This window comes from Azolla caroliniana, unplaced genomic scaffold, assembly GCF_043228905.1.
Source record: "Azolla caroliniana isolate FFs.n. ecotype wild unplaced genomic scaffold, voAzoCaro1.0.p SCAF_8, whole genome shotgun sequence".
NCBI lineage: Eukaryota > Viridiplantae > Streptophyta > Polypodiopsida > Salviniales > Salviniaceae > Azolla > Azolla caroliniana.
Window position 1 is genome coordinate 3,781,778 of NW_028230443.1, and position 64,827 is coordinate 3,846,604.

Below are 64,827 nucleotides of genomic sequence, written 5' to 3' on the forward strand. Positions count from 1 at the left end.
GCATATGCAGCCCTTGGTGCTCTTGAGAGACAATGTGCACATTTGTAGTTCCAAGAGCCACAGATTAAGCTATGATTATTTGATACACTTGTCACACCAACTCTTCTCTATGGAGTAGAGACATGGGGACCGAGTCTTAACAAGGCAAATCATTGGAAAAATTTAGAGAGACCTTTAGCGTCAATGATTGCTCACATGATAAGGAGCAAATCATCGGTGCCCCACGATATAATCCGGACAGAGATGGGAGCAGCACCTATAATAACCGAGGCGTTGTTCCGATCAGTGACATTTATCCAACGTCTTTGGGAGCTCCCTATATGAAGGTACCCAAGGTCTGCACTTATGTCATCAAAACAACTGGTTGAAAATGGAGACACTCATTGTTGGTATGCTGAAATGCAGCAATGGTTCGAGTCACATGGCATGAGTATAAATGCACTACCCTTGTTCCAATATAGCTTGGACTGACCCCATCTAAATATGACCAAAGTGGAAAAGAATAGAGTGATCCGAACTAATATTATTAACTTGGAAAACAAGATAACGTGGATCAGCCCCAAAATACCACTTGGTACAAAGATGGCCCACTGTAAGACGCACTTCTTACATACATCGGAGGATGGATTTGTCATCAAGCCACCTTATATGGACATACATCTATCCTATGTGATGCGTATTGTGATAGGGTAGCTACGAACTTCATCACATCAATTACAGATTGAGGTAGGCAAATATACAAGACTACCTCTAGAAGAGAGAATTTGCCAATTGTGTCATCAAGGAGTGGAATCTGAAGAACACTATGTTTGTCATTGTAGTGTCTTTTATGAAATCAGAGGGAGATACCATTGCCTCTTTAAACAAGGCTTTGGCCCACTATGCAAGGTAATAGAATATGAGGACCAACTATGCCTAGGACTTTTCTTGCTAGAGCTCAAGAGACATCAAGAAAATTTGTTGAAGAATACAGCCACACAAGGTCATCCACAAAGAACAATCGCAACTTTCATTAGCCCCATCACTCCTAATGCTAGAAGTCAATACCGGGATACACAAATGGGCTTCAGACCAGGACATAACAAAGGGGTTACAATTGATTGGGCAATGGCAATTTGTCGTGCACGTAGGTCTCGGCCCCATGGACTACGACCTCAACACCCTTGTCATCGATAGATAAAAGTCATTATCTCCCACCATCGTAGGTGCTTCCCTCGTTTCGGAGACATTTCCATTCTGGATCGACCTATGCTAGAGATCTTTCGAAGACAAAAGCTACAATATACCTAACCTGAGGATCTCACTTGTGCCAAAAACCAAATTCCCTCATTAATTTATCTTTTCATGTTATTTACTTTTATATTTAATGTGTAATATTTATTTTATTTTGTTTTGTTCTCAAAGACGAGACAACACTTAAGATGTAATCTCTTATTTGGTCTTATAGGCCATTTTGGCCTCTTAGAAGAAGTTAATATTTCTTTCTTTCTTTCTTTCTTTCTTTCTTTCTTTCTTTCTTTCTACTTCTCGTCGGGGACATCCAAGTATAACATGCCGCCAAAAACCTTGAAGTGCGAATGATATGGCTTTTTCCAGAAATTCTTCTCTTGAGGGGTCATGGCATGGACAACCTCGGTCGTGCACCTATTGATGAGATACACATTCGTGACTCTTGCCTATACCTAATAGATCTTTGGCTTATTCTTGTCCTACAACATGGCACAAGCCATCTCAAGAATTGTGTGGTTCTTCCACTGAGCTACAATGTTTTGTTGTGGTGTGTACTAGCAAGAGAACTCACAGTAAATCCCCTTCTCTTCTAGCGAGCTCGTGAACATGGCTAAGAAGTATTCTTGGTCACCATCAAATCTTGTGATTCGTTTCATTTTCCACACCACTCTTTAACTTAAGAAAGTGACAAATGAGCTCATTTATTGACATCATTGGGTATATCCAGGTATGCCACAAATAATCCTCAATGAAAGTAACAAAGGACCTACACCCATTGATTGTCTTGTTCTACATTGAGCCCCATACCTCCGAGTCGATAACGTCCAATAGGCCTTTACTCACATTCCTCTCACTCGGGAATGGACGCCTATGTTGCTTTCTTAGTAGCATGCCTTGAATACATTATCATTATTTTGTCAAAGTAAATTGTGGCAAATCATGCACAAATCCTTTCGTTTGCATCAATCAAAGTCTACCAAGGTTTACATGGACAACCTGCTAGTGCCACAACTTGATATCAAACTCAGACTTCTATCCCTTTGCATACATCGTTGTGTTCACCTTGTCTGTGTGGAGTCATCATCCGTGTCCACCACATCAAGTTTGTCGGGTTCCCTCAAATTTATGAAAAATTCTTGATGTCATACCATGTTATTTGAGGTTAATGAGACCATAAACCAAACGTTATCAAGTTGGGAAGTGCTTGTTATCATGTGATTCGCCCAATATCACATGACAAAGATTGGCCCTTTGTTATCTCAACCAGTCAATGCAACATAGTTTGTTTGTTGTTGGAGCAAGGCAACTGAGTCATTCTTCTTCTGGCCCTCATTTTGAAAGTGGTCAGGATTTTCACAATACCATCACGCTATTTATTGGTTTTGTCGAGTTCATGGAGGTTGGTGGAAGCTCCCTTGTATCAAAATTTCATCAACTGCTACCACCTTCTTGTGTTGAGAATTAAATTGTTGCGGACCTCATTCACCTTTTCCTCAATCATTCCTCTATTGATTTCCATGGTCATGATCTTGATCAAGATCTTCTTGTGTATATAGCATCCGCCCATTAGATGTTGTGCTTTTCAATTGCATATGGTTCTCTACGACTATTAACATGGACTCCAAGTCCAAAATCTTGCAGGGTTCTCCCTTGTTATGGTGCTTTGAAAAGAACCATACCTATGTGTGAGGCCGTCAAGGTTTTTTTGTACCATCTTGTTGTCGTCATCGATTGTAATGTGGATGGAGGTGAGTGAATTATCAAGTCTTTGATCTTGAGGGTATACTCTATCATAGATATTCTCTCTATTGAATATTGTTCAGCTCTTTTCAATGGTTTTGGGTTGTGGTTGAAGCCACAAAAATCTTCTTAAGTTTTACCATGCTTCCTTGGGGGTTTTCACATCTTTAATGTTGCTTAATATGTAATCTCCAAACCTCATGCTCAGATACCATGTAAAGAATGTCAATTGTCATAGAGTCTAGGTGTGCATAGCATAGTGGGTGTATGATTAAGAGCAAGAATCAAAGAAAACAAATAGAAATAATGAAATACACAAGAGGGGAGATGACAGGTTATGCACTAAAGAAAATACTATATCAATTGACTAAAAATTGTTAACAAAACACAATGGGCCAAGTGGGTTTTATATGCAAGTCGTTAAGGCACTACCCCAGTAAATGTGGTTGGGGGAGTTTAGTCATAGACATCCATTTGAGTACGATTTTGTCACTAGAATATCTAGTATTCGTTTACCACATTTACACTTGACAACTAACTGCATATCACAATCTAGTTCTTTGTGTAACTAGATAGTTCACACGGATTACAATAGTGTGCGTGTGCACTGTGCTTTTCTCCATAAGCACACATTCACGTAAGTTGAGCTTGATTCTCAATAGTTAGCATATGCACCGAGTTCATGAAAGAACCATAGCTCTATTATGAGGATGTGCTATCGTGAGTCCTTATGTAATCCTCATCTTTATTCTCTTCACATGATAATAACCCTGATTTGAAATTTGTGGTCATAGATTAATCATCCACGAGCAAGCTACCTTCATGTCGTCTGTGTTGCACTCAATAACTCTTGTTCTCTTTTGTCATATGAGGGCATCATTTCTTATACAGTTCCACCACAAGCCGACTTACATGAGGTAAAGGTCTCCTAACAAACAATTGTGCACCACTTGGTTGACATTGAGTTCTTGGTTGGCGATAGTCAACATCGTATATTGTGACCTAGTATCATGCCCTCACGATGGTGAATCGAACCATTGGCCATGTAGAGCTTTACCTCTACTTGGGCCATCTTGGGGCTATCCCACTTCTACCAACACATGTAACTTATTATGCTCACTCTTTCTCTCATATCAAGTATCCCTAAGGTGGGGACACCTTGATCTATCATACAGAGTGTGATCCTAATATTGTCAACTTTCAAACTTGTAGCCACCAATGTGTTCACTTGTCGTAGTTCAAAGCACATTATGTGTAGGATTTCCATTATGGGTTCCCTATGTCCAACTTTGGACATCTCCTTGTACTTGTCAAAATATCAAGTCACAAATGAGGATCTAATCTTAAAATTTCCTCCATGGTGTGTACTACCGCCCTAGCCAGGATTGACTCCTCAAGGTTTGTGTTTTCTATAATGGGAGACCAACTATTCCACACACTTCCCATCATTAATAAGGTGAGCATAGTTTTGTATTTTGCATATCTCGGCATGAGCATTTGGATAAGCCGTTAAATGGGGAAGGAGTATTGTGTCTATTTTTGTTTCATCTGAATCTTTTGAAGGTAATCTTTTTCCATGTAATTCACCATGGCCAAACTAGGAATTGGGTATTGAAGTGGTTTGTTTGGAGGATTTTTTATTTCCTTTGTGAGGTATTTGCCTCCTCTTCCTCTTAACCATTACAATAACCGGAAAGAAAATTAGGCAACCACAAGTAATAAGGTATCTATTGAGATCCAGTACACCAGGCTAGAAAGAGAGCATCATATTCATTGTTGAAGGAAGAGATAAACACATTGGCATTTAAAAAATATATATATATATATATACATATATACATATATACATATATATATATACATAGATACATAGATACATATATATACATACATATACATACATAGATACATATATATATATATATATATATATATATACATAAATACATATATACATATATATAGAGAGAGAGAGAGAGAGAATCCATCAACGTCATTGATCATGAAGCATATAAGACGAATCAAACCAACTAACATAATTGAACATGAAGCATATAAGACCAATGAACATCTAAAAACATGAGGGAGAATGTGAATAAAAACGAGAAACAAGAGGGCCAAATGCGGCGATTGAGATGATTTATTATCATCATGAGGGGACTCGGGGAGTAAACATGACCAAGGGAAACCCAAAACCCATGACAAACATAAAGCACATGGACACATAGATTGAAAAAGAAACGTCCATTGAAACCGATGACCGGAAACAAACAAAAACAAATTCACTATGATAATCTTATCTCGGAGAAGATAGAGATGTGGACATTCCCAAGACCCGAAACAACAAACACAAATTCATGATGATAATCTTATCTCGGAGTAGATAGATAGAGATGTGGACATCGTAACGAACCCACTAGGGGGCGGGGGGGGGGGGGGGGGGGAAGACTAATCATTCACGAAACATATGAAATTTATTGTGGTCCGTCCGTCCGAGTGTGTGTTGTTTTAGTAGCAAGTTTCACAAGGGCCTAAAACGGGCGCCGGCCGAAGACATTACCCGGGGGGCTGTAGTTACACAAGATGAAGGTCGAGCCGTCATCAATGCCCTTACATATAACAGACGCGCACCCGAGCTGCGTGGTGGCGCGCCACACGATCTGAGTGTACTCCCCGCATGTGCGGCCGGGCGCGCACGAGTTGTTCGTAACATTGTAGAACCTGCCCGTCCGCACCCACGTGGCCACCGCGTCCTGGGGCCTCCACACCTTGCCGACCGAGCCCCAGAACTTGTTCTCGCCGTAGGGACCACGGGACGGCACCAATTGGCGGCACTTGTTGGAGGCCAACACGGAGGCCGCATGCCGCCGGGCAAAGGCCGCGAGGTTCTCGTTCCACACGAGCGGACGCACGCGCACGGCCGCGCGTGCCGCGTTGTGGCCCGACAAGTAGGCATTGACGGTGGCATTGGGGGTGGTAGTAGTGGGGGTAGTGGTGTTGGCGGATACCGATGCGGTGGCATTGCCGGAGGATGTAGATGGTAGAGATTGAGCCTGGGATGGGGATGCTCCGCTAACTCTAGCCGCCGCAATAGCGGGGGATTTCATGGTTACCAATATCATCATCATTGTCATTATGATTGGGAGAAACTGAGCTTGATCACATGACATGAAACCCATTTTCTCCTTACCTCACAATCTGCTTGCTACAATTGCTAGTAATACTCCTGCTGCTACTACTACCAGTCACTCTGAGAGAGAGAGAGAGAGAGAGAGAGAGAGAGAGAGAGAGATTTAGGGTAGGAAGTTACTCAACCTCTTTGTACTTACTGACACAAGAGACAAGAGGGAGAGAGAGAGAGAGAAGGACTTAAATACATTTGTGAGTCTATCTACCCACTTGAACTACAGCTATGATGAGTACCTTTTTAGACTTTCTTTCTTGCATCCCCATCATTGATACCATATGGCATACATACACCATACATCACCATCATTCTCCTAATCATCATTATTACAAACATACACAATGCAACATACATGACCAAATACACATGCACACATACATACATGCATGCATACATACAACACATGCATACATACATACATACATACATACATACATACATACATCACCATCACCATCACCATAATCATAATCATCATCGTATGAAGTTCTGTTTTTTTTCCTTCATTTAGTTTGGGGGACCTTTTCTAGGTTAGGTGTGGTCATTCATTTCTTGGATTGGCAAAAAATATCAAGAGACGTGAAGGAAGCAAGGGAAGGCCCCTAGAGTGTCTAAGGCATTGTCAACGTCCAAACTCTTACCTCTTCTTTAAGTCTTTAGGCCCTTGGACTTCACAAAAGGGTGATGTGTATGTGTATGTGTATGTGTATGTGTATGTGTATTTGTGTTTGTGTATTTGTGTTTGTGTGTCTTTGTGTATTTGTGTATTTGTATTTGTGTGACCGTGTCTTTGTTTATGTGTAATATAAAGATGTGTGTGTACATGTATTTGTATGCACATGTATGCTATTCTATCATTGATATGTATGTGGTATGCCTAATAAGTATTTATGACCTCCATCTAACAAAACCTCCAATTAAGAGAAGGGATCTCTAAGGTACATACGATATGGGATGCTATTTCTATGCTTGGTTTAGGTAGGTGCACCATGCTTCCAAGCACGTGAGAGAAATAAGCACAAGGTTGATCGTGTGTGTGTGTGACATGTGCACGCAATCATAGATATCGGTGTCAAGACATTAAGTATGGTGTACCTAGTTGCTTATGTATGTGTATTTTGTTGAATATCGTAACGATAAACCGTTGCAAATTGCGTTATAATAAATTTTAAGTAAATCTTAAACACGAGAATAACATAGATTTTGGATATATATTGTAATAACAAATTAACACGTTAGTGCCTTCTTTATTCAAAAGGTATTTACAAAATGAATGCACTTTGTGTCCCAACTAGTTCAAACCCTAATACTTGAGCAACATCACCTCAAATTCAATCAAAAAGTCATACTAATTATTTATAGAGGCTTCCTTTTATTTGTATTGCGTTTAAAGAACCAATCAATGAAATCTCACGTGTCACACAATAACAATTTGCAAAAAGAAATCCCCTTGCCATTTATGAAAAGGAAGTGTGTCAGTCATATGAGAGAGGTTTACAAGAACCTCCCATGTATGAAAACCCTAAACCCTGAACCCTGAACAACATCACCTCAAATTCAATCAAAAAATCGTGTTGATTATTTATGGAGACTTCCTTTTAGTTGTATGACATTTAAAGAACCAATCAAGGTAATCTTATGTGTCACAAAATAATAGTTTGCAAAAAGAAATCCCCTTTCCGTTTATGAAAAGGAAGTGTTTCAATTATATGAGAGAGGTTTACAAGAACCTCCCATGTATGAAAAGCAAGGCTGTCAATGTCGTGGAAAAAAACCCCCTTTGATATATGAAAAGGAAGGGTGTTATCATAGTGTTAATGCATGTGTTGGTCAACGTTTTTCACGATATTGTTTGGGGTTCTAACTTCTAAGCATGTTGGATACACAGATGTGGCCTCTTTTGTGGAAATCTATGAAACTCTTCAATTCCATGCATTGTAGTAAAACCCCCTCTTAGGAAGGAGCCACATACAAGATTACATATCGATTATGGTCCCATAGTTCATAATTAGCCTCCTAATGGACAATACATAACCTATTATTTTCTTTGTTGTAAGGTAAAAGTTGTGGATCCAATATTATGCCGATTATATTACCCTTTTTAGGAGGGATAAAATTGATATTCTCTATTTTATCAAGGTCAACTCATTTTACCCATAATATGACCAAACATTTTTTTCATACACCCATAATTAACGTTCTAAAATCTATTAGTGAAATAATGATGATTGAATCAAACAACTAACTCCCTTACTTCTAGAAAAAGCAATAAACTTATCCTTACATTCCACTCATTTGTAGGATTTTGGGACACTTGAAATTAGGGATGATTGTTCCTTATTGCTTCTAATAAAGGCGTGGGTGAAAGAGATAAAAAAGAGAAGAGAAGAGAAGAGCATGATTTGAATGTGAATCCTCTGGACAAAGTTGCTCGATGTCATTGGTTGACATATGCATCATGTTGAGAAGAGGTCATGGATCTCGACGATGCCATGGATGGATGGAAAGCTTCGAATCATGCGGGCCGAGGTTACGGAATCTTGAGTCTTGAATAATGCCTTTTGTGAATCGCAATGTTGTAGGCGAGCTCAATCGTGGTCATGTGTCCGACGGGGGTTATAGAAAGGCTCGGGTGTGGTTATGGAAAGCTTGATGCGGTAAGTGCATGTAGACTCAGGTAAGGTCAAGGGTATCCACCAGAGGTAATTGGAAAGCTCGAAAAGCTACCAGAGAGCGAATGCCCCATGGATGACAATAGATTGATTAGTTTATATATATATATATAGAGAGAGAGAGAGATCAATGTGGGTCGAGGTGAAGTCACGGATCGAGTTCTTCAATTGATTGTTCCGACCAGGCCATTGTCCGAAAAGCTTGAATTGTTGGGTGGGCGGGCGGATGGATCGATCTGCGTTCGGACCACGAGACCCAAGAGGAGGTGATCCATTATTTTATGTTGGTGTGCCAGAATTTTGTAAAGCTCGGTCGGTGGTTCATAAGAGATTTTGCTGCCTCATGAATTTCGATCCTGTTTCAGGTCGTAATTGGCGATTTTGCCTTATGGAGAGCTGTCTAATGGTGAGCACGGATGATCCATCCATGGCAAGGTATGCTTTCTTTCCTGTCCTGTCCTGTTTTGTTTTTTCTTCCTTTTCTCAGCAACCAACCAAAGCAAAGCCCACACAACTGTAGAGATTATGGAAAGCCTTTTAACATATGTGCCGCCCATGATTTGTAGTCCAGATTTAGGGTTTTATGTGATAGGGATTTTTTTGTTGTTGTTGTATACCTAGTTTAAAGCATATAATCACATCGTTTCTAAAATAAATAACTTCAGAATAAGAAACTAGACTTCAGTATGCACATAAATTTCACAAAAAAACCTAGTTATTTATTACTCTAGATCTTTGCTGGATTTTTTTAAAAGAAATGTGTCGTGAAAATTATTATTGGTTTAAATGGGAAATGCTATTTGAACTGAGTTTTTGTGCATATAAATCTCATGAAAACCTATTTTTGTTTATATCCATTCAGATAACATTTTTCGGAATCAGTTTTTTTATCCAGCCCCCACCCATTAGTTAATACAGAGATTCTTTCTCTTACATGTTATGTGTGTTTTATGCTGCGAAATGGATCTTATCAGAGTAAAGAGCTATAAGCGTCATCAAGACGAAGATTCCATTCATATCACATGGTATATAGGATGGAGATGTCTCTGAAGCAAGGAAAGCACCTCTAGTGTCAGATGATAATAGCCTTTATCTGTCAATGATAAGGATGATGGGGTCTTGGTCTAGATGAGGGTGACCTATGCGCATGCAAATTTCAAATGCATGATCTATTGTAACCACTTTCAAGTTTAGCATGAGGAATTGATTTTTTTGTTCTTTATCATCTTAGGGTATTTTATTAAGAATATGTTCTCCTCCTTGACTCTCATATTCTTAAGGTTATCTTTGCTTACGTTAATAGAGTGAGGCTCCAATGCTCAGTAATTATACCCTATCTAAGACATTCCATCAGATTGCCGATGTCAATATCCTCCCACTGCCAAAAATACCATTGCCATTGGGCCGCAGCTGCCGTGGGGCTTGTAATGCAAGGGGCATGTCGCTGCCATTGCAACCGTCATGGAGCCACAGCCACGGTCACTACCACCATTGATGCCAATGAAGCTACGCTGTTAGCAGAACATTGCCACCAATTTAAACATAATTGTCAATTAGACAAGCAATGAAGGAGAGAGTGAAGAAGTAGGATGATCGAGCAGACCAAGAATGAGACAAGAACCGTTGCTCACGAAAGAGCGCGAAACAGAGCCATAGCGGAGAGCTGAGTGATGGTTGATAGCAGATGTCTAAGAGCCAAGCTATGGCCAATAACCGATCCCCAAGAGTTGAGAGATGGATGATAGTTGATGGTTGAGCTGCACTGAACATTAGCCAGCTGCTGAGCTGAGAGCTTATAGTCAGGCTGAGGGATCAATTTAATGATATAAGTCCAGATCTCTCTATTCTTCTGCAATTCAGTCTTGTCCAAGTGTGGACAATCCAAGCTATATTGGAATAGGGTTAGTGCATTTATATTTATGCCATGTGAGTGGAACTATTCTGGCATTCCATTATACCAACAGTGATCTTCTCCTTGTTTTCTAGCTTGTTTTATGACATAAGTGCCAAGCTTGTGTACCTTTCATCTGGTTGCTCCAAATCCATTGGATACAAGCTACTGATTGGAATAGTGCTTTGACCACTATTGGAGCTTCTCCCATCTGAGCTTGGATTATATTATAGGGCTCTAATGCATTGCTCCTTATCATGAAAACCATCATTGAGGCTAAGGTCTCTTCAAATCTCTCCAATTTTGTGCCCCCATACAAACTTCTATTGAGCTTACATACCAAATGTTCATTTCCAGGAATAACAAAACCCTCAAGCTGTTTCATGTAAAGCTCTTTGTCAATGTCACCATGCAAAAAAGTTGTATGTACACCCATTTGGTCTAATTCCACATCAAATGCAGCCACTATAGCAAATAACACTCACAAAGCGGTCATTTTTACCACAGGAGAAAACACTTCTTGAAAATCTATGACCTTAATTTGAGCATATCCTTTTGCAACCAGCCTTGCTTTATACTTAGGTTTGCCATCAATGGTCTTGATTTTATATACCCATTTGTTAGGAATAGCTTTCCTTCCATTGGGCAGTTCGACCAAGTCCCAAGTATTATTTGAATGCAAAGCCTTAATCTCTTCTTGCATAGCAAGCTCCCACTTATTGCTGTGCTCACATGCCTTTGCCTCTTTATATGTAAGAGGTTCTCCCTCATCGGTCAACATTATTTTGTGCAACGAGGGGTCAAATCTACTCACATTTCGTCTTATACGAGTAGAACGTCTCACCCAATGATCCATATTGTCCAGCAATGGATCAAGATCAGGTGGCATGTCTAAATCATCATTGTTAGGCTACTGTCCATTATTTTCAGCACCATTTTCAACATTATTATTTGGCTGCATATTCCTCTCAGGATCCTCATCTTGCTGTCCAACATCTTCTGGCTCCAAAACCACTGGATGATCAATATTTTCAGTCCTTTGTGGTGGATCCTGATGGTCAAAACTGGGTCTAACAGGTGGCTGGTCATGCTGAAATCTAACCCTTTTATGGTCATCTTTTGAGGCACAATTGTTTTGAAGCAGCCTTGCCTCATTGAAAACAACATCTTGGCTGCGTATAACCTCCTTGAGCTGGGGTATCCAAATCCTATAACCCATTTTGCCTTCTTCACCATATCCCATGAAGAGGCCCTTAATGGACTTGGCATCAAGTTTGTTTCTCAGCTCAGGCCTTATATGTACAAAAGCCTCGCAGCCAAAGACACGAAGTGATCATATGAAGCAGGTTTGCCAGACCAAACCTCTTCAGGGATGTCACCTTTTAAAGACGTGTGAGGGGATCTATTGCATACGTGTACTGCAGTTTTGAGTGCCTCTCCCCAAAATCCATGAGGGAGATTAGCGGTGGACAGCATGCTTCTCACTCTCTCACAAAGTGTCCAGTTATATCGTTCAGCCACACCATTAGAAGAGGGGCTGTATGGAACAGTAAGCTCCCTCTTAATACCCAAAATTTCACAAAATTTCTTGAATTCAGCACTTTACTCACCACCATTGTCCGTACGCAAACATTTTAGTTTTCTTCCTGTTTGGGTGGTCACAAATGCATGAAACGCTTAAATGCAGCTAAGGCTTCATCCTTAGATTTAAGTAGTTGAACCCAAATTTTTCTAGAGAAACCATCAACAAATGAGATAAAATACATTGCACCCCCCATAGATTTGGTGGGCATGCTACACACATAAGAATGAACAAGATCAAGTACACAAGACTTACGAGACACATTAGAGTAAAAGGAACGCTTCACTTGCTTTCCATATTGGCATTCATTACAAAAATCAAGCTTCGTGCCTTTAGCATCAAGCTTCTTTAGCTTACAAAGCCTAGTGAGACCCTTTTGGCTCATATGGACAAGTCTCTTATGCCACAACTCCATATGGGAGTGAACTTCAGCCAAAGCAATAAATTTACCCGATATAGCATTTCCAAGCAATAAAGTGTTCCCGTCTTTGTGGCTTTCACAATCAGCTGTGAACCTTTTGTCATTTTCCATGATCCTCTATCAAAGAGAATGCTATAACCATGCATATCCATTTGCCCCACAGAAAGCAAGCTCTTCTTGATCCCTGGTACATAACGCACATTTGTAGAAAAATGCACGGTTCCAATACCCTCATTAGAACATTCATGATTGTTTCCAAGGTATACATGGCCTTGGCTGCCTGCAGTAAAAGTAGGAAAACACTCCTTGATAGGAGTCACATGAAATGAAGCACCAAAGTCAACTATCCATGTTTGGGCCAATGCATCATTGACAGTGAGCAAAGCATCAATAAGATCATTCTTAGTGATGCACATGTCCTGTGAATGAATATTTAGAGAGGCATCATATGCATAAGTATCATTAGCTGAAAAAGTAGCACATAAAATGTCCTCAACATCTGACAGCTCCTCTATGACTACATTAGAGGCCAAATTGGCCTTCTCTTTGTTCTTTTGGTTGTCATGTGCATTAGTCTTGTCCTTTTTCTTATCTCCAAAATTCTTTTTTCTTTCAAGTTCTGCTTTGTAATAGCGGCAATCAGGTTTCTTGTGGCCTTTCTTGCCACACTGATAGCATGTTACATCATTGCCTTTAACTTTGCTGCTATTTCCCCTTTCCTAGCTTTTACTTTTGTTCCTGTGTGCATAGTTACTTCTCTTATTTGTCCTACCTCTAACCATGTTGGCTGAGCTGCCACCTTCTCCACTTGCTTTTCTCATGATCTCTTCATTGAGTATGGATCCCCTAACACCATCAAAGGTCAAGTTGGGGCTATTAGACAATGAGACTACCAATGTCTCCCATGAGTCAGGTAGCGTCATTAGCAGGAAAATGGCTTTGAGCTTGTCATCAAAAGGAGCCATTCCTGAGTCTTGCAGCTGTGATAAGGTACTTGTAAACAAGGACAAGTGTTCAACTACACTATTGGACTTATCCAGTTGCATGCCAACAAGCTTTCGCATTAGGTGTACTTGATTAACAGGCGTATTGTTTTCATATGTAGCCTTCAGCTTTGCCCATATTTTAGAAGTAGATACCAACCCTTTGAGATCTACCAAAATCTCATCAGAAACAACCATCTTAATATATATGACAACCTTTTTGTTTAAAATCTGCCATGCATCTTCTAACATGTTCTCTGGTTTTTCGGCCTCTTAACGCCTTGTCATAATCCTTCAAAAAAAAAATTCCTTGCATTCTTTCCTTCCACAAGTCAAACCTGTTCCCGCAAATCGTCGAATCTCAAAAAGATTCTTCACTTCTGAGTAGGATGGAGCCATAGCTCACAATAAAGAGGTCTGAACACCTGTTCTTTGCTGTACAACACCTGCACAGAAGTTCAGAAACCCTAAATCGGGTCTGATACCAGTTGTAAAGGTTCGGAATGATGTCAATAGGGCTGAGGAATACTCAGGATTCACCCTAGTATAGGCTCTTTAGATGTAACAGTGGAGCTATGGTCAAAAAGATAGAGAGAGAGCAGTAGTTGGAGGAGCTCACCTTTGAAGTGAGATCCAAAAGTTTTTAACTTATGTTTTATATGACCCATTTAGGGTTGGCCAAGTTCACACTGAACTTGGCCCAAAAATAACGAAAAGGTGATGAGTGACTTTTGGCCTTTATAAATAGGCCTATACACATGTACACACTGTTAGGGGGTCATTTAGGGCCTTTACCCCAACACAAAATAAGCTGCGCCAAGATGGAGAGAATCTCCAAAGTGAGGGGGAGAACCAAGGCCCTATTAATATTATTCCCAGATATTGTAGGATCATTTGTACCCCACTTTTCCTCTCCCAAGACAGAAAGAAAAAAATGAAAAGAAAAGGTATATTAATGTCTTTTACGAGGCCAAAATGGCCTATAAGACCAAACAAGAGATTACATCGTAAGTGTTGTCTCGTCTTTGAGAGATTACATTGTACATGTCGTGATAACAAGATTCTTTAGTCTCATTTGATCTTATTTACTCTTTTTACTTAGTAACATTTATTTATTTAGATTGATTCTCAAGTCAGATATATTGTAATTTTTGTCTTTGAAAGATCTCTAGCATAGGTTGTTCCACAATGGAGAGGTTTCTGAAGTGAGGGAAGCACTTGCAATGGCAGGAGATGATGACCTTTATCTGTCTCTTGAGTTCTAGCAAGAAAAGCCCGATGTAATGGTGGTCCTCATATTCCATTACCCTTCGTAGTGGACCAAAGCCTTGCGTAAAAGGCAATGGTATCTCCCTCTTATTTTAAAAAAAACTATACAATCACGACATAGTGTTCTTTAGATTCCACTCCTTGATGACCCAGTCAACAAAATTCTTTCTTTTATAGGTATTTGTGCATATCTGCCTACTCAATCTCGAACTGATGTGAAGAAGTTTGCAGCAGCCCTATCACATAGTGCAGCGCATGGTATAGATGTTTGTCCATATAAGAGGACCTGATGATGAATCCATCCTCTGATGAGTGTAAAAGGTGTGTCTTATAGTGAGCCATCTTCCTACCAAGAGATGTGGGGCTGATCCATGTTTTCTTTTTTCCAAGTTGATAATATCAGTTCAATTATCAAGTCCCTGGTAGAGGCCAATTCAATCTGTGAGACAAATCAGAATTACAAGTATTGGGCGAATTCTAGTTCGTAACGCTCCATAATAATCAGTTAATGCTTGTGGTGGTATGATTTTCTAGAGATGGCTTACAAGCATGAAGTGCATATCTAATATGTATGGGTTGAGTAGTGGTGACAAGACATTGTATCTGCTGTTAGTTGATGTTTTGGAACAAGGCTATGAAGAAGTATAACAAGTGCATCTGGGTTTCTTCGTGCAAATGGAGCATGGCGAGCAGTGATCCCCACTATCTCACAGTGGTACTTATGTCTACATTGTTTTCAACATCCTCTGTTTACTCTGTTCCATTGTCCTTACGTAGATGTGTTGTAGCGAGCAATGATCTCCATAATCTGGTAATGGCACTTATATCTCAGGGCCTTGTTTTGGAACAAGGCTATGAAGAAGTATAACAAGTGCATCTGGGTTTCTTCGTGCAAATGGAACATGGCGAGCAGTGATCCCCAAGATCTCACAGTGGTACTTATGTCTACATTGTTTTCAACATCCTCTGTTTACTCTGTTCCAGTGTCCTTGCGTAGATGTGTTGTAGCGAGCAATGATCTCCATAATCTGGTAATGACACTTATATCTCAGGACTTGCTGTTATATGTCATTGGCATTCCTTTGCTTGCTCTGTGGGACTCCTCAGTACGTTGTCAGTGGAGGTGTGAAACTATGGAAGAAATCAGGAATATTTTATTGCTATTGCATCTCGCATACTAATATAGGGCTGATTTCTTGTGCTTTTGAAGCTTGAGCAGACTTCTCCATCATTTTTTGATTGATGGTGAAATCCGTGTACAGGGTAGGGTGGCAAACGTCTCTCTCAAAATGTTCCTCGAGTTTGATCTCTTCTTCATGAAATTTGCAATATCTTTCAGCTCTAGATATGTGAAGTTCTTCTTTTGCGTTGATCTCTGGTTGTTGGGATGAAAGTCTGAGTGTTCCTATTGCTTTCTTAGCATTATATGTTGGTAGAAAACCATATAACTTGTTGGTAGAAAATAAGAGATGTAAGCTCTTATTTGGTTTTATAGGCCATTTTGGCCTCTTAAAAGACGTTAATATATCTTTCTTTCTTTCTGAGAATTTCATAAAATTTGTCTTTATCATAGGCCATCTTTAGGGAAAGAGGCTCCCATGTGTGATCCAAGTGTTTTGGATATAGGGCTTTCATAGATCTTGCTGCAATACATTGTTCTGTTCGTCATTTTGGAAGGTATACAATATCTGAGGGATGGCAAGCACTCGATGTCGAGCACACATACATGAAGTGTTCACCTTGTAGACAATCATCCATGTAGAAGGTGCCATATGGCAGTCTCAAGCTTGTATGACAGTGAAGGTGTGGGGCAAGAATCCGATGGTTATCCACAAGTAGACCAATTTTAATAGATAAAATTCTTTATTTATCATCCATGAGGAGACCATTTTTTACCTATGTGACCAAATCAACATATCATCTTGTGTATGACTCCTTCCTAAGAAGGGGGGGTTGCTGCTCTGCTGTAAAAACTCTTGATGTGAAAATAATTCGCACACATCTGTGCTCACCATTCTTGGTGGACATTTGAGTATGACACTTCCACACCTGCCTAGCAAGTCATCATACTTCTTGCGAATTACCTTATATACATTTCTAGGTTAAAAGCATGTGATACTCATCCTCTACAAGCCCTTCCTCTCTTTAGTGTGACACTCAATTCGTCGCCCCCTCTTATTATATCATCATAGCTTTTATGAATTGCACTATATGCAGAGCATGTAAAAAACAAGTGATACTCATCCTCTACTAGCCCTTCCTTGCATACCTTACCTGCCTTTATATTTGGCTAATTTTGATGCCATAATGCAACTTCAATATTAAGGTTGTGTGATCGAGTATGAAGGAGTGTTAATACACATGTTAGAATTGAGGTAAGGTTGAATACAATTGTGTGCGATCATGCTCAATTGCGGTTTACAAGACTATGTATCCTCTGATGCAATTACATCTTCAATGTGATAATTCAGTGGACAATGCTGATCTGAAATATGAAATTTCCGAAGGGAGGTCTTTGTGTCTACAATTGGCAGGCTGTTAATTAACTGGATTGATTTATTTCAGTATAAATGAAGATTATTCTGTTATTTCATTTCTTTTGTTTTGAGACAGATAGGTGGTAGTTGTGTGGAACATATGTCTTCTCAGTGGTGGACTGCTTTTAGACGATGGAAACCAATTGGACGGGAATTTATGGAGCAAACGGTCCTTTTTACACAGTTCTTATGTAGTATTCATGTGTTCAATAACCATGTTGCACAATTTCATCAGGTACATTATTATTTCCTCTTAGTTAAGTTTTGAACAGAATTTTAAATATGATCTGAAGGTTATTTTGCATTTATAGGTAATGGGTCCAAGCATGATTCCAACACTAAGTGCCACCGGTGATGTTCTTCTTGTAGAGCGTTTGTCTACACAGCTCCAAAAAATAAGGGTTGGTGACGTTGTGATGGCTCTGTCACCAGACAACCCTAAAATTCTCGTTTGCAAACGTGTCTTAGGACTAGAGGGAGATCGAATTGCATATTTATCAGCAGATGGCAGAGGCTTTAGTCAACATATCACTGTGGGTGCCTTTCGACAAAAACAAAATATGTTAGGAATTAAATAATGGAAAGTTGTGTGACTTACAATGAGTGTTTTTTTTTTCTCAATGTACATATAAGTTCTGTAAGTGTCGTTACATATAATTTTATCTGTGTTTCTGGTGTAGGTTCCTAAGGGACATGTATGGTTGCAAGGCGACAATGTAGGTAATTCCATGGATTCAAGGCACTATGGCCCTGTGCCTTATGCTTTATTGGAGGGCAAAGTCTGTCTCAGGGTAAATATTCATACTTTTCTCCTTATAGATGTTTTGTGCAAGTGCTTCCTCCATTCCCTCTCTTGAGTCTGATTTAATCTCTCACGTGTTGAATTTTAACCTTACAATGATGACTCCGAATGCAGGTTTGGCCCCCAAATGGATGGATGAGGTTTTAATTTAATGCTGACCACCTTGGATGCTGTGACTATGTTCAGCCCATTATTATGTGTTTTCTGCCATATGGGATCACTTATGAGGTGTGTTTAGTCTATGATAGAGGTATGTGCTATGCAATTGGTAACATTTCATATGCACAATTTACAGCTCCTATTAGGAGACAGAACATAATGCACTGTCTTCCTCTCTAATATATGCTGAATCAAGGTCAAAATACGTATACACTCAATCAATGGATTTCGATGTACTTATTGAGGGAAACAATTATCGACTCACTATCTGATTATGTGAGTTTATTGAAATGGTTTTCCACCGTGCCAGCTTTACTTAGTGATTCATGTTGGGTTTTTTGTTGTGTGCTTTGCAACGCGGTCATAATTGTACTGATACTTGCCCTTGTCATGTTCATTGGAGAATTAGGTAAGCATACATAGGCCAACGAGAGAAAAAAAGAAAGTTGTATTTATGTCACTATATATATATATATATATATATAAGATCAAAGGTTGATACACACCAAAAGATACAATCTACTTTTGAGAGTTGCATTTAGCAAATTCAAAAACAAGATTTTTAAACGAGAGAAAATATCCCTCACAAAGGCAAAAGACACCTCAATGTGATTTGAGAAATACACCTGGGTCAAAAAACCCATCTGAGCTATTATTTGCGTGTGACATTGGACTATTAAAGTATCATCTGACTGTTTTCCAATTGTCATGTCCTCGCAGCTACATTGTTAATGCTACTCATTAGCGCATGTTCATTAATAATTTCTTGCCTTCTATTACCACGAACCAAAATAAATTTCTGATCTCTATGATAAACACATGGTCCGTTATCTGTATTGGTTTTGTTTCTGGTCTGCCTTTGCTTATAAAACTTCTATGGGAAATTTAGCAAATTACTCATTTTTCATGAAATTCCTGAGTACTGATTTTATGATTACCTTCTCTCTTTGGAGCTCACTTCTTTTTTATTATTGGAAACCTGTGAATCTTGTGTAACAAAACCACCTTGCAACATAAATTGGTAAATATGTTGTGTTGTGGCATATGCTTGTGATTGTACAATCATATGGTAAGCTTGACAAAACGTATGAATGTCTATTGCATGCAAGAACATGACCATGGTAATGGCAGAGTCCAGACTAACAACTCAAGTTGCGCTATCACAAGCATAGAATGTATTATCCTTCGAGAAATTTGAATGTACCTTAGAAGCATCGAAATGTTGTTTAAGAAAGTTTTTGTCAGCCTGATTCAGTAAGAATTTGATGTTGGTAGCATATTAGCAAATGTCTACCAAATCGTTGAGAATATATGATGTGTGAAACTAGCCCATGGGGAAGATTTATATACATAGTGCAAATGACATTCACTGATGTCTCGTGAAATTTACCTCCACACAGCCATGGTCGTCCTCGTAAAATGTCATAGCCAACAAATGATGGATCAAATTATCAATGTCATAAATATTACCCCTTATTTCTGGCATGGCTTTTGTAGACCATGTTCAGATTTGTAACATGTGCATTTGTAAGCTATTGAGGATGATCTTAATATTGTGGATCAAGATATTTCAAAATACCTCACTAAACCTCCTATGATGCTTTAGATATTTAAAATGTAAGGAATAGAGAGATGCACTAGTTCTTTTTATTCACTGAATTATTTCCTACTTTGAGACATTTGAATTATTCGTTGAAGGGGGATTTTAACATTTCCATACTTTGTTGGCTTTTGAGGATGAAAACACTTTGGGTATGACAATGTTGTACACAATAGATGACTTTGAAAATGAACTTTCGCATGAGAGTACCAGTCAAGGACCAAATGAAAAAATAATTCAAAATCAGAAAGGAAAATATTAAAAAGGATTTTTTCTATTAACAATAGTAAAAGGAGCTAAGAAGCTACACGATTACAATGAAGACTAGTGTTCAGCTAGAATGGTTTGACAACATTCAACAACCAGCCATGGCCCATAATGCATATCGTGCATACTGTTATCAAACAAGGGGTTGCACTAACTAAAAGCGTGGAAAGTTATACAATAATGTGAAAACAATACATTGTTACAATATTTATGATATATAGAATCATAACCAATTTGTTATTATTCCATATATGACATTTTATGTGATCATGATTGCACACTCTTAATGTAGGAATGTCACGTAGTTCAATAAGTAGGAACTACTGTCCTATTCTAATGATCATCCCTCTTGAACTTCATATTTTGGCAAAGATCATATCTTTTGTTGCTAGATCTCAAGTGCATGGGTGAGCAGATATTGGTTGTCTGGCTAGGAGGTGGGTCTAATGTTCATTCTTCCTAAGTAGATTATGCTATGTCTCATGTGTAGATTGTGGGTACCTAGAGGTTAGTGGGATGTAAAAGGCAAGGTTAGTGGTCTAGGGTTGGTGACCTTCGGTGTGAATGAGACTACACCTAATAGCCCAATAAAGCACTAAAAGCAAGAGCTACAAAATGTGGGAGCAAAGATGGGTATATGTTCGGTGATCTTACGTGATAAAGATAGATAAAGGATTTCAATCTTTTATATTCTTCATTAAATGGGAGCAATGTTTTCTTTAATGGAACATGTGTGGTCTATAGTTGCAAATTAAATATTAAAGTGACCACAAATGTCCACACTGAGGAGTCGGTTACTCCCTCTCTTCACACACATATAACCTCTATTCGGTTACGAGCTAAGTCACTTTAGTTAAGGATTATTCGTTTGCAACAAAGAATCATTTGGCAACACAATATATAATTAACAAACCTAAAAGTCGGTTCGGTTACTATGGTCTAGAAATGGTGTGCTTCATAGCACAATATTTTATTAAGAAACTTAAAAAGTTGGTCCGGTTACTATAGTCTAGAAATGGTGTGCTTCTTCAGCATTGTATGTGCGCATGCCTCGCTCTTTATTCGTCCAACCTACAATAAAGCGCAGGTGAATCATGTGCAAACCGATGGCGCTATTGATGGGATGCAGAATCATCCACAGGACGATTCCAAGAGAATATCCAAGAGGAAAGATGCTTTTGGAAAGGGGGGGCATGGAGCGGTGGGAAGGGTTGGTAGGTGTTGCCTCGAGACCACACGAGGAGGCGGTAAGTGTGAAACCGAAGGAACTGTGGAGACAAAGTCAGCTGTGTGGACATAATGCGACAACCCGCTAAACCCTAAACCCTAAACAACCCCAACATTGTGCTCGTGATGGGCCATGCTCACAGACTGCATCAGGGCTCTCATCATATCTATTATCAGGAATTGCCGGAATTGTACGCCCCAACTTGTTCACTTCGACTGAGTTTGCTCCTCCATTGCCGGAATTGTACGGTCAGTTTTCGCCACTGTTTGCTCCTTGATTTTTTTAAGGTCTACACATCGGGGCTCTCATCATATCTATTATCAGGACAAAAGGGGGGGGTCAAAACGCAGAAAGAGCAAAAAGCAAAACGCAAAACGCAAAAGGGCGAAAAGCAAAGGGCCAGAAAACGCAAAAAAGACACGAACGCGACAGGGGCGGGAGGGGACCATCTTGCGTGACTTTCAGACACTGTAGAGAGAGAGAGAGAGAGAGAGAGAGAAGAGAGAGAGAGAGAGAACAGAACAAAGCAGAGCAGAGAATATGAGAGAAAGAAGACAGAGATGAGAAAGACAGGGACAGTCAGAGAGAGAGAGAGAGAGAGAGAGAAAGTGTGTGTGGTTGTGATTGTGGGTGTGTGCCGTTTTGTTCGTGTGTGTGTCTCTCTGACACATAGAAACGCTTATTCCAGCAGCTGGGCTGCCTTTACTACCTAGATCTACTAAGTCAAAGAAATTGGGCTGATACAAACTACTAGAAGAAGAAGAAGAAGAAGAAGAAGAAGAAGAAGAAGAAGAAAGATCAACAAAGAGACATAGAAACATAGAGACATAGAAACATAGAAACATAGAGACATAGAAACATAGAACAGAGCTCCTACGTTGCTTCTCCCCTTTCAATTCTTTGCAAATGGACAGACCCAAATCTTTTGTGGACATGGAAGCTCTATTGTTTCGCCCCGCCAAGCCTGGCCCCAGTGGCCTTCCGAAGACTAAGATTGTGTGTACACTCGGGCCGAAATCGCGCGATGTGGGCATCATCGAGCGCCTCCTCCGTGCCGGGATGAGCATTGCCAGGTTCAATTTCTCGCATGGATCCCATGAATACCACCAGGAAACCCTCGACAACCTACGAATTGCACAGCACAACACCCAGATCATGTGCGCAGTCATGCTTGACACCAAGGTACATACACGATCTCATACTATGACTTAACTGGAATTCTTTTCTCTTTTTCTCTTGGCGCTGTTTGTTTGTGTGTGTGTGACATTAAGACAATCAATATATGCCTTATATTTCTTCCATGACATTGGAGGGTACAGCTTTGCCCACTATTTTATTGTCTTTAGTTAGTGGTTGTATACATTTTGGGGGGCTTTCATTGTGCACTTTGAGGTTTCCCACAGGTGATATGAGGTCTTACTAGGCAAAAGTTTTGTTTGTAAATGAAAGTGTTTAGAACATTCATTAGATTACGCGTTAATGATGAGTTAACTTGTGTTTCTCCTTTTCATTAGAACATTCATTAGATTGTGTGTTAATGATGAGTTAACTTGTGTTTCTCCGTTTCAGGGTCCTGAAATACGAACTGGTTTTCTTACTGATGGCAAGCCAGTCCAGCTTGTTGAGGGGCAAGAATTGACCATAAGCACCGATTACAGCATCAAAGGAGATGCAAAGACGATTTCGATGAGCTATAAGAAGCTAGCACATGACGTGCATCCGGGAAGCATGATTCTATGCTCTGATGGAACAATCACCCTCACCGTGTTGTCTTGTGACACGGAAGAAGGGACAGTGAAAGTGAGATGTGAGAATACGGCGATGCTTGGAGAGAGGAAGAATGTGAATTTGCCCGGAGTGGTGGTGGATCTTCCTACTCTAACAGAAAAGGACAAAGAGGATATCATGCAATGGGGTGTCCCAAATAAGATTGATCTGATTGCCCTTTCTTTTGTTCGCAAAGGTCAAGATCTTGTGTTGGTGAGGGAATTGCTTGGAAAACATGCAAGAACCATCAAGCTAATGTCGAAGGTGTGTACTCATACATCCCAAGTATTCCTAATCCATACTTAAATGCATACACATGTACACATTCCTATAATGCCCTTATGCTCACTTTTTATTTGTTTTTCTCCAGATAGAAAACCAGGAAGGTCTTGTTAATTTTGATCATATACTTCAGGAGTCTGATGCAATAATGGTAGCTAGGGGTGATCTAGGGATGGAAATCCCGGTCGAGAAAATATTTCTGGCACAAAAGATGATGATCTACAAGTGCAACGGAGCTGGAAAACCTATCGTCACAGCAACTCAAATGCTCGAATCAATGATAAAATCACCCCGCCCAACTCGTGCAGAAGCCACAGATGTTGCAAATGCGGTGCTCGACGGGACAGATGCAGTAATGCTTAGTGGAGAAAGTGCTGCTGGCTCTTATCCTGAGCTTGCAGTTAAAACCATGGCACAAATATGTCTAGAAGTAGAATCATCGCTTGATCATAATGCAATTTTTAAAGAGATTATGAGATCAGCCCCCCTTCCAATGAGTCCACTAGAAAGTATCGCATCATCAGCTGTGAGAACCGCATCTGATGTGAAAGCATCACTCATTGTTGTGCTAACTAGAGGTGGCACAACAGCGAAGCTTGTTGCGAAGTATAGACCATCAGTGCCGATACTGTTGGTGGCTGTGCCAGTGCTAGTCTCTGATGGTCTCTCATGGGTGTGTAGTGAGGAGTCTCCGGCTCGGCATTGTCTCATGTATAGAGGTATGATTCCAATCCTTGCCGAAGGGTCGGCGAGAGCTAGTGATTCAGAGTCTACTGACATTATCTTGAGCTCCTCGCTTATGGTAGCCATTAATAAGAATCTTTGCAAACCTGGTGATGCAATTGTGGCCATTCATCGAGTTGGACCATCTAGTGTCATCAAGATCATGGAAGTCAAATAGGTTAACCATCATTTCATAATTGCATGCCTATAACCATTTTCATACCTTTTGCACCAATAATTATTTATACCTATGAAAGGAAGCTAAACACTTTTTATGTAGAGAGCATATGCTCTTCTAAGTTTTGTGATAATAAAGGTGCACCTTTTTGTTCTCTTCCGGAAATCTTAGAAATGATTGATATAAGATACACTAAAATCATGGCATTGTCTTTTGATAAGAGTTTTAATTTTTGAAGTGGGGTTCTTGGAGTGTAAGTGTAAAGTGATCTAACTGCTCATAATTTCATATGTTCAGTAAAGATTCAACAATTCTAAATGGTGAAGAGTCTATGAAACCTTTGTTTGGGTTGAAAAGGTTGAGTATATTTTCCAAATATACTCATTGCTGAGATATAGTGAACTGAGTAACTGCTCATAATTTCATATGCTTAGTAAAGTTTCAATAATTCTCACTTGTAATGTCTCTATGATACCTTTGTTCGAATTGAAAAGGTAGGACTACTTTCCAAACATACTCATTGCCCATTATCTCTCATCATCAATTATTATATTGAAAAGGTGTCCTTACATCCAAAATGGAGGAATTGTGGAAACTTAGTCAAATTTTCAGAGGTGTCGTGCTTTTAAATGGGAAGTCATGTGGCAGTGATATTTCTAAATTATTCAGGGAGAATAATTGTCTAAAGACATGTGCTGGCTATAAAGCCTCACATATGGTGACATGATCCATGGAGAACGTGTCTATTTTTATTTATCTTTAACCCCTATTAAATGTCTCATCAATCTCAATCTAGATATCAAAATTTTGACATCTGGGATGCTTGCTTGCACTTCAAGAAGGTTCGAGATGTCTGGGGCTTGTCGAAAAAACTTGTTTCTTATGTGGAACTTTTGAAAATTACTCTAATTGTTGGCTCATCTGTATTTAAAAAAAAATGCAAATTGAAAAAACATTACCTTGATTTGGCCATCTCATGTCTGTGACCGCTCAAATGGTGAGATTTGAACCCCTTAGATAAATATCTATAATCTATCTGATACAATTTTATTTGAACCTTCAATATGTTGCAGATATGGTCACACTTCTAGTTCATGACAGAGGCAACAGTACATGTACAGATAGCAACTCTTCATTCTAATTTGAACCTTATGAAGAGGAAAATCATTCCATATTGTTAACTTTCTGCAACATTTAAACAAATTTTCATCTAGGTAAGAAAGAGTATGTGTTAAAGATTGGATGTTCTAGAGTTGGCCTTCCTTGTAAGAGAAACCTTATAAACATCCAAACATCCTACATGCCATCTGCAACTCCTTGGTTTTCACTCATCTAAAACAAAAACTGCATATTATGTGTTCTAATGAATGCATACTTGAAAATATGTACAACTTCATTATGTCTGCATTAAAAGCTTAACAAGCAATCAAGAATTTGCTTTCTAATAGAACCCAATCAAAGTCTTGTCATATTTTTAAAATACTATCAATGAGTGCAACAAGAATGCTGTTCCATGTGCCTTGGGTGTGATACAAAGTTTGCAAGAACTGCATGTTATTGAGCTCAATAACAAGGACAAGATTAATAATTATTCAGACCTTCATTAAATGTCAGGTTGAGATAACGTTGAATAGTTCTGAAACTCTGTTCAGATACCCCCATTCAATATACACTATTCAAATTAACAATTGGTTCTTGAAACCTTTTTCTTGGATTACCTTCTAATCAAAGGTGGTGTATTCCTAGACACCTAAGTTTTAAACAAAGCTCAAATATTTTGCATGACCTTCAACTATTATTAATACAAAGCAATGGCAATGCTTTTTCTGTGGCCACTAAACTCATGCTCATGGAAAACTAGCGCCATCATATAGTTTGTCACCAGAAATTATGAATCATTTCCTCTCATTCTTTTGCAGACCACCAACATCCTTGGTTGTCTTTATTGGCCTTTTCTTACGCAAAAAAGACCCAAGTTCCTAGATCATGGGTCTTTTCTGACAGGCAACCCCATGTATTTTTACATGCAAAATAGTAGCAAAAGCCCAGTTTAGGGATCTTAGTAACATATTCAGGAAATCATTCTGATAGCAAAAGACTTTAGATATGCTGAAGGAAAGCTTATCATCCGTACTTTCCTTTCTGCTCTTCCATGTCTACAAGTACAACAAATGTTTTAGACAGGCTCTGGCGCATCATCATTAATGATTACACACAAATACTAAACATTAAGATCATACATCACAAAGTGATGTGTAAGTTGTATGATGGAAATGAGGGACAGATTAAATCCATCTTAGATTTCCCTGTTAATATATATCTCATGAATATTCAGTTGAGCCCAAGACCCTCATGGGGTTTCAGAAGGTTTCCTTTCATACACATGGTGAATCGAACTGGCAAATCTGGAAGATATCTATCACTTTGACCTTTTATTCTGAACATTAAGCTTACCTTTGGCAAGAGGTTGATGGCAAGAGCCATTTAATCATCTTCAGAATGTAAATAAAATAAAGCCAAGAACAAAGCCTCCTCAAAATTCAAAGGCTTTCAGTAGATTCATTATCGCTGGGACAAGGGGAAGGAACTCTCAAGTCACTGGAAGGCAATGCTGTCGGTTCTACTTGAAAATATCGATGCTCCAAAGCATCCATTGCACTTAAGCGAGACGCTGGATCATAACTAATGAATCTACTCAACAGGTCATGTGCTTCCTCCGACCCATCTTTAATCTGCTTTTGCAAAGAAACACAATCCCTATCCTCAATGGCGAATGAGATTTTTCCATAGTCAGGAAGGTTTGACACACCTGGCCAACGCTCTTCATTAGGGTTTCCTAAAACCCTTACAATCCTACTAAGCTGATCAATATCAGAGCAACCCGGAAATATGGGTTCACCCAGCATCATTTCAGCGAAGATGCATCCCATTGCCCATATGTCCACTCCTGTGCCATAGTTAGTGGCACCATAAAGAAGCTCAGGAGCTCGGTACCATCTTGTCCCAACGCAACCCGTAAATTCCGAGCCGATATCCTCCTTGTAGAACCCTGCTTCACTTTCAAGAAAGTCAGTGCTCCTTTCTGATAGCCTCTCTACCATGGGACATAAGCTATGGTTGTCATCACCATATGAAGCTTCATCTGGGTGGCCATAAAAGCTGCTATCCCAGTACCTCTGCTCTGGAGCTGAGTCTACCCAAGTATCAACGTCTTGATGCCTATATGTACCCTCATCCACTCCATCATCATAATATTGCATAGATGTAGAAATTCTTCTGTCATAGGATGCCATATGAATTGCTGTTTCTTCTTCTTCTCGAGCTTCTATGCTGAATTTCCCCTTGAGCATTCTATTCCTCTCCATTTCGATTGTCTCATCACTGGTAAATCTCTTGTCCTCGTCACACTCAGACATAGGCTTGGAGATCTGATTATCATTACCAAGCTCTGTAGGGAGCGATTTTCCCTGATCTGGACCAGAGCACAAAAGCAATCATTCCATGTGAACCATTATCACACAAACAGAGCCACCAGGTAAAAATATAAGCAACCTTGCAGACTCACTAAGTAACAATGATGTTTGAACAGATTTATGTCCTCTGAGTTCCTAAAAGAGAAACATTTGGCTAATCTTTCAGCTTTTGAAGACAAATTTCTTATTTTTGACAAACTGCGCTAGTAAAATTCTTAGATCTTTCTAAAGTTCTAGGACAAATCACTGAAAATATCAACAAAAGGTCTCAAAAACCTTCCAAAATATTAGACACTCTTAGGAGCATAACACAACTTCAATGACAAACATTACCTCCATTTAAAGGCAATTGTGATAGATGAAGATCTTCTCCTATTGCATCGCCCCCTCCAAGTGCTTCTTTATGGAACTCAGCTACAACAGATGCAACTCTTCTCCTCTCATCATTCTCTCCTTCTAGAACAAGCTCATCATAAGCAACCACCGAAGCCGGTGGTGGCGGATACTCTTCATCCTCATCAGGGGGAAAAAGGGATCCAATGATGCGCGCTTGTCCAAAATCAGCAACTTTAAGGACCCCTGTTTCTGAGATTAACATGTTGAAAGGCTTCAGGTCACGATGGAGAACACCGGCCGAGTGGCAAGACGCAATGCCATCAAGGATCTGAACCATCCAACCTTTTGTTTCAGCCTCGGGGTCGGGGTCGGGGTCAGGACCAGTTGCAGATGTGGCAGGTGGTGTCAACAATGAAGCGGCAAGAGAAGACAATGATGTAGCAGCTATGGAAGACGATGTGGAAGGCGCGGATGCTGCCATTGATGTTGCAGGTGTTGACAATTGTGCAGCTGAGGCAGACACTGATGCGGCGATCTCCTGTTTCCGCTTCCTAAGGTAGCGTATGACGGCCGAGAGGTCAGAGGGGAGGTATTCGAGGACGAGGACGGCCGTGCACTCATCGAGCCAGAGATGATCAATCAGCTGAATGACATGGGCATGCCCCTGGAGCCGCAGAAGGGCGTCGATCTCTCGGCACGCGCTCTGGTAATCGTGCACCTCCTTGAGAGCCACCTGCAACTCGTCCTGCTTCCGGACCGCCCTATACACGTCGGCATAAGACCCAGAGCCGATGTGGCCCACGATTCTGTACTGCGATGATACCTGGGCGTTGTCATGGATGCTCCATCCCCCCATAGCCTCTCTCTCTCTCTCTCTCTCTCTCTCTCTCTCTCTCTCTCTCTCTCTCTCTCTCTCTCACACACACACACACACACACACACTCTGCCTCTGCCTCTGTCTACTCTGCCTCTCTCTGTTCTTTTACATCTTCTCTAACTTCTTCTTCTCTTACGTCTTCTTCTTCTTCTTCTTCTTCTGATGCTGTTGCTGCCAAGCAGCAATTAGGGGTCCATGGCTTTTACTTAAATTGAAGAAGAATTCAGGAATATGTATGTATGTATGTATGTATGTATGTATGTATGTATGTATGATGTATGTATGATGTATGATGTATGTATGTATGTATGTATGTAGGTATGTATGTATGCATGCAATTAGGGGTCCATGGCTTTTACTTAAATTGAAGAAGAATTCAGGAATATGTATGCATGTATGTATGTATGTATGTATGTATGATGTATGTATGTATGTATGTATGATGTATGTATGATGTATGTATGTATGCATGTATGTATGTATGTATGTATGATGTATGTATGTATGTATGTATGTATGTATGTATGTATGGTAAATCAAAGTGAAGAGGTTTCATGTCCTTTCCTTGTCCTGTCATCTCCTACCCAAGCCCACTATCTCTATCAAAACTGGCCCGACCCCAAGATCCGACACCCGCTATAACGAGATTTCTCTGACAACCCTGATTGAAAGTAATCTTCGTTGCTTGGAGTGTCGGACACGCACTCTTCGGAGCTCGACAACATCTTCTTCTTCTTGTCCTAGGCCCCTGAGGACCCCTGAGAAGGATGACGTCTGATCACCCACTCCTTGAAAATCAACCTAGTTCCCACGTGCAAAATACAATCACCCATTGATGTTGTGCCTCTTGATGCAACTCTCCAAGTACCCTGACCAACGCAATGTCTCTCCCCTTACCACGACACTTGACGCACGAGGGATGCCCATGACTCAATAATTAGGTTTTTTGGTTAGTTCATGCACACTTAATTAATGCCCCATAGGTGGGTATCAAGTGTTGGGACATCTGAAGCGCTATTGTAAACTAACTATTATGTAAACGACAACCTATAAATGTAACGGGATCTAGTATAATTTCCAATTAACTAATTGTGTGATATCATAAACATATGACAAATGTCATGATCCACCTCATTAAGGATGATGATCTCAAGGAATAAGATAATTTAGTTGACAATGAAGAAAGGCTCTAAAGGGCCAAGTGAACATTGAACAATATCACCCTGAATACAACCTCATAAAGTGGATGATGTATGCAAAATATCACCTTCTCCCCCACATCTATAAACGCATGGTGAATCACCCAAATTTGAGGAAGAGAAAAAGTTGTAAGAGAAATAGCATAAGGTGTATATAAGCTTAACGGCAACAAATTTTATACAATGTCTTTTATGCAACCTTGTTATGTCAACTCTTCCTCTCTCTATTAACTCTTGTGAAATTTAACACCCCTATCAAATTTTTTCTATGGTCAAGTATATTGTGTCTTGGATTGTTAAAGGGATAGAGAGAGGAAGTCCTCTAATGGCTAGCATGTTGCCTTATTGTCCATCTAACTACATTTGACTACCTTTCTGACCACCTGCCTAAGAGGCCAAGTCTTGAGAAGACATGATAAACCATGTCATCAACCTCTATAACTCAAAGTCAAGCCACCTAACTTTGCTCATATCCAATGGTAATCGGCACTCACTATAATGACACTTAGCTTGGTAGTCGACTTAGAGTAGAAAACCATCCCAACGACTTTGTTATCCACAACCAACAGTGAACACCATCACCTCATCATATTGTGGCGTGGCTATGATTATCATTGGGATAATACGCGAGCTTTTAAGAACTCTCATCTATGCTATTGTGTTGAGGGTATATGGGGGATACTCTTCCAATGTGTGACCACGAACTCGACCGAGAGGTGGGCGTCTACCTCGTGTAAATAATTGGGAACTTGATCACTCATTGATTTCAAGGGGAGATTGAAATGTACTATAACATTTTCTTGAGGGATTATGTTTTAGCTCTCCCATCACTTGCTATGCATGCATTGTCCTTGTCCCACTTCGTGCAATGATATGTTTTAATAACAACATATAATTTCTAGTTGGACGTAGGGCTAATAAGCCCAATAAACTCTCTCTCAATTTCTCAAATGGTTGCCAAGACACAACTAGTTGAAGGGGATTGTGGTCAACTATTGTCAAAGTGAACGTGCGGAAGCGTTTGACAAACCGGCTCAGCCGGATAGCAGCAGAAGATGAAAGGAGAACTCAACACACACATAGAGAGTACGTGTACGCAAGGGAGAGAGAGAGAGAGAGAGAGAGAGAGAGAGAGAGAGAGAGAGCATAAACTCAATTCAAAATAATACTCTCAATATTATGTGTACATAGAATGTGCTCAGAGAGCACTTTTATACAAGTCCATAAAGGACTGACAGAAGTACTGACAGGTACTTCAATGCTCACATGAGCGACTATCACTAACTCCCAAAAATATGCCCACGTACTAGGTTGGATCCGTAGGCCTCTAATGGCCTACCGGTTTCAATCCGATCCGGCTCTCTGATCCGGATCCGGTTGAGTTTGCTCGCTCAACACTCCTCCTCAAGCTCAACTTGAGGTTGGACCGTGGTGTTAGTGTCTACAGTAGCCGGTCCTTTCCTTCGGCTCCTTTTGACATCCTCTCGCCTTGCTCGAGCTCCTCATCTGGTCCGATTCCGCTTCCCGCGACCCGTCCTGTATTGCGGACCTCGACCTTCTTGGTCGGCTTTCTACTCAACAAGTCCATTTCAACTCCTTCATTGTTATGTCTCTGTCACTTGTCGATCCATCGGTTCCTTCGTGTCGGTGTCGAATTCCACTGCCTTCTCGTTCGGTTGGCCTTTAGTTGATCCGGCTTCTCTGAATCTTGAACTGAATCGGTTTCCTCCGATTCGTTCCAGCTCTTGTCCGAATCGGTCGCTCCCGATTCGTTCTAGCTCTTGTCCGAGTCGGTGTTCTCCAACTCGTCTTCCAGTCTCAGGCCCTTCACCACATCAGACCATGTTCGGGTCTTGGCCTTCTCCTTCTGGTCGGCTCTGTCCTTCTTGACTCTGCCGCCACCGTCGCTTGCTCCGACTTGTTCGGATGTGCCGACTCCTTCGGTCAGTTTGGCTTCCTTTATCTACTCATCTCTCCCTTTGGTTCTTTCTTCCTCTCTGGTTCCTTGTCCGGTGCCATTCGTCCTCATTCCTATTCTCCCCCTCAAGTGCAGCACATCGAGATGTTGAATACCGAGCATCTCCGAAAAATGTTGCAACTTGTTTGATCCGAGCGGCTTGGTGAAGATGTCGGCAACCTGCCGACCCGTGTGAACATACCAAAGTTCAACTTCACCACCTAGGACCCGCTCATGAACAAAGTGATAATGCACTTCTATGTGCTTTGTTCGAGCATGGAACATTGGGTTCTTGGCAAGCTGTATGCTGCTCATGTTGTCACTGTGGATCCGGATCGGGGTCGGCACCTCGATTCGGAGGTCATGTAGCAGTCACCGAAGTTAGATGGCTTCACAGGTGGCAATGGTAGCGCCCCAGTACTCAGCCTCAGTGCTCGACAGAGCCACTGTTGGTTGCTTTTTGCTGCTCCATGCAACAGTCGTGCTACCAAGAGAAAACATGTAACTGGAGGTGAATCGGCAATCCGATGCATCACCAACCCAGTCGGCATCGGTATATTCGACTAGCTTCCCAGCTATACCGTGTCGGTATAACAATCTCCGGTCCTTCATGCCGCTAACATACCGGAGTATCCAGTGTGCGCACTGAAGGTGCTTGATGGTCGGCTTCTGCATGAACTAGCTGATCACTTTGACTGGGTAATTGATGTTGGGACGGGTGATTGTTAAGTAGATGAGGCTTCTGACAATTTGTCGAAACCGTTTCTCATCGCAGGCCGGTCCGGAGTCAGGATGTAGCTTTTGGTTCCAGTCCAAGGGTGTAGAGATCAGTCGGCATTCTGTCATGCCAAACTTGTACAACATATTCAACACATAATGGCGTTGTGAGAGCAATATGCCGTCGGGGGTTCGAATCACCTCGATCCCAAGAAAATAATGAAGGTCCCCCAGGTCCTTCATTTCAAATGCGTTTGATGGTCCTTCTGACAATTTGTTGGAACCATTTCTCATCGCAGGTCGGTCCAGAGTCAGGACGTAGCTTTTGGTTCCAGTCCAAGGGTGTAGAGATCAGTCGGCATTCCGTCATACCAAACTTGTACAACATATTCAACACATAATGGCATTGTGAGAGCAATATGCCGTTGGGGGTTCGGATCACCTCGATCCCAAGAAAATAATGAAGGTCCCCCAGGTCCTTCATTTCAAATGCGTTCGACAGTTGGGACTTCACTCGGCCGATTTCATTGAGTCTAGGTCCGGTGATGACTAAATCATCTACATAAAACAAGATGCAAACCGGACCGTCTGAACCGTTTCGGATGAACAATGAAGAGTTGGACTTAGAGGCCACAAACCCCATCTTACACAACCAGTGCGTGATCTTTGCATTCCAAGCTCAGGGGGCTTGTTTCAAACCGTAAAGCGACTTCTTGAGTCGGAAGACTGCTAACTTGTTCATCTCTGATTGGAAACAGGGGGGGTTGGATCATATAGACCCGTTCTTCAAGATCACCTTGAAGAAAGGAATTCTTCACGTCCATTTGGTGAAGATGTCATCCCCTTGCCGCAACAACCACCAGTACCACACGAACCGTTGTCATCTTCGCTACCGGAGCGCAGGTCTCGTCGTAGTCGATTCCGTGGGTCTGTGCGTATCCCTTTGCCACTAACCGGGCCTTGTACCAGTTGATCGAACCGTCGGCATTGTACTTTACCTTGTACACCCACTTGCAACCAATCGGTTTTCATTGTCGGGGTGGGCCAACTAGGTCCCATGTGTCGTTGGCATCTAGTGCCCACATTTCTTCCTCCATACTAGCATGCCAATTTGCGTCTTTCGCTGCTTCTGCGGAGCTCTCCGGCTCACACACTTCCGCCACCTTTGTCATGTACGCATAGTGATGCGCCATGTACTCATTGTATATGTACCTCATGAGGGTTTTCTTTTGACGGGCTGACCAACGTAACTTTTCATTACCCGATTTGAGGCCCTTCTTGGCCGATTTAGGCTTCATTTCTGAAGATCCGCCTTCTACCTTTCTGGGGTCAGATTCGCTCCGATCCGACCCTTCATTGTCGGAATCGTATTCCGGCATCTTCTTCTTCCCCTTCTCTTTGCGCGTGAATCGTCTCCTCGGTTCCTTGCGCGGGGAGAGCACGATAGAGTCTCCACTACTCGTCGATTCTTCATCCGACTGGTCATCTCAACTCAACCGCTCATTTGCCCCACTTAGCCGAAATGAGATCGGACTCTCTTCTAGAGTGCCGAAGTCTTCATCTTCTTCCTGAACCTCCTCGGGCTCACTAGCCTCATCTTCCAGAATCGGGTCTTCGTTGGGAGTTGGAGTCGGTAGGGTGTACCATGATGCCGACTCATCAAACTCGACATCTCAACTTACTCGTACCTGTTTAGTCCGGGGGTTATAACACTTATACCCCTTCTGCACATGCAAGTAACGGATTACGATGCATTTCTCTGACTTCGGATCTAGCTTCTTCCGTTTCTCATCCGGTACATGCACATATGCTATGCAACTGAATATCCGAAGGTGTCTCAAATTCGGTTTCCGCCCGAAATACAGCTCATGTGCTGACACCTTGTCTCTGATCCGGTTTTGGATGTTGACATCCATCTGAACCGCCTCTGCCCAGTAGAATTGGGGCATGCTCTTCTTCTCCAGCATTGCCCTTGCCACGTCGACAATCGACCGATTCTTCCTTTCGGCCACACCGTTTTGCTCTGGTGTGTATCTGCAGCTGAATTCTCTCCGAATTTCGTTCTACTGCAGATAACTGTTGAATTGGCCGGAAAAGTATTCTTTTCCGCCATCCGACCATAGGCACTTGATCTTCCTCTCCGTTTCCCTTTCGACTAAGCTTTGAAGGTTCCGAAAACAGTCGAAGACTTCACTTTTCTTCTCGATGAGGTAGATCCACGTATGTCGGCTTTAGTCATCGATGAAGGAGACGAACTACCGACTCCCGCCAAGACTAACGTTTTGTGCTAGTCCCCATACATCCGAATGGATTAGATCAAGCTTGTTACAACTCCGGTTTTGTTTAATGGGGAATGGAAGCCGGTGTTGCTTCCCGAGTTGGTAGGCTTCACATATTTGGGCCTTCTGGCCACTAAACTTCGGCAATCTGAACACAAGTTGTTTCGATTGTAGATCTTGAAGCCTCTGGTAGTTGACGTGGCCGATCTGCTTATGCCAGAGATCGATACCCGATTCAATCTTCTGTCCTTTGGCAAACATGGCGGTGTTGACGCCATTATTGTTGAGGATGAACATCCTCCCTTCTCTGTGCCCTTGTGCAATTATCCGGCCTTATTCCTCGATGAAGCACCCGAGGTGCGTAAACCGCACCTGCATCCCCTAGTTGACGATTTGTCCAACCGACACCAGGTTCTTTGTGATAGTCGGAATGTGTAGTACGTTCATCAGTTTCCCCTTTTGTTTGACATGGCATAAAGGGACTTCTCCGACATGCACAATTGGGTGAGGGTGTCGTCTCCGGTTTCAACAATCCCCGGTTGTTCTGATTTCTCCAAAAAACAGAACCACTCTTCATGGCTTGTCATGTGGTTGGACGCTCCGGAATCAACGTAATATACTTCCTCCAATTTGGAAGCAGTCTTCTTCATGGAGTTAGCCTTGTGCTTCATCACAAAGGCTGACCCTTTACCGGTCTTCCCGATTCCGAATCCTTCCGATCCTTCTGCGTAGTGCGAGATTTGTCAGTTCCCTTGTCCGGCCTTGCTGGATCCGGATTTATCCGAATTGGCACGCTTCTTCCAGCACTCGCTCTCTCAGTGGCCTTTCTTGGCACAATACTAGCATTCCGTGTCGGTTTTCGATTGCTGGTTTCCGGCTCCGACTTGACTCCCCCTGCTTGTGGAGGGTCCGGAACTGCTGTCGGCACTGTCTCTGTGGCTTTGGTTCTGCTCTTGCCAACCGCCTCCATTGCGTCCTGACCCACCTCGTCCTCCACGCCCACGTGGTCCCTCCGTGTACAGCATCCGGTTATCCGATTGAGTGGTCCTCGACCCACTCGCGTGGTTTTCTTCGACCATCAACATGGATTGTAAGTCGAAGAAGGATGATGGCTTCTTCCACGTGCATATTGTTATCTAGATTGGCCCGTACCGTTGTGCTAGACCACCAAGGCAGATTTGAACCATCTCGTCTTCGTCCATTGTCACGTCGATGGACCCGAGCGCGTCGCAAATCTCCTTTATCATGGTGGTGTAGTCGGTCACGGACATATCCCTTTGTCGGATATTGCTAAGCTCTTGTCAAAGCTACAACTTCCGTGCCGTGGTACTAGCGGCGAAATCTTCCGAACATTTTCCCACGCCTCCTTTGGCGTTTTTGCATCTTTGATGTAGCTGAGCATCTGATCGTGCACACCGGATGCGAGACAGTACAATACTCGGCTCGCTCCTTGCTCCCATGCTGGGAAGTTTTTGTGTGCTGGCTCCGGTGCTACCTTGCTGGTTCCTTCCACGTAGCTCCAATAACCATGCCCTAGCAAGTACTGCTGCATTTTATATGACCAGGACGCATAGTTGCTTCAGTTGAGCTTCTCTGTTGGAAGTGAACTCGCCATACCTCTATCCATCCCTTTCTCTTTCTGTTGTTACCGGTTATTAGGGTTTGTCTTCGAATGCATCTGTCGGCTACAGAGGTTCTCAACCCTCGTGCTCTGATACCATGTCAAAGTGAACGTGCAGAAGTGTTTGACAAACCGGCTCAGCCGGATAGCAGTAGAAAATGAAAGCAGAACTCAACACACACAGTACGCTATCATGAAGAAAACCGGCCTTAGGAGGAATCGATGAATAAGTCGCATGAACCGTCCCTTACACGCGGGCACAAGTATTGATAAGATGTACATAATTAGGAATAGGTTGGCTGATGTAAATATACTAGGTAGTACACATTTATTAGCTAGGAAATCGATGCGTATCTCTGTCTAAAGGGATAGAGAATAAAGATGACGTATTCAGGATGTGACAGCCCTCCCCAGTGGCCTATAAAAGAAAAGGGAAAATGGATGAAACATCTATCGCGTTTTAGGAGGACGAAGTGTTGTCGGACTGGGAACCGAGCGCTCTTCTCATTTTTCTTCGTTGAGCTCTGCAGGTTTTGGTCAGTTGCCTCTGTTCGAGGGAGAAGCCCGTGCGTTTCAGCAAAGGCTCCAGTGTGTGATGTGTGTGTGTGTGTGTGTGTGTCGGTGTTTGCGCGTGGTCGCTCACCGGCTTGCCGATTGTAATCTCGAAGAGCATTGTATTCGGCTAGTTGTCTTAATTGATTCCTTGCTTGTGAGTCCTCTGCGTATTTGTGTGTGTGTCTCGGCCCATTGTTGGCACAAAATCAGACGAGAGTGTGTTACTGTTCATTCTTTGTACGTTGTCACGATAGTCTTTGAGACGGCAAGCACGAGTCGAGGATCGTTCTCCCGGGTGAGCATTGCGTACCTACTTGCCAGCCCATTGTTTCGCCTTGCTCCTCCCTCTGTTTCAGGTATTCCTCAGTCCAGGGCCGTTGCGGTCCTGCCTTAGTTTCCTACGCGAGAGTGTAACAACACGACATATTTGGTGAACCCGACGTGAAACAAGGTGGCAAAGGAGTCAAAGATGAGGGGATCAGAACTGGTTGAAGCCATGGCGACAACCGTTGATTGGATAATAAGTGCTCGCGAGGGCACAGGCACCCTCAACAGGGCCATCAAAGCGATTTTTGGCACAATAGGCTGGTTCGGCGGGAAGAACGCCACGAGCTATTTAGAGACCTATCGAGCCAAGATGGTGATGAGGGACACCCCGGAGGGCAGGCGACTGGCCAGATTCCTTTAGGTGGCAACGTCGGGCATCCACGTAGAGGTGGTCGAGGTACAGGCTGGGGGCCGGACCTGGGGAGAATTTGAAGGTCAGCTCCTTGAGAAGTACGGGCTTGATGACTCGCTTCGATTATCGAAGAAGGACTTCATGCAGTGGGTGGAGACCGCTGGAAAGGGGAGGAACGAGTCGGTGCTCCTCCGGGAGTTTGAGGAACGCTTCCCGTGGCTCTTGGCACTAGACAAGATTGTGCTAGACACGAGCCGTGTCCTGTTCGTCAAAGCGGTGGCCGTGCGGGACCGGGAGCAAGTGGGTCTCCTGCTGGAGACAGATGATGGGTTGACGGCCGATTGGGCCGTGGTAAAAAGAGTCTGTAGCCGTTTCGATAAACGACGTGAATGGGGCGATGAGGGTTCGTCGACAGCAAGACCCGTTCCGGCAAGGAAGTTTGAGGAACCTTCGCCGACACGAAAGGAGGAAACCCGGGATTGGCTTGAGATAGGCTCGACCTCAACCGGCGTGGTCAAAGGCCCATCTGGAGGAGTGGCTCTGGAAGAGCTGACGCAAATGGTGCGCTATCTCCAGATCGTGTAGGCCCAGAGAGACAACGGCAAACAGTCCCGCGACCAAAGGCCTCCGGCTGGGCAGCAGTGCATGTAGTGCAACGCGGTCGGCCATGTTCGGAAAGAGTGCGCGGATTTTGCAGACGCACTTAGAAGCAATGTGGTGTATTTGTGGAACGGGCGAGTGCACGCTAGCGACACCCAGAAAGCCTTCGAGCTGAATCCCGGGCGCGGAGGAATGAAGCGGCTGATGGAAGAATCGGCGGCACGCAATACAAAGGTCGTCCACTACTCGGTGTCGGTAGGAATCTGAGTCGGAAGCGACGAAGGCCGAAGGCCGAAAGACGAAAGACTCTAGATTCTGGCCGTTGGTGCTAGAAGGCCTCACTGGCGTACGGTTGAGGAAGGAAGAAGCGGACCGTGCAGAGAAGCAGATTCGAGAGGTTACCGGATGGGACGACGCAATCGAGGAGAAAACCGGATTCGTGGAAGCGGCCTGCCAAAACTACGAGGTTCTGGTAGAAGATAAGCGTGTGGGAAAGGCCGGAGGGGCCGGAACTTCCTAGCGGTGTCCGGCCGAAGTAGAATGATGTCAGTAACACCAACGCATCAGATAGAACGAAGCAGGCCGGTTACCGGCTGAGCATGGAGATTGAGAGGACGACGGATCTGCGGAAGTTCCTCGAGGAAAGGATTCTCGACAACAAGGTGGAGTTGTCGTTGAGGAAGGTGCTCGGGATTTCAAAGAAGGAGTTCCACGATTGCATCGTGGACTTGGTGAAGCGGAAACGGCTCTCGACGGAGCCGGAACCCGAGAAACCCGTGGAGGTGCGAACGACGAACCTGGAGGACGAGTTGGCGAAGATCCACTATTCGAAGTTGCACTGGGCAAGGGCTACTACGGAAACCCTCGTTCGGGTCAGGGACGTCTAGGAGCCAGTAGTGGCACGGGTGGAAGATACGCGTGGCGACGCTCGCCACAGAGGAGCTGCACGGGGCCTGTATGTCTGAAAATCGGCGATGTTGAGATTGATCAATACTTCTTCGTGCAAGAGACATCCTCGCACCCAGTGATACTCGGCGAACCGTACATTACAGCGGCATGTATGGAGAGAAAGGTGTTGGATAACGGTTCGGGGTACGCACGCGTGAAGAGCCAAGATGGGCAACACTCTCCGTTCAATTCTTGATAGTGCGACCAAACCATGAGCGTAACCGCGAGACCCTCGGCGTCGATAGCCGAGGGGATTTTTAGAGAGGGCTATCAAGGCGTGGGGTCACAATAGTCCGGACACTCCGGCAGAACCCCACAATTGTACCATAGGAAGGAAGTTTTGTGCTATAGGTAGGAAGTTTTGGGTCTCTAACGATGGAGGTTGTACAATAGTCGGTGTCCGTGGCCGGGAGAAGAAGAGAGCCGAGGAGCGTTTCAGAGAGTGCAGAGTCCTAAGCCCCGACGAAGAAATTAGCAGCGCCATGGAGGTGGTCTCTTTCGACGACACCCTGGGGAAATGGGAAAGGTGATCGAAGAAGGCCTAAGTGAAGACCGGGTGATTCCGGTTAACTCGGTGGAGATGTATGAAGTCATTGCCGACTTCGAGAAAGGGTCAAGTTTGATCAAACGGCCCGCATGGATACAAGGTACAAGACTGTGGACCGGAAGGTGAGGCCAGTCATGATATCTTTACCGGAGGGTAGCGAGGAATGGATGAAAGGGGTCGCGTTGGACCCAAGTTTGCGGAATTCGGTTGGCATAGGACACCGGTTCACCGACGAAACGCTACGGGAGCTCAAGGTCGGTGGGGGTGGCTTCCTACTACCGGCGGAGGAGGAGTGGTTTCGGAGAATGCTCGGAAGGAATGGGAAGGCCATCGCATTCTCACCAGAGAAGATCGGGTGTGTAGACTCGACGATCGTGGAACTAGTGCTGATTTTCATGGTATCGCATGTGCCGTGGAATCTCAAGCCGATTCCGGTACCAAGAGCTCACATCCCGAAGTTGATGGAGCTGTTGAAGCAGAAGGTGGAGATGGGCATCCTCGAGCCGTCGAGTGCCCCGTATTCGAATCAATGGTTTATTGTGCCGAAGAAGAACGGCATGCTACGCTTCATTCAGGACTTGCAGCCGGTCAATAAAGTGACCATTCGGAACGCAGGAATCAGACCGACCATTAACGAGTTTTCGGAGGCCTTCGTCGGAAGGTCAATCTATTCGGTCGGTGACCTATACTCGGGGTACGATCCGTTCTAACTAGCCATGGAGAGCAAGGATATTACGACGATGTAGACTCCTCTCAGCCTAGTGTGGATGTGTACCCTACCGCAAGGAGGGACCAACTCGGTGGCGCACATGGTGAATGCGATGAACAAAGTGTTGAGGGATTACATCCCAGACATCACCATGCCATTCTTGGACAACATCCCGATGAAAGGATGCCCGGTGGAAAATGAAGACGAATCGGTTGGGCCGGACGATTGTCGGAGATTCGTGGCGGACCACATCGACGACTGCGAGAGGGTGCTACAGAGACTCGAGAGCGCGTTGTCGCATTACTACGCGCGTGCGTGGAGAAACGAGGTGGGACCACCGGGGTCTTGAACCGAAGAGCAGGTGATAGAAGGGGAAAGAGAAGGAGAGAGAGACCCAGTCACGTATGAGCAAAGAAACACAGGGGCACGGCCCGTCAACGCAGAAGACGCGAATAGACACAGAGACAGGGAGACATCAGTGTCTGTATATTAACGAATAACAAATACAAAACAGAGCACGCGAGCGGTTACAACCGAACAGGCCGGCGAACAGATGCCGATGCCTGTTCGTCTGCGCACGAAAAGGGGGGAAGGGTGGAGGTGCTGCCGGAAGCACACGGGCATTCCTCGAAGCAGCGCGAGCCTCCCGAAAACCCTACAGAGAAGAGTGATGGAGAACGAATCTGAGGAGAAGCGTCCGGTTCCGGTCCGACAGCACTTCGTCCTCCTTAGTGCACAATACTTTCTCCCTGCATCTCCCTCTCCTTTATAGCTTCAAGAAGGGAGCCGTCTCCCTCATTTACTCCCCACCTACCGAATCTAACTACCCGGATATGCCTTTGTACTTAATCCCCTAGTATATACATTAAGGGCGCGCACACGTGAAGAGCCGGTTCACGTGCGCTATGCACCGATTGCGCCAAGGGATGGTTTTCTTCACGACATCCACCCCCACCTAACCGCGCATCCACCGGTATGCGCCAAAATTGGGTTCTGGTTGGAGAAAACCGGCCCGGGTTCCATTTCTTCGTCCATCGGTTCATCCTCCGTTTCGGACTGTTCGCCTTCGCTATCTAGGCCTCCTAGATCCGGTTCGTCGTCGTGGCGCTTCTTGAACGCTTTGATCCGCTTCCCTGCTACCGGTATCGCCATCCTCGTACCGTCGAGTTCCGCCAGGTGATACGTCTCGTTGTCGTTGGCGCTCGTTACCACGTAAGGCCCGAACCACCGCTTCGCAAACTTCCGCGTTGCTCGGTGCTGGTTGTCGAAGCTGCTGTCATACACTAGCACCCAGTCGCCTTCCTCGATTTTCTTTGGCCGGAGCCGGCGCGTTCGGTCGAACCGGGCTTTGTTCTTTATCCTCGCCGTCCGAAGTCTCTCCGCCGCTCGTTCCACGTCCTCTGGCCTCCGCTCGAGCTGCCGTATACGTGTCGCTACCAGTTCTTCCCGACCCATCTCATCTCTCCAGTCGACTGTCGCCCAAGAGGAGATTGCCCGTTCCATCGGCATGATCGGCTTTTGTCCAAACATGAGCTCTGACGGCATGAACCCGGTTACCGAACTGTGCGTTGTCCAGTCCGCCCACAAGGCATAGGGTAACAGTCGTGGCCAGTTCCTGACCTGTCCTTCGCACGCCCGAACTAGCGCTTTGACGATTGGCCCGTGCCCGCGCTCCACCTTCCCGTTCGCCTCCGGATTGTACGCCGTGGTGAGCGAGAGCTTGACCCCTAACCGGTCGAACAACTCCTCGGCCTCTTCGGCGTCCAACTCCCCTCGGTCAGCCACGATCTTCCCGACGCACCCGTACCGGCATATCACGTCCTCGATTAGGAACTGACACACGGCCGCAATCATTTTGTTCTGCAGGGCTCGGCCTTCCACCTGGTTCGTCAGGTCCTCCCGGGCCAGTACCAGATATCGCATCTGCCCTATGCCCATCGGCATCATCACTAGATCTACCATCCATTTGAAGTGGATGGCCGGAGGGTATGTAGGGTGAAGCTCGTCCCGATGTCGGACTATGGAGTGCATCTGACAGCTCTCACAAGTTGTCACGAACCGATGCACGTCCCGGTACAGTCCCGGCCACCAGTAATTCCCCTTTAGTTTCTCGAACGTGGCCCATGTTCCACGGTGTCCAGCCTAGGGGCTGTCGTGGTAGGCCTTCAGCAGCTCCTCCTGTTCTTCCTTCATCGCCACCACTCGGAGCGGGATGCCATTTCTCTTCTTCAGGTGCTTCCACAAGTATCCACCCCGGAAAAAGAATCGGTACGCTTTCTTCCGGATCCGGTTGGCCTCGTCCTTTGACCATGACGCGTCCGGCGTCATTGTCCTTAAGAAACCTCCAATCTGCAGCCACTCCCCGTTGTACTTGCTCTCGTTGAAATCGTTAAGCGCCGGAGTGCTCCCTCCCTCAGTTGTTACGTAAGCCGCCTCGAAGAATTCTACGCTGACTTCCTCGTCCTCCGAAACCATGCCGCCCTCGTCGTTGAATCGCGCCCTCGAAAGCATGTCGGCCATGGCATTGTCTTTCCCGGAAATGTGTCGTATTTCTGGATCCAGGGACTTGATGTACACTATCCACCTGAGCATCGCCAGGTCCGGGGTTGCGCATCCAGAAACCATGCCGAGAATCGGCAGGCAGTCGGTCTCGATAATCACTTCTGTCCCGATTAGATAGTCTTTATCGGCCCGCACCGCCGAAACAATACCCAGAGTTCTAGTTTAACCTGGTCGTATCCTCGTTGTCGCTCGTTGAGGACCTTCGCGCCGAACTGGATTGGGAACCGAATGCCGTTCTCATCTTCTTGGTTGACGACCCATCCGATCCCGGCCGGACTCGTATCTACCGTTATGTAGATGGGAGTGCCTTTCTCGTAGACAGCCTTCCGGAGTGCCGGTGCTGCAGAAAGAGCCTCCTTCATCTTTCGGACCGACTCCACATGCTCGTCTCGCCACTCGAATTTTCGCCCCTTTTTCAGCAACCCGTATAGCGGCTCGGCAATGTGGGCGTAATGCGGGATCCATATGTGGTAGAACGCGCATGCTCCCAAAAACCTCCATACCTCCGTGATCGAGTTATAGTCGGGCTTCATTGAGGAGATGGCTTCCACCTTATCCGGAGACGGTTTCCGGCCATACGGCCTGCATAGATGTCCGACGACCATGATCTCTGATTGCCCGAAGGCCGATTTCTCCCCGGAGAATGTGAGCCTCGTGTCCTCTAGCCTCTGCAGCACCCTCTCGCAGTCGTCAATGTGTGTCGCCACGAATTTCCGGCATCCGTCCGGTCCGATCGTTTCGTCCTTTTCCCCTACCGGACATCCCTTGATCGGGATGTCGTCCAAGAATGCAATGGTGATGTCCAGGATACAATCCCTCAGCACCTTGTTCATTGCATTCACCATGTGGGCCACCGAATTCGTCCCTCCTTGTGGCAGGGTGCATATCCGCACTAGGCCGAGAGGAGTCCGCATTGTCGTAATGTCTCTGCTCTCTACGGCTAGTTGGAACTGATCGTACCCCGAGTACAGATCACCGACCGAGTAGATCTACCTTTCGGCGAAGGCCTTCGCGAACTCGTCTATCGTTGGTCCGATTCCTGCGTTCTGAATGGTCACTCTGTTGACCGGTTGCAGGTCTTGAATGAAGCGCAACGTCCCGTTCTTCTTCGGTACGGTAAACCACCGGTTCGAGTACGGGGCACTCGACGATTCGAGGATGCCCATATCGACTTTTTGCCTCAATAGCTCCATCAGCTCCGGGATGTGAGCTCTCGGTACCGAAATCGGTTTGAGATTCCACGGCACATGCGGTACCGTGAATATCACCATCGGCTTTACGACTGTCGGGTCTACGCACCCGATTTCTTCTGGTGAGAATGCGAAGGCTTTCCCGTGCCTTCCGAGCATTCTCCAAAACCGGTGTCGTGAAGATCCGTCACTACGCGCGGATCGTGAGGCGGAACCGCCGGGGTTCTGGACCAGAAGGATTTAGAGTCAATACAAGCTTTGGCGAGAAAGTACTTAAGATAGATTGGGAAAGAGAGAAGTTGAGATTACACGATCAATTTGATAACGAATTTCTTCCTCTTAATTTTCATAAAAAAAAACCGTGTTTTTTCTCCTCCCCCTTCCCTCTTTTATAGATGCTCTCATGCATATGATGCATGTGAGGGTACAAGACATACATAAATTGCATGTTTGCCATTTGGCGCTTAAGTATTACATGTGGTGCATGATAACCATGTCACTCATTTTAGCTCTCATGTATGAGAATTTACATGTAAAAGTACAATGATAGAAATATAATTTCAACTAAATAACATGGCTTAATGGTAAGCCAATTGACTCTTAACTTGGAGGTGCAAGGTTTGAATCCATACTTGCCCTCCTTGTATATGTAAATATGTATATATATTTATATATTTATTTATCTAGTCGTCGGACGCCGATTCGCCGGATACCGTCGTCGGATACCGGTGCCCCGCCGGATGCCGTCGGATCACCGGCTCCATCGCCGGTCCGGTTTTGGTTGGCCAAAACCCTTTACGAGTAGCTAGCCACCTCCACTCTTAATTCAAGTTACCTTGAACTCTCTATGCTCCACACATAGACACAAAGATAATATCTTTTGCTCCACCTTATATATGATGAGAGCCGTATTTGTCGTGCCTATGTGGGATATCTCACAATTTTCTCTTTTCTTTTCACAAACTTTATACCCTCATATCTTGACATTTAGTTGTCCATTTCTCTGTAATAAAGTGCATTCGAAACCTCTATCATTTTGTACTTAGAAATTAAAAATGTTATCTTCACAATTATTGTATTACGTGATTCATACTCGATTTCGTACGTTTTATGGGATTTTCACACTATTGCCGAAAATCTTCACGACATCCACCCCCACCAAACCGCACGTCCTCTAGTACGTGCCAAGAAGAGAAGAAGTGAGATTTCGGCTACGATGATCAATTAGATTCCTCCATGTCTTCATTTTCATCCGGCCCATTATGTTCATCGTCGAGGTAATCGAGGTCAGGATCCTTGTCTTGTCTTTTCTTGAAAAGCTTTACTCTTTTTCCCGCAATGGGTACGACCAACCATGATCCGTCTAGTTCCGCAAGGTGGTATGTGGCATTATCGTTGGCACTTGTCACCACATACGGCCCGAACCATCTTCTTGCGAACTTCCTTGTTGTACTATGTTGATTGTCAAGGGTGTTGTCGTAAACCAAAACCCAATCCCCTTCTTCAATCTTCTTGGGACGAAGTCGATGCGTGTTGTCGAACCGAACTTTGTTCTTTACTCGGGCTGCCTTCATCATCTTTCGCGCTTTTTCTAAATCTTCAGGTCTTCTTTCAAGTTGCCTTATCCGCGCCGCTAATAACTCTTCTCGGCTCATCTCGTTCTCCCACGGTATCGCTACCCATGAGGCGATCGTCCTTTCGATGGGCATAATCGGCTTTTGTCCATACATAAGCTCCGTCGGCATATACCTTGTCACCGAGCTATATGTCGTTCTATCGGCCCACAAGGCATAGGGTAATAGTCGTGGCCAATTCCCGACTCGACCGTTGCATGCTCGTACGATGGTTTTAATGATAGGTCCATGCCCTCGCTCGATCTTCCCATTTGCTTCCGGATTGTAGGCAGTCGTGAGGGAGAGCTTCACGCCTAGTCTTTCGAAGAGCTCCGTCGCTTCGTGCGCGTCCAACTCCCCTCGGTCGGCCACTATCTTCCCTACACATCCATATCGGCAAACAACATCTTCAAGTAAAAATTTACAAACGGCTGAAGTCGTCTTATTTGTCAAGGTTCGTCCTTCCACTTGATTTGTCAAGTCTTCCCTTGCCAGCGCTAAGTACTTCATTTGTCCCACTCCCATTGGCATCGAGACCAGATCCACCATCCATTTGAAGTGAATGGTGAGTGGGTATGTCGGCTTTAACTCATCACGATGACGTATATTTGAATATATTTGGCAAGTTTCACATGTGGACACGAAATGGAGTACATCTTTGTACATGCTTGGCCACCAGTACTTCTCCTTCAATTTTTCGAACGTCGCCCATGTTCCTCTATGACCTGCCCAAGCACTCTCGTGGAATTCGGTCATCAGCGTCTCTTGCTCTTCTTTCTTTACCACCACTCGACGTGGTATTCCTGTCCTTCTTTTTGGATGTGGCCAAAGGAATCCTCCCTTCAAGAAGAATCGGTAAGCTTTCTTTCGGATTCGTAGGGCCTCCTCCTTTGTCAACGAAGCATCTGTCGTCAATGTTCTTAGGAATCTACCGATGAGTAACCATTCTCCTTCGTACTCGTTCTCGTTGAAGGCATGGAGGGTTTACGTGTCCTGGTCTTCCGCCGACAATCGAGCCATCTTGAAGAAGTTGAGGGCGACATCTTCATCTTCCGAAACCATGTTACTTCCATTTGAAAATCTTGCCCTCGACAGCATGTCAACCATGGCGTTCTTCTTCCCTACGATGTGACGGATCTCTAGGTTTAAAGACTTGATGTAGGCGATCCACCTTAGCATAGCAAGATCTGGGGTCGCACATCCCGAGACCATTCCGAGAATTGGGAGACAATCTGTCTCTATTATCACTTCTGACCCGATCAGGTAATCTTTGTCCGTCTTCACTGCCGACACAATACCCCAAAGTTCCCGCTTGACTTGGGCATATCTTTGTTGCCGTTCGCTGAGAACCTTTGCTCCGAACCGGACGGCATATCGCGCATTAACTTCACCTTCTTGATTGATGACCCACCCGATTCCGGTTGGGCTCGTATCTACGGTCACGTAAATTGGTTTCCCTTCGGCATAGTCGGCCTTCCTTAGTGCCGGAGCTTCAAGAAGCAGTTTCTTTAATCTTCGCATCGCCTCTGTGTGCTCGTCTCGCCATTCGAACTTTATTCTTTTCTTTAGTAGTTCATATAACGGTTCGGCGACATGAGCGTTGTGAGGAATCCATATATGATAAAATGCGCACGCTCCAAGGAACCTTCGAACCTCCGTTCGGTTTTCGCATTCTTCTTTCATGTCTTGGATTGCGTTCACTTTGGATGGCGAGGGCTTCCGGCCGTATGCTCCACACAAGTGACCTACCACCAAGATCTCCGGTTGCTCGAATGCGGATTTTTCTCCCGAAAATGTCAAATTCGCATCTTCGAGCCTTTGAAGCACCTTCTTGCAATCTTTCATATGATCCGCAACGAACTTTCTACAACCTTCCTTATCTTTCGATTCATCTTTCTCCTCATCCGAACATCCTTTTATCGGAATATCATCCAAGAATGGCATCGTGATGTCCGGAATGCAATCCTTCAAGACTTTATTCATGGCATTCACCATACGAGCCACCGAGTTCGTTGCGCCTTGGGGTAAGGTACACATCCGCAGAAGCCCGATCGGAGTCCTCATGGTTGTAATGTCCCGACTGTCGATCGCCAATTGGAATTGGTCATATCCGGAGTAGAGATCGCCAATGGAGTAGATGGACCGGCCCGCAAACGCTTCGGCAAATTCGTCCACGCTCGGACCGATTCCGGCATTTCGAATTGTCACCTTGTTGACGGGTTGAAGATCTTGGATGAATCGCAATGATCCATTCTTCTTCGGCACCGTGAACCACCTATTGGAATAAGGAGCATTCGACGGTTCTAGAATTCCCATACTCACCTTCTCCTTTAAGAGCTCGATCAGCTTCGGAAGGTGTGCTCTCGGAACCGGTATCGGTTTCAAATTCCAAGGCACATGAGGCACCGTGAAGATCACCATTGGCTCTATAACCTTTGGGTCGGTGCATCCGATTTCTCGTGGGAAGAATGCGAAAGCCTTCCCATGTCTCTCAAGCATATCGCGAAACATTCGCTCCTCTTCAGGGAGAAGGAAATCCTCCTTTCCAACTCGTAGCTTCCCCTTCGTCTCTTTGGTGAAGTCATGACCTATCTTCTTCGGATCTCTTAAGCTTGGATCGTTAGCGACTTCCTTCATCTTTTGCCAGCTATCTTCTGGTAGCGGAACAACAACTGGCTTGATCTTCTTATCCACCGTTTTATATTTCGTGTTGATGTCAGCTTCCTTCATCGAGATGCCACGACGGTATTCATCGATGATAGCGTACATGTTGACGGAGTTAACCGAAATCACGCGTTGGTTGTGAAGATAGCTCAAGTCCACGATGTCCTCGATTTCGCCGATGGTGTCGTTAAATGAGGCTTCTTCCATAATATGAGTCACGAACTCTCCTTCTTCTATTATGTTCTCTTCTTTCAGCATCTTCTCGAATTCTTGTATCCGGCGCTTGTGCTTCCTGTCGGGTAGTACTAGTTTACATGCGCCACTAGGTGTGACACATGTTGCTTCTCCTTGCAATCCACGCACTCTTCTTTCTTGTGGGGTCTTGTGATTGCTCAGACTATTTGTGCCCCATGCTTCAATAGTCCGCTCTAAAAATCCGAGGATTCGCCTCCGAGACTATCTCGATTCCTTTCATGATTGGTTCGCACTGTTAGGAATTGGACCGATCTTTGGTTGTCAAGACTCTTTATTCGTGCGAAGGCTGCTCCATTATCGAACACTTTGGTCTCCATCCGAGATGATGTGATATAAGGTTGCCCTAGGATGACAGGATGCGACGCTGATTCTTGTACGAAGAAGTGTTGATCCATCTCTACATCCCCGATCGTGACTTTGACATTGGGACAAGCTCCGTACAAGTCCTCCGTAGACTTTGTTGCCGCACGAATCTTCCATCCGTGGTTTGTATTGATTGGCCATCTTCCCTTTTTGTAGAAGTCGGTTGACATGAGGTTGATCTCCGAGCCGTGGTCGATCAAGGCTACGACGGTCTCTTTCTTCTCCCCGATCTTCACCGGCGTCTCCGTTGTCGCTCGTGCCCAATGAGGTCGAGTGTAGTGGTTGTCCACCATATCTTCATCAATTTCGTCTCTTGCCATCGTTATGGCATTCGTTTTTGCTTTTTGCGGCTTCTCTTCTTCCTCGTCCGATTGTTGTCTCTTTCTCTTTACAAGGTCCACGATCGTGTCATGGAACTCCTTCTTCGTAATGCCAAGCAATTCCCTCAAGGACAAAGTTACGTGGCTATCAAGAACTCGTTCTTCGAGAATCTTCTTTAGGTCCGTCGTCTGCTCTATGTCCGACCTTAGCTTATAGGTAGGTATGGTCCTTGTCCTCCGAGTGGGGTCTTCGACACCAACCTTCACGGGCCGAACCGTTTCTTCAACTCGTATGCTTGGCTCCCCTTTTCGGCTTGATTCTCGTTCCTCCGTTTGTAAAGGTCGACTCGTCTCCGTATCGTCCTTCTTTTTCGCGTTCCTTGTTTCATGTCTTTTTGATGGGCCTTGCTCTTCTATTCTCTTTCTCTTTTCTTCGACGAACACCTCGTGGTTGTCGCACATCACCTCTGCAAGTATGGTGTTGTCGTCCACCGGATCCGACCACCCGGTTATGCTTTGCACGTTTCGGTCCGCAAGCTCTACCTCGTTCGATGTGACTTTTCCCTTCTTCTCATATTCGAGAACGGAAGTCCAAAACTTTGCTCCCGCTCTAGCAGCTTCAGTCTTGTCTTTCCCGACTCTTATTCCAGCCGACGCAGCATAGTGCATCGCATCCACATGAGTCGCATCGACATCCTCCATAGATTTCTTCATCCTCCTCTTCCGAAATTCACCCGTAGGGGTCTTCTAGTCTCGCTTGAGCAGATCATATTGTCCTCTATGTATACGATATTTTGTCGAATCGCCTCTCGAAGGCTCGCACAATCCCTTCTCATGTGGTCCATGCTATCGCACCACACACATCTAAAGGGTTCTTTTCCTTTAGGGCCCCGACGATTCATGTTGGCTAGCGTGACCTTCTCGAACTTCTTCGCTAGCTCTTCGATGATGTCGTCATCAATCTTCTTTTCTTCCACGTTACTTTGTCTCAGCGGCTCAGCTACTTTCGGCGGTCTTGCTTTCTCCGTGGTAGTCGGTTCCGTCATGTCGGTGTCATCAACCCATTGGCGACGCTTGTCGAGCCTATTGCATGCCCGCTTCACCGCGATCCAGTCCGCTACGAGCCCATTTGCTTGGGTATCATCTTCGAGAAGAGTCCCCAACTCCCGTCTATCCTTTATGTCCACGGCCTTCAAGAAGTACAAAGTCTTGTCCTCTTCAAGCAACACTTGGTCCGTATTGGGGAGACAACTAAACATCTGGTCGAATTCGTCGTACACCCTCGAGACGCTCATCTTCTTATTCTTCTTCTCTATCCACTTCATCAGGGCATATCGAGTCATCCTCGTTGAGTCTTCAGTCACGAACTCCGCTAGTATCGTTTTCTTGAACTCGGACCATGTTGTCTTACCTTCTTGAAGCTCGATGACACGTCTTTGGATGTTGTTGGCGACAACTCTCTTGAAGCTTGTGATTTGAAGTGCCTCGGACACGTCCCTTTGATTCATCTCCCTCTTATATGCATCAAGGAACTTCATAACGTTCCTTCCATCGAATTGGCCCTCGAGCTCTACGACACGATCGACAGCCTTCTCCACGCTCGCGTCGTTGTCCCGAGATCTCATCATTTGCTCGACGATTAGCATCATCCTTTCGAGCTCTCCTGCTTGGTTGCTTGAGGACGCCATCTCCAAGTATTAATCTCGACTTAATCATTCCTACCGCCTCTTTCACGTTGGGTTCACCACTTAATTATGTCGTGAAGATCCATCACTACGCCCGGATCATGAGGCGGAACCGCCGGGGTTCTGGACCAGAAGGATTTAGAGTCGATACAAGCTTTGGCGAGAAAGTACTTAAGATAGATTGGGAAAGAGAGAAGTTGAGATTACACGATCAATTTGATAATGAATTTCTTCCTCTTAATTTTCATAAAAAAAAATCGTGTTTTTTCTCCTCCCCCTTCCCTCTTTTATAGATGCTCTCATGCATATGATGCATGTGAGGGTACAAGACATACATAAATTGCATGTTTGCCATTTGGCGCTTAAGTATTACATGTGGTGCATGATAACCATGTCACTCATTTTAGCTCTCATGTATGAGAATTTACATGTTAAAGTACAATGATAGAAATATAATTTCAACTAAATAGCATGGCTTAATGGTAAGCCAATTGACTCCTAACTTGGAGGTGCAAGGTTTGACTCCATACTTGCCCTCCTTGTATATGTAAATATGTATATTTATTTATATATTTATTTATCTAGTCGTCGGACGCCGATTCGTCGGATGCCGTCGGATCACCGGCTCCATCGCCGGTCCGGTTTTGGTTGGCCAAAACCCTTTACGAGTAGCTAGCCACCTCCACTCTTAGTTCAAGTTACCTTGAACTCTCTATGCTCCACACATAGACACAAAGATAATATCTTTTGCTCCACCTTATATATGATGAGAGCCGTATTTGTCGTGCCTATGTGGGATATCTCACAATTTTCTCTTTTCTTTTCACAAACTTTATACCCTCATATCTTGATATTTAGTTGTCCATTTCTCGTGTAATAAAGTGCATTCGAAACCTCCATCATTTTGTACTTAGAAATTAAAAATGTTATCTTCACAATTATTGTATTACGTGATTCATACTCGATTTCGTACGTTTTATGGGATTTTCACACTATTGCCGAAAATCTTCACGACACCGGTCTTCTTCCGTCGGCAGTAGGAACCCGCCCCCACCGATTTTGAGCTCCCGTAGCGTTCTGTCAGTGAAGGTGTGTCCTATGCAGGCCGGATCTCGTAAACTGGGGTCCGACGCGACCCCCTTGATTCGCAACTTACTGCCCTCCGGTAAGGGTGTCACGACTGGCCTTACCTTCCGGTCCACAGTCTTGTACTTCGTGTTAACCCGGGCCGTCCGTTCCGACTCGAGCCCTCGACTGAAGTCCGCGATGACTTCGTACATTTCTTCTGAACAAACCGGTATCGTCCGGTCCTCTTTAAGGCCCTCTCCGACCACCTCTCGCAGTATTCCCAAGGTATCGTCGAAGGAGACCGCCTCCACGGCTCCGTTGATTTCCTCGCTGGGCCCGAGAACTCCGCACGCCCGAAGTCGCTCTTCCGCCCTTGTCTTTTCTCGGCCTACAACGCCGACTATCGTACACCCTCCATTGTCGGAGAAACAAAACTTCCTACTTATGGTACAAGGTTTCTTTGGCTTCGCTTCTATCGTACATTTGTGGGGTTTTCCCGGAGTGTCAGGACTGTCGCGGCCCCCCACCTTGGCAGCCCTCTCTAAAAATCCTCTCGGTTCTCGCCACCGAGGGACTCGCGGTTTCGCTCGTGGTTTGGTCGCACCTTCAGGAACTGGACCGAATGTCGCCCGTCTTGACTCTTGACCCTCGCGTAAGCCGACCCGTTATCCAGCACCTTGGTCTCCATTCGTGTTGCCGTAATGTACGGTTCTCCCAGTATGACCGGGTGCGAGGACGTCTCTTGCACAAAGAAGTGTTGGTCTATCTCGACATCGCCGATCTTGACTCGCACGTTTGGGCAGGCCCCGTGTAGTTCCTCGGTGGCGCGCGTCGCCGCCCGTATCTTCCACCCGTGCTTAGTGTTGATTGGCCATTTCCCCTTCTTGTAGAAGTCCATGGACATCAGGTTTATTTCCAAACCGTGGTTCACCAGTGCCACCACCGGTTCCTGAACATCTCCGATCTTCACCGGAGTTTCCGTGGTCGCTCGGGCCCAGTGTGGCCTCGAATAGTGGCTCTCCGCCCACTCGTCTTCCAACGCCATGTCCTCTATGTGCGCCGTCCACACCTCCACCGGTCTTTCCGGTTCTGCCTCCGTCGACAGCCTCTTCCTCTACACCAAGTCCACGATGGAGCCGTGGAACTCCTTCTTGGCGATTCCGAGCACCTCCCGCAACGACAGTTCTACTTTGCTGTCGAGGATTCGTTCTTCCAGGACCTTTCGTAGGTCCGTGTTCCTTTCGATCTCCGTGCCCAAACGGTACCCGCCCTTCTTGTGGTTATCCCAGGCACTGGACTCACCGGCCTCGTTCCGTTTCGGCCCGAATCGGGTTTCGTATCTCTGTGAGGGTTCGGCCCCTCCGGTTTTACCTACCCGTTTGTCTTCAACCAGAGCCTCGTAGTTCTGGCAAGCTGCTTTGACGAAACCCATCTTTTCTTCGACCGGGTCACTCCACCCGGTTACCTCCTGGACCCGCTTCTCCGCGCGGTCCGCCTCGTCTCTCTTTAGTCGGGCACTGGCGAGGCCTTCCAGCACCGTCGGCCAGAACTCGGCTTTGCTCTCCTTCCTGGCCTCGCTGCCTCCGACCCGAATACCGGCTGACGCCGAGTAGTGGACGGTCTCCGCGTGCCGGGCCGCCGCCTCTTCCATCAGCCTTTTCATTCCTCCTCGCCCGTCGTTTCGGTTCAGGGCCCTCCGGGTATCGCTGGCGTGCACCCGACCTTCCCACAGGTACACTACTCAGCTCCTCAAAGCCTCCATAAAGTCCCCGCAGTCTTTCCGGACGTGGCCGACCTCGTCGCACCACATGCACCTACTTCCTGCCAGAGGCCGTCGGTCACGAGCCTGATCGCCACCTTCCCTCCGAGCCTGGGCGATCTGGAGATCCTTTACCGCTCGCGTCAACTCCTCCAGAGTTGTTCCCCCGGATGAGCCTCTGATCACGCCGGTCGAAGCCGAATCGGTCTCGAGCCACTCCCGGATCTCTTCCCTTCGCGCCTGCGGTATCGGTTCGAGCTTCCTTGCTGCGACAGGTCCCACCCCGGTCGCCTCTGTATCAGCCCACTCCCACCGCTTGTCAAAACGGCCGCAGACTCTTTTTACCGCAGCCCAGTCGGCCGTCAGCCCGTCTTCGGTTTCCAGTAAGGAGCCAACTTGCCCCCGATCCCGTGCGTCAACCAATTTTACAAACAGCAGGACACGACTTGTGTCCAGAATGGTCCGATTGAGCGCCGAAAGGCGCGCAAAGCGTTCCTCAAACTCCCGGAGGAGTATCGACGCATTTCTTCCTTTGTTGGGGGACTCCATCCACTCCATGAAGCTCCGCTTCGAAAGTCGAAGCGCGTCATCCAGCCCGTATTTCTCCAGGAGCCGTCCTTCGAACTCCTCCCAGGTCCGGGTCTCCGCCCAAACCTCGAACACCTCCGCATCATGGATGCCCGGCATCGCCACTCGAGGGAATCCCGCAAGACGTCTCTCTTCCGGAATATCCCTCATCAACATCTCCGCCCGGTAGGACGCCAAATAACTCGTGGCATCCTTTCCACTGAACCGGCCGATCATACCGACGATCGCCTCAATAGCCCTGTCAAGGGCGCTGGTGCCCTCGCGCGCGCTCACTATTCGGTCCACGGCCGAAGCCATGGCCTCTGCAAGATCCGACCCCCTCATCTTCTGCTCCTCTGTCGTCTGTTTCACGTCGGGTTCACCAAATATGTCGCATTACTACGCACGTGCATGGAGAAACGAGGCAGGACCACCGGGGTCCTGAACCGAAGAGCAGGTGATAGAAGGGGAAAGAGAAGTAGAGAGAGACCCGGTCACATATGAGCAAAGAAACACAGGGGCATGGCCCGTCAACGCAGAAGACGCAAATGGACACAGAGACAGGGAGACATCAGTGTCTGTATATTAACGAATAACAAATACAAAACAGAGCACGCGAGCGGTTACAACCGAACAGGCCGGCGAACAGATGCCGATGCCTGTTCGTCTGCGCACGAAAAGGGGGGAAGGGTGGAGGTGCTGCCGAAAGCACATGGGCGTTCCTCGAAGCAGCGAGAGCCTCCCAAAAACCCTACAGAGAGGAGTGATGGAGAACGAATCTAAGGAGAAGCGTCCGGTTCCGGTCCGACAGCACTTCGTCCTCCTGAATGCACGATACTTTCTCCCTGCATCTCCCTCTCCTTTATAGCTTCAAGAAGGGAGCCGTCTCCCTCATTTACTCCCCACCTACCGAATCTAACTACCCGGATATGCCTTTGTACTTAATCCCCTAGTATATACATTAAGGGCGCGCACACGTGAAGAGCCGGTTCACACGCGCTATGCACCGATTGCGCCAAGGGACGGTTTTCTTCACGACAACGCGGCTCACCTTCTCCGAAGAGAAATTGGCTTTCGGGCAGTTAGAGATCATGGTCGTCGGTCACCTGTGCGGACCTTATGGCTGGAAACCATCCCCGGCAAAGGTAGAAGCCATCTCTGCTATGAAGGAAGATTGCAAGTCGGTTACGAAAGTCCGGAGGTTCTTGGGCGCATGCACGTTCTACCACATCTGGAATCCGCACTACGCACACGTCGCGGAAGCCAATCTACGGGTTGCTGAAGAAAGGCCGCAAGTTCGAGTGGAGAGGGGAACATATGGAGTCAGTCCGGAGATTGAAAGAAGCGCTTACAGCAGCACCAGCACTCTGGAAATTGGTTTATGGTTACGAGGTCCGGATTTACGTGACCATAGACACGAGCCTGACCATGATAGGATGGGTGATCAACCACGAGGACGAGAATGGCAGGAGGTTCGCCATCCGGTTCGAGGTGAAAGTATTTAGCGAGCGACAACGAGGATACGCCCAGGTTAAACACGAACTCTGGGGGTATTGTTTCAGGGGTCAAGGCCGACAAAGACTACTTGATCGGAACAGAGGTGATAATCGAGATGGACTGCCTACCGATCCTCCGTATGGTTTCCGGATGCGCGACGCCGAACCTAGCGATGCTTAGGTGGATTGCGTACATTAAGTCCCTGAATCCGGAGATACGGCACATCTCTGGGAAGGACAACGCCATGGCCGACATGCTTTCGAGAGCGCGGTTTGATGACGAAGACGACATGGTTTCGGAGGACGAGGAAGTCGGCGTGGACTTCTTTGAGTTAGCTTACGACGCTTAATGAGTTTGACAAGGGCGAGTACGACGGGGAGTGGCTCCAGATCGGTGGATTCCTAAAGACGATGACGTCGGACGCAGTGTGGACGAGAGAAGAGGCTAACTGGATTCGGAAGAAAGTGTACTGGTTCTTCTTATAGAACGGAAGCATATGGAAACACCCGAAGAAGCGAGGCGGCGTCCCAGTCTGGGTAGTGGCAAAGAAGGAAGAGCAGGAGGCGTTGTTAATGGCGTATCACGAGAGTCCTTGGGCCGGACATCGCAGGACGTGGGCCACATTCGAAAAGTTGAAGGAGAAGTATTGATGATCGGGATTGTATCGGGAGATTCATTAGTTCGTGATGACTTGTGAGAGTTGTTAGATGTGTTAGGAAACAGGTCCCTCCGGATGGGAAGTCAAAAGAAGCAGAGAAGGCTGATATGATGAAGGTTCCATATGCCTCTGCCGTCGGGAGCTTAATGTACGCAATGGTATGTACCCGACCGGATATAGGATACGTAGTCGGAGTGGTGAGCCGGTTTATGAGCAATCCCGGCAAGGAGCACTAGAACGCAGTCAAATGGATACTCCGGTACTTGAAGGGCACTTCGAATATGTGTCTCCGATTCGGCTCCGGTAAACCTCAACTTGACGGTTTTACCGATTCAGACATGTCAGCTAATGTGGATACCAACCAGTCTACATCCGGGTATGTAATGACATATGCAGGGGGAGTTGTTTCGTGGCAGTCGAGGTTGTAGAAGACGGTTGCGATGTCAACCACGAAGGCGGAGTACATGGCGGCTATGGAAGCTGGCAAGGAAATATTATGGATGAAGGACTTCATCGGAGAGCTCGGTATCAGGCAAGATGAATACCGGCTCTACTACGACAGTCAAAGTGCCATCCACCTTGCTAAGAATGCGGCCTACCATTCTCGGACGAAGCATATCCAGCGAAGGTATCACTGGATCCGGGAAAGAGTAGATGACCAGAAGTTCGCGTTGACGAAGATCCACACGGTCGAGAATGGGTCAGATATGTTGACCAAAGTACTGATACCCAACAAGCTGGATGCATGCCCAAAGTGGATCGGACTAGTAAGACATCCCATGCCGGAGTGAAGGGGGAGTTTGTTAGGAAACAGGTCCCTCCGGATGGGAAGTCAGAAGAACAGTACTAATGAGCAAACTTGGCCGAGGCCGAAACCGGATGAGGAATACCCAGCTACAGAAGACCTGGTGAGAACCAGATGACGAGTACCTGGCTACGGAGAGCTGGATGTTGCAGACCCGGTGAGAACCGGATGACGAGTACTCGGCTACGGAGAGCCGGATGGTGCAGACCCGGTGAGAACCGGATTACGAGTACCCGACAAGCGCTGAATGATGCAGGCCCGGTGAGGAGTGCTCACCGGATGAAGAGACATATTCGTAAATATGTTTCTGAGAGTCCATCGTGGCTATATTTGTAAATAGCCGAAAAGTCATATTAGTATAAATATGACTTAGGGCAAACTCTTTGTATAGACAGTGCGAGAGAGTTGTTGTTATTCTTGTTGACGTAAGATTAGAGCGCGCAACTATGTACAGAGAGAGTGAGAGAGAGGAAGAGGTTGTTGCCTCTGATTGTAACCGCCGCTTGTGGCGAAGATAGCAAGCTCGAGGTCGTGGCCTCGGTGCTTTCTTATTGTACATTCTGACATAGTGATAGTTTGCGGTCTGTGGGCTGTCATGGTTTTTTCCCGAGTTTGGGTTTTCCACGTAAACATCCTGTGTACTCTTCTCTCTATCGTGTTGTGTTTTCATTCCCTGTTTTCTATGTTTTATTCTAGGCTCGGTTGTGGCCGAGCGTTGTTCAAAGGGAGTGTGTAGTTCCTGTCAAGATGCATTCCGTAATCCGGCATCAAGATGAGCTGCACCCGACTTACCCGTCGACCGTCCACTTCAAGTGGATGGTGGACTTGGTGACGATGCTAATGGGGGTAGGGCAGATGTGGTACCTGGTGCTGGCAAAAGAGGATTTGACGAACCAAGTGGAGGGTCGGGCATTGCCAAACAAGACCACTGTAGTCGTGTGTCAGTTCCTAATTGAGAAAGTGGCGTGCCAGTACAGGTGCATGGGAAAGATCGTGGTTGACCGGGGAGAGATGGATGCGCAAGAAGCCGACGAGTTGTTGAGTCGGCTAGGGGTTAAGCTTTCCCTCACTATGGCATACAATCCAGAGGCGAACGGGAAGGTAGAGTGCAGGCACGAGCCGATTGTGAAGGTGTTAGTACAGGCTTGCGAAGGACAAGTCGAGAATTGGCCGCAGCTCCTACCTTACGCATTGTGGGTGGACTGAACTACGCATAGTTCAATAACCGGGTTCATGCCGGCAAAGCTGATGTATGGGCAGAAGCCGATCATGCCGATAGAGCAAACGATCTCCTTGTGGGCAGCGGTGGACTGGAGAGACAAGATGAGCCGGGAAGAGCTACTGGCGGCGCAGATTTGACACCTCGAGCAAAGACCAGAGGACGTGGAGCGGGCAAAGGCGAAGTTGCATGCGGCAAGGGAAAGGAACAAATGCCGGTTCGACCGAATGCACCGGCTACAACCAAAGAAGATCGAGGAAGGTGACTAGGTTCTGGTGTACGATAGTAGCCTCGACAACCAGCACAAGGTTGTGCGTAAGTTCGCGAGGAGGTGGTTCGGGCCCTACACCGTAACGAGCGCGAACGACAACGGCACCTACCATCTTGCGGAGCTCGACAGGACACGGATAGAGGTGTTGGTAGCCGGGAAGAGGATCAAGGCCTTCAAGAAGGGGCATGAAGGCGAACTAGACTTGGTAAGCGTGGGCGATCGCGAGCCGGTTTTCTCTAGTATTTGTCCCTCTCCGACGCATACCGGTGGATGTGCGGTTTGGTGGGGGTGGATGTCGTGAAGAAAACCGGCCTTAGGAGGAATCGATGAATAAGATGCATGAACCGGCCCTTACGCGTGGGCACAAGTATTGATAAGATGTACATAATTAGGAATAGGTCGGCCGATGTAAATATACTAGGTAGTACACATTTATTAGCTAGGAGATCAATGTGTATCTCTGTCCGAAGGGACAGAGAATAAAGATGATGTATTCAGGATGTGACGGCCCTCCCCAACGGCCTATAAAAGAAAAGGGAAAATGGTTGAAACATCTATCATGTATTAGGAGGACGAAGTGCTGTCGGACTGGGAACCGAGCACTCTTCTCATTTTTCTTCGTTGAGATCTGCAGGTTTTGGTCGGCTTCCTCTGCTCGAGGGAGAAGCCCGTGCGCTTCAGTAAAGGCTCCATTGTGTGCTCTATGTGTGTGTGGGTGTTTGCACGTGGTCGCTCACCGGCTTGCCGGTTGAAATCTCGAAGAGCATTGTATTCGCCTAGTTGTCTTAATCGATTCCTCGCTTTTGAGTCCTCTGCGTATTTGTGTGTGTGTCTTGGCCCATTGTTGGCACGAAATCAAATGAGAGTGTGTTATTATTCATTCTTCGTACGTTGTCGCGGTAGTCGTTGAGCCGGCAAGCACGAGTCGAGGATCGTTCACCTAGTGAGCATTGCATACCTACTTGCCGGTAGTCGGTACTTGCCGGCCCATTGTTTTGTCGTGCTCCTCCCTCTATTCCGGGTATTCCTCAGTCTAGGCCCCAGCGGCCCCGCCTTAGTTTCCTATGGGAGAGCGTAACAACATGACAACGTGTACGCATGAGAGACAGAGACAGATAGACAGACAGAACATAAACTCAATTCAAAATAATACTCTCAGTATTCTGTGTACATAGAATGTGCTCAGAGAGCACTTGTATACAAGTCCATAAAGGACTGACAGAAGTATTGACAGGTACTTCAATGCTCACATGAGTGACTATCACTGACTCCCAAAAATATGCCCGTACTAGGCTGGATCCGTAGGCCTCTAACGGCCTGCCGGTTTCAATGCGATCCGGGTCTCCGATCCGGCTCCTGCCATTGACTCTTACTCATGTGTATCCTTGAAGAGCGTGGACCGCCATGTGCCAATGTGGAGGAGTTTGTAAAAGTTATATCTAAGTTACGATGTCAATTACCACTACCACACAACACACATCTTTGAAGGATGTCATCTTTGTCCTTACCTAAGTCATATGTCAATGTTGGAATACCATCATCTAACGTTTCAATGGCGAAATAGTTGAGTGGTTGGCAAACACTCTTTAAGTACTAAAACTCCCACGATATGATTGGTGGTAACTATTGCTCTCCTCTATTAGAATATTGATCTAAACCAATACGCTACCTAGTGTCTCGATAGGGGTTAAATGTTAATACATATAATAAGAACATACAAAACTAGTTAATGCATATAAGAACATACAAAAAAAAGAAAAACACACTTTCATTAGTCTCGATGCACCATATCATGTACAAGGAGATAAATGTATGCCTTTGAGTAATGCGCTTACTACTAATCCCATGGAAAGTGAAAGAAGATAGAGAGAGGGAAAATATTTCGCCTAAATATTATCTTAAGGTTTAAGAATAATGACTAAAAAGGCATAAAGTGATATTTTAAAGCCTGTTACAAAGTTTTAGCCCTTTTCACGCCAATGTTAACTCTCTCGTTATCCGTCTTGTGTTGTTCCTAAACTTGCATCCTTGGTACAAATGTTGGTATCATCGTTGGGCAATGAAATTATGACAAGTACTTAACAATTAGTTAGAAGTTATATCCATGGGATGTGACAATGTTGTTATTGTAGATTGAGTCTCTATACTTTTGTACAAACCTTGTTTCTTCATTATGTTTGAGTAGGGCGCTCCATGTGCATGCAATATTTCCTCTTATATGTGGTCACATTCTCATTCGTCGAATTAGGTTCTTATGCCTAATGTAAAGAATCAGAAATGATTCTGTGCAGCGGAAGTGATGTGTGTGTGTGTGTGTGTGTGTGTGTGTGTGTGTGTGTGTGTGTGTGTGTGTGTGTGTGTGTGTGTGTGAGAGAGAGAGAGAGAGAACGAGAGAGTGAGAGAAAACACAAGTATACAAAAAACTGGAAAACTGTATATTAACAAGAATGACCAACCAATAGTTACAAAGATGATGAGAAGGTGCTTATGTAGTCAGTCACCTTCTCTTTATACTCTCTCACTACAACTACCTCTTGAGAAAGAGGTGGTGTCTTAACTACCTACTAAGTATGTGTCATAGGAGTTAAGTTCTATGACACATTAGTTATGATACCAAGTATTGGTGGTGTGTCCACACACTTGTGGTCTTAGGATGTGTTCACACCACAAGTTGAGTTTGATTCTCAACATGCCCTTTCAAACACAACTTTTCGTTGTTGGATAGTCAGCTTTGGCTTTGGCTTCAACTATAGATGGCCAGCTCACTCCGTTTTCTGTGTTGATCTACTCCGTATGACTCCTTGTCGGGTGGTGGCCCCTTACTCCCCCTCAAGTTCGGTTGGTTGGCGGTCGAGAATCATAGGTTCGTAGTGAACTACCGCAACTTGTCGGCTCCTAGGGCCTCCGTGAAGATGTCAACCATTTACAGGTTCGTGTTGATGTGTTGTGCCAAGTCGACATCTCCATCCAAGACATGTTTCGGATGAAGTGATAGTGCACCTTGATGTGCTTAGTCCGAGCGTGAAAAACAGGGCTCATTGTTGGCCGAAGAAAGAGTATGATCCGGGGCCGGAGAGTAATAGATAATTATAGAGAAAATGTATTAGGAAGTGACAGATTCGAATAGTTGTACCGATCCGGATCCGCACCGTTTTGTAATCGGATAGCCGGATAAGGCACCGTTGTGTACCCATACCAGATGCTTACATAAAGGATCCGGATTGATGTATGAATGAAGAAAGTAATGCCCGTAATGAGCGTAATATAAGTATTAATTGTATATCTTGTGTACTTGTCGTCTGTTCTTATCTCTTAATCTTACGCGTGTAATGCATTGTCGGATATGATATATGTATTCTGGGAAGTAACCAGATAAGTTTATAAGTGTAACGAAGCATTAATCCATCTTCTTGACCACACCTTTGGAGACATCCAAATCCTTGAGAATCCTCTTGAGCCATACAACTTCACATGTGGCCATAATCGCGCCTCTGTATTCAACTTCTGTGCTCAACATTTTCATTGTCGGCTGCATTTTGCTACTCCATGATATGGCTCCACTACTGAGAGAGAAGACGAATCTGGAAGTTGATCGTTTGTCGGCCTTATAGCTGGCCTATTTAGCATATGCGTATCCTTCGAGTCAAATTAATGTGGCTGATTTGTAGAGGATGTCATGATCCATAGTCCCACTTACATACCTTAGTACTCGCTTAGCACAATCTAGATGGATGTCACGAGGTGTTTACATGAACTGGCTAAGGAGGCTAACCGGATAACTAAGGTCGGGTTGAGTAATGTGGAGGTAGATCAGGCTTCCGATTAGCTGACGATAGTGAGTTGACTCACACTCTTCTATGTTGGAGTTGGCATTTAGTTTCAGGTTTTGATCGAGAGGGGTTGCCACAGATTTGCACTCAGTCATCCCAAACTTGTGTAACAAGTTGAGGATGTAGTGTCGTTGAGAGATCATAATGTTGGTTGGGGTTTGAATGACTTATATACCTAGAAAGTAATGGAGCTCCTTCATATCTTTCATTTTAAATCGCCCGGAGAGAAGCTTCTTGATATGATTGATATTGGCAAGGTGTTCTCCTCTTATTTCCTAGTCGTCGACGTATATAATGATGAATAGTTATCCTCTAGAGTCACTCCGAATTAACAGGGAATTGTCTGACTTGGACATTTTGAAGCCAATTTGGTGAAGATATTGGGTTGGCCTACATTTCTTCATTCATCGCTTCGACCCTTCGTGGATCCTTAGTTGCCTCAGCAAAACTTTCCTGCTCCCGAACCGTCCCCACCTTCATCATAAAAGCATGGTGATATGCCATATAGTCATTGTAGTTGAATTGGTTGACTAGGTTCTTTTCTCGAGTGGAGCAAATAAGTTTTTCGTTTGCCATTGTGAGCTCTTTCTTTGCTCCAAGTGTCCTCATGATAGGCAATTCCAATCCACCATACTCATTGTCTAGCGAGTGAGCCGATCCATGTCCGTCAGATTTGCCATCTTCAAATTCAGGCATTTTTGCCTCCCCTTTGTTTGATCTCGGACTTGGCCGCTATGTGCTTTGATCACTTGGATGCTCTTGTGGTCCACTCAACCTGGTTGAGAATGGACTTCCCTCTAGTGTAAGGCTTAGTCGACCATCCTCCTCTAAGTCTATGTCGGGATCAGTGGCGATTGGTTCGGATGGAGTTTAGTTGACTATGTACTAGGATGTTGATTTGTTGAATACGACATCCTTACTCACTCATACCTTCCTGGTAGATGGGTTAAAGCATTTGTATCCTTTTGTTTTTGGAGAAAAAAGAGAGGCATTTGTACCCTTTTTGTTGAAGTGAGTACCCCACGAGGATGCACTTCTTTGATTTCGGGTCAAGCTTCTACCGCTTCTCACCGGGAATGTATACAAATGCGATAGAGCCGAATATCTTGACGTGAGATAAATCCAGCTTCTTTCCATAGAGCGTCTCATAGGGGGTGACGTCATGCACTCCGGGTGTTGTGAACCTATTCATCAAATAGATGACAATGTTTGCTGCTTCTGCCCAATACAACTTTGGCAGGTAATTCTCGTTGAATTCCTTATTGTTAAGGTATGGAGTGAAGGCGTTGGCGAAATATTCTTTATCTCCGTCCGACCGTAGACATCTTACATGCTTATCGATTACCCTTTTGACTTCACTTTTGAATTTCAAGAAGTGTGCAAACAGTTTACTCTTTTGTGGCATGGGAAAGATCCAGGTGTGCCTAGAGAAGTCATCGATGAACGTGACTGTCACAGACTCAAGACCTCTGACCTATAACACACC

At 45.1% G+C, this 64,827-nt stretch overlaps 4 protein-coding genes across 6 annotated transcripts; 2 read left to right on the top strand and 2 right to left on the bottom strand.

Moving 5' to 3' along the window:
• Nucleotides 1-5,489: 5,489 nt before the first annotated feature.
• Nucleotides 5,490-6,295, bottom strand: LOC147860831 (pathogenesis-related protein PRMS-like). The gene has a single exon (XM_087323640.1). The coding sequence runs from the start codon at nt 6,147-6,149 to the stop codon at nt 5,502-5,504; it is 648 nt and encodes a 215-aa protein (XP_087179766.1). The 5' UTR covers nt 6,150-6,295; the 3' UTR covers nt 5,490-5,501.
• A 2,835-nt stretch (nt 6,296-9,130) lies between these two features.
• On the top strand, nt 9,131-18,776 carry LOC147860832 (mitochondrial ATP-independent inner membrane protease subunit 1a-like). 3 transcript variants are annotated; one of them, XM_087323221.1, is made up of 5 exons: nt 9,131-9,264; nt 17,589-17,747; nt 17,824-18,045; nt 18,193-18,303; nt 18,429-18,776. In XM_087323221.1, exons 2-5 carry the CDS (start codon nt 17,613-17,615, stop codon nt 18,459-18,461), a joined length of 501 nt encoding a protein of 166 aa, XP_087179347.1. In that variant the 5' UTR covers nt 9,131-9,264; nt 17,589-17,612; the 3' UTR covers nt 18,462-18,776. The 3 variants fall into 3 exon arrangements, with proteins under 3 accessions (XP_087179347.1, XP_087179346.1, XP_087179348.1); XM_087323220.1 differs by having other exon boundaries at nt 9,132-9,264; nt 17,593-17,747; XM_087323222.1 differs by having other exon boundaries at nt 9,195-9,283; nt 17,611-17,747.
• Nucleotides 18,777-22,389: 3,613 nt separating this feature from the next.
• LOC147860833 (pyruvate kinase, cytosolic isozyme-like) lies at nt 22,390-24,673 on the top strand. Its single transcript, XM_087323504.1, has 3 exons — nt 22,390-22,750; nt 23,138-23,599; nt 23,706-24,673. Exons 1-3 carry the CDS (start codon nt 22,475-22,477, stop codon nt 24,516-24,518), a joined length of 1,551 nt encoding a protein of 516 aa, XP_087179630.1. The 5' UTR covers nt 22,390-22,474; the 3' UTR covers nt 24,519-24,673.
• Nucleotides 24,674-26,690: 2,017 nt separating this feature from the next.
• CAK1AT (CDK-activating kinase 1AT) lies at nt 26,691-29,372 on the bottom strand. The gene is made up of 2 exons (XM_087323599.1): nt 28,325-29,372; nt 26,691-27,990 (listed from the first exon to the last, which is right to left on the bottom strand). Exons 1-2 carry the CDS (start codon nt 29,181-29,183, stop codon nt 27,059-27,061), a joined length of 1,791 nt encoding a protein of 596 aa, XP_087179725.1. The 5' UTR covers nt 29,184-29,372; the 3' UTR covers nt 26,691-27,058.
• Nucleotides 29,373-64,827: the final 35,455 nt, after the last annotated feature.

Excerpts from the sequence above, each read along its gene's own strand:
- LOC147860831 (XM_087323640.1), bottom strand. The coding sequence starts at position 6,149 with ATGGGTTTCATGTCATGTGATCAAGCTCAGTTTCTCCCAATCATAATG.
- LOC147860832 (XM_087323220.1), top strand. Across the intron at positions 17,748-17,823 it reads ATGTTGCACAATTTCATCAG|GTAATGGGTCCAAGCATGAT; the intron begins GTACATTATTAT and ends TTGCATTTATAG. Across the intron at positions 18,046-18,192 it reads GCTTTAGTCAACATATCACT|GTTCCTAAGGGACATGTATG; the intron begins GTGGGTGCCTTT and ends TTTCTGGTGTAG.
- LOC147860833 (XM_087323504.1), top strand. The coding sequence starts at position 22,475 with ATGGACAGACCCAAATCTTTTGTGGACATGGAAGCTCTATTGTTTCGC. Across the intron at positions 22,751-23,137 it reads CAGTCATGCTTGACACCAAG|GGTCCTGAAATACGAACTGG; the intron begins GTACATACACGA and ends TCTCCGTTTCAG. Across the intron at positions 23,600-23,705 it reads CCATCAAGCTAATGTCGAAG|ATAGAAAACCAGGAAGGTCT; the intron begins GTGTGTACTCAT and ends GTTTTTCTCCAG.
- CAK1AT (XM_087323599.1), bottom strand. The coding sequence starts at position 29,183 with ATGGGGGGATGGAGCATCCATGACAACGCCCAGGTATCATCGCAGTAC. Across the intron at positions 27,991-28,324 it reads ACAATTGCCTTTAAATGGAG|ATCAGGGAAAATCGCTCCCT; the intron begins GTAATGTTTGTC and ends GCTCTGGTCCAG.